Genomic DNA, 72,089 nt, shown 5'->3' with positions numbered 1-72,089 from the left:
GCGTCCACACTGACCAACGATAAGGAAAGTCTCTCCTTGCATGTGTTAATGAATGAGATGGCTACAATTGTATGGATTCTGATTTGAAAAGCTCTCAGCTTTTTATCATTCTCAAAATCGCTCTTATTAGGCCTATAGAGGTTACAATTTTGAGAGACCGTCTTATAACACATCTATGCCATCCATACACACAGAATCTATGCCATCCATACACACACAAGTTATTGTGATCTGGGCTCATTTTTCTGTCACATTCTGACATTATTACCTCAGGCATGAGAACGCTTCATTAAAACCCACTGCCTGATATGCTTCAGTAAAACTCAACTGTCACCCTCAATAATTTTTTCCAAAGGTTCAGTTACTGAATGTACTGTAACAGGGTGCATTGCCTTTGCTTTCATCTGCTGTGATAGTGTAACTGAATGTGTTTTTATATGTTAATGACCACAAAGACATATAAAACACAAACTCATTTTATCCTTTATCCGTCTCCACACCCAATCCAAACCTTTTCTGATTTTTCAACCTTGAGCAGATTAACTAAAATAGTTATATATGCAGGGACCTGTATTCACGGTTTTAGGAATATTTTAAAACTATTTTTTCTTTGAAGCAACGATTTGAGCTGAAATAACTGAGATATAATTAGGTTATTTGGGTGGAATGAAACTTATAACTGTTGCCATAGCAAAATCTTATCAGGCATGTATCCAGCCAATGAGCAAATGTCTGGACTGCTGTAACTCTGGTATTTGTGATGAGGGCACATCAGTGGGTTATCTGAATGATGAAAAGAGATTTTAAGGATGGTCAGATGTTGGTCAGATTGCAACACCAACAGTCACGCTCCCATGACTCCCACTCAATGACAGAGATCTTTTGAATAGAAAGGAACAGGCACTCAAAGGAACAGGCACTCAAAGGATGTTGGGAAATTAGCTTATACATCATCTCTCCCAGAGTTAGATAAGATGATGTATACCCTTCTCCTCTCTGTGCGTGCAGTAACTCAGTCTGAAGCACCCACTGTTAGCATAGCTCATTGAGGTGGGCAGTTCCAACTAGCTTATCTCCAAAAGAACTCAAAGTGACAAAAGAACTCAAACATTATCCTATTTACATGTTGTGACTTACATGGTTTTTACAAGTTGTTTAGTTGTTTAACAATTTGCTGCAAAACAAACATTGTTTTTTATAGAGAGACCACAACATTCTGTAGTGATCGAAATGCTTCCAGCTTACATGCTTGATTTGTACTGCTATAGAAGCATGCACTTCGTCACTCAAAGTGGGTTTGGTGACGCAAGCAGCCTTGACATAGACGTCAGAGACTTTTCTCCAGGGGAACAACTAAATACACTCATAAAATGATGAAAGTTTTTTTCTGCAGGCTGTTATCAGTTCAATTGGATGATGTAATTAAAATTTCACCATGTTTGTTCTCCATACACTTTAATGTCTGATCAAAGACACTCTGCTAATTGGGCAGAACTCCAAATAAACACCCTCCAATTTCAATGGCTCCATATTTCATTACCTTCAAAGGACAGATGAAAATTGTATCATGTTACATTATCAAGAACTCTCCTTTTACCACATTAGCTAGAAACTGTATTTAACACATTAACAGTGCTCTCGTCATTAACTCGTCTGCTTAGCATTTTGGTATATGAAGAATAGGTTTACAATGACAGAGTGTGTGTTTTCGCTCTGGGCAATGAACTGTCAAACTGCCAGGCCAGGGCTCGAGGCATTATGCCTGAGCTGTGGCCCTGACTCTCCTGGGAGACCTATATTCAGACACTGGTGTGAATAGGGGAAGGCCACTTACTTTTTTTTTCAATCAATGTAAGACATGACCAGAAACGTCAGACTTGTCTTGTCTGCTGCACCCACACCCAAGATAACAAAAGGGTATTGATGAGTCTTTTTCTAGTTTTGAACTGTCCCAGATTTTCTTGTGTGTTCTGGTTAAGTGTTTGGGTGTAGACCCATGTGGTGCAGGTCTCCCAGTGTTGAGGGGTGACATGGAAGAGGAAACATCTGGAGGCTTTAGTTTCCTCAGCCTGTTTCTCTCTCTCTCTCTTTCTCTCTCTCTATTTCCCTCTCTCTCTCTCTCTCTTTGTCTCTCCATCTTTCTCTCTCTCTCTGACTTTGCTGCTGGTGTGAAACCCCATGGATCTCATAAATAATCTTGGGATGGGGAAGTGCAAAGCTCTGTACTCCAGCACGTTTGACTGGGACTCTCGCAGATTTCCAAACAAATGGCCATCTGTTCTGTGTAACTTGGTGGTGACTCCTCCATCTTGGGATTGGCTGCTAATGGACAGTGGCAATATTTTCATTTTCAAAAGGCAAATGAGCACATCACTCTGTTTCGGTCAGAACACAGAGTTCCAAAACTGCAGTGCACCATGTCTGGACACTAAGAGAGTGTCCGGTATTTATGGGGATTTTTTCATGTTCTATGTTCCATGTTCCATTAATACATTATCATCAGCACATCTGTGTTTAAGGCCTTATCAAAAACGCTGGGTTAAACATGACTCATAGGCACTGACGCTGGGTTAAACATGACTCATAGGCACTGTGGGGTTAAACATGACTCATAGGCACTGAAGCTGGGTTAAACATGACTCGTAGGCACTGACGCTGGGTTAAACATGACTCATAGGCACTGACGCTGGGTTAAACATGACTCATAGGCACTGACGCGGGGATTTGCCATCTTGCAGGTAGGTTGCGGCAATGCCAGAGGATCACGACAAACAAGCAAAAAAAAGAGCGGAAAAAAACAACAAAAAACCCCATTTTGCTGAGGTGTTGCACTGATTTCTCATGCCTGGCAATGCACCACTACACTATTTGTATTCACTGAGTCAGAAAGATCCAATGTGATTGGTTTGGATGAACAAACGCTGCAGCCAGGGTTTTGCACTCTCTCTACAGTAGAACTCAAATGAAGTGCAAATACAAATTTACTTCAATTAACTTTGATTAGATATTTTAAGTAACTATGCCATGTAAGTTAGAAAATATATTTATTAAGAGTCTTAAAAGTACACAGTGCTACTCTTACTCTGTAATTGCACGGTAATATACATACATAATCGCAACATTGCTCACATTCAATGAGATACAAATTGTTACACCAGTAATGAACAGACTACTCAAACAACATGAAGACACAAAGTGGTTGGGTTCCAATACATTAAAATTGTGCATGAGATAATGTTTCGATAAAGGCCAAGCATCATGTGATGATACTTCTTAAAACTGCCCTGGAGTAACCAATTCAAACACACATACCATTACAAAAGCAAGCATGGGTTGAATAAAATAAGTGTGGTATAGTTCCGTTGCAGTGGTCATACCAGGCGAATAGTATATGTTGTGGTATTTGGCTCATGATTTAGCTTTAGATCAAACAATACACAGAAGCATTTCTTGTCATCACTGTCTGTATACGTTACATCAACATTTCGCTGAGGCATTCCAGGTCATCTGAAGTTTGAGGACTGGGGACAGCAGGTACAGTAGTTGGTGTAGTTGTCTGAAGCATTACTCTTTCAAACTTGGGACACCTAGATAGACATACGTAGATATCCGTGCTCAAGAATGTAATATATTTACACAAAATCCACAATTTGCCCAAATGATGTTGGAAAAAAAGGTATTTACATAGTTTCTTTCAATTTGAGAGGTTGTCCTTTTGACATCTGTACAAAAATGTAATTCGTCCAAGCCATAATAAAAATATTAAAACAAATAGAATACACATGCCACAATAGATATGGGACATAAATAACAAATTGCAAAACACTATAAGATGCACTTGTAACATTAACTGATGTGTTATAATGGCAACATATATTGTGTACTTTTATCATGTAAGGCAGTGTGACTGCACTCAATATAAGAGAGCAATATGAGTCAAATTTCAGTTGCCAGAACAAGTGTTCCTTCACTAGAAATACTGGAACTGGAATCAAGGCAATGTGTTGTAGGAAGAAAGCTATTCATTTAGATCACTGTAAACTGGTGTGACTGTACCTATTTAAGTGTAAAATGAAACACCCACCCAGTAATTTGAATATGAGTGAATAAGGGGCTCATTATGCTAAGCTAAATCTGGTGCATGGTGTAAAATTATGGCAGCGCAATTCATCGCATATTATGTCACAACAAAAACTGTATATGCATATGCTTGTATACAAGAAATTGTATAAAACTGTATAAATTGTATAAATACCATAACCCGTAAAAAGAATTTCTTGTCATAGGCAGTATTCTTTTGATTTTTTTGAAAACTGAATGTGGCTGCAGTCTCTTTTCGTAAACAATTTCTTCTTATATTACACAAAATGCTTATGAGTGTTCAAAAGATAAATGTTGATTTCAGATAAGAATATCTAGAATCTTTCTACTACTCCACGCTGTCTAAAAATAATACAGTCCTATCTTGTACAATGTCAAAACATCATGCTTAATGTAGAGTAAGTGATCAATCACAATGGCAACTATTTTGTGAGAAACATGAGTTTGCTGTCAGCACTGTCATCTGTCATCTCGACATGTGCATTATCACCTGTTTTGTTGTGACTGAAACAAATAAGAAAAGAGTGTGTGTTTTTGTACAAAACATGTTAAAAGAGTATGTTTTGTCACTCACATACATACATACATACACACATACATACATACATACATACATACATACATACATACATACATACATACAATGTTTCATGCTTTTTTGTGTTATGAAAACAGCCCAGAAATAAAGACAAAAATATAATGTGTAAGGACCACTTGGAATAACCAGAATATTTGGGCCAGCGTGTTCTCAGTCAGAAAAAAGCAGCTTTCAAATATTTTACACCTCTGTGACCAGGCCAAGTATGGATGGTAGCATATGGAGCCCCAGGGGAAAGCAAGTGCCTAGTTCATTTCACAGAAAAAAGTGAGTGAAGTAATATCTTATACAGTGTGATCATTTTAACCCACCCCCATGAAATAAAACCCACACACCGGTCACTGATGTCCATTGCCGTCCTTCCACAGGGCACGTGCAGCAAATAATGCCATGAAGAGAGTCAAAATCAAAGTCAGTCCAAAAACAGGTAAGACAGGTAGTGTGGCAGAGCTTAAGCGAAAGGGTTCTCCGTTTTGAAAATGGTTGTCTCTATGTCATGGCAGCCTTTGCCATTTAAATGTTCCGAGTGGCTGTCCAGGCTGTAGCACCCCTGCACTTCTGTGATGGACGAGGCCGTGTAGGAGGCGGACCGCATCGCGTCCGAGTGGGTCAGCGTGCTGCCAAACTGGATGCGGTACTGGTTCCAATGTCTTCTCAAAACGGCCTGGACCTGCAAAGAAGCACAACAGGTTTCACCATGGTCCTTTTTGTATTTTTTTATTTATTTTTTATTCACCTGTGGGGAATGACATCTGTTGTCCCTGACCATACTAACACAGAAGAGAGAAGAAAGACACTGGTAGCCATGCACACAGGGAGATAAAACGATTGACACTCACAATTTGCAATAATGAGTTTTTCACACATTCACACGTCTCATAAGCATTACCATGCAGACACTCCCCGACAGCTAACCCCCCATTATGTGATTATAGTATTAATCTATGACCTGCTGCTCTGATGTCCAAGACAAATAAAGCAAGGCCCTATTACTGCTAACAAGGTTTGTGGCATATTTGAACAAATAAAGAGGAAAATCTTGTTTAGTCTTGAGCCTGACAGTGGTGTTTGTGTCTTTGTATGTGCATGAGAGAGAGGAAGAGATAAACAGCATGGGACGGTCAGGGAGAGACTAGAGAGCGAGAGAACAATGGGAAAGAGGGAAAGAGTGAGGATGTGTGCAAGTGTCTTAATGGCTGTGAGTCTACTGTAAGAAGAACCCAGGAGACCACAGACTCCCTTGCCATGTTTTGTAGAACTCTGGAGTTTGACCAGGTTAACCATGACAGGTTAACCATGAGAGAGAGAGGGGGGGCATCCTAGTCTATTCTTACTGCCACATTTGGTGAAAAAGACAGAGAAATCTTTAGAAGTCTTTAAGCAGATCTTACCTCCCCATTGAAAAAGCAGAAGATGGTGGCCACCAACAGTCCCTGAAAAATAAAATATCATCAGACATCTGTAACTAATCCAAGAACTTAATCTTCATCAGTAAACATTTTGCTCAAGTCAACAGGAACACCCAGCGGAAACGGCATGTTTCATAATGTGTTTGGACATCAGGTGACTTGCTGTGCTTTCTCTGTAAACAAGGCCACACAACCAACTGTTTTTGTTTTTTGTTTTGTTTTTGCAGTGACTTATGAGGCGGTCAAACTGTGATGACAGCACATATCTTGGCTAACTATTCCAACCCTAATCATCACAGAATTATGTAATGGTGAACCAACTTCTCCAGAGCCTTCATCTACTGTATAACTCAGAGAAAATAAAATGTATTTCTTATGTAAGGGGCAATCTGCCTTTAGTTGAACCCCCACAGGCATGCACACACTATTAATTTACATATTCATTCATTCACTCCAAAAATCAGAACGAGTACAATTAATAAATGATGTGGGCAGCCAGTACATCTCCAAGTACTAGCCTTAAGGCGGTGGCATGACAAACATATGTTGAACTAGATGTACCACATAGCGGTACAAAATATGACCGCCGGTCAGTCCTGTACATCCGTTCTGCGAAATTAAATCATACTTCAATTTGTCTCCATATTTTACTCCATCCCCCACTCTTGAAACTTTTGTGTATGCTTGTTTGGCATGCCTGAGTGTGTGTGTGCGGCTGCACAGAAAGTAGCCTACTGGTGTTAAAAAGGTGAATAGATTGTAGAATAGCCAAAGAAGATGTAGCATTGTTATAAAACCTTTAAAATCTCTAAACAATCACAAGTAGGGCAGTTCATCACAGTTCATCCATTGCAACTGGATTGATGAAAGGTCACTTACACCTGTAGGCTACATTGTATTTGGGAAAAGCAAAAGGTATCAGCATAATGTTATTTATTTATTTATTTATAAACAAAAACATCTCTGTCAGTTCCATGCCGTTTTCAACAGCTATCAAAAACAAAGGTCATTTTTGGATGGATGGATTTTTTGTGAATGTTTCTTCTTCTACATAAGATTTTAGTCATCTTTAGTTCATGTAATACTTTATTGTTAATGCACAAATTAAGTAACAGTCTGAAACGAAATGCTGTTTTACATCTAACCAGTGGTGCAAATAACTGACATGTCCAAATGGGCCTTGATGAAATGCGTCGCTAGACTGTTCATACACATTTTAACGGGCCAAAGTTGAAGAGCTGTTGTCCGTTATTGTTCGTGCAAATATAGGCTGATTCATGTTCCCTTGCATTGTGTAACTGAGGTCCATGGCTAGTCTGGCTTTCACCAGACCAAGCTCAATCTTTTAAGAAATCAAAAAATAACTAGAAAATGTAATTTCGAGGAAATTACCAGTGCATGAAAATATAAATATACTGTATATTAACATAAAATGCAAAACAAACTTTTATTTGGAAACAGTTGGCAGGAGTCATAGTTGATAACAACTGACAGTTGAAATGTCTAAACAGTTAAATAGTTGAGTAGTTTAAATAGTTGAATTATTTAATAGTGAATAATTGTAGTGAGGACATTTATTTTGAAACAGTTGTGGGCAGAGGAAATAGGAACAGAATCTGTAGTCTTAATAGAGCCAGATTGTATGCTTAAAGCCTGAGACAGAGTATATAGTTTAAAAGTTGAATTTAGATAGTGTAATGGATGTTGATAGACAGAAAGTTGAATGGATGTTGATAAGCAGATTGCTTAATGGATGTTGGTGGATAGTTTAATGGGTGAGTGAATGGTTTGAAGAGGATGAATGGATAGAAAGTTGGATGGAATGTGCCTTATATCCTTGTAGAATGGAGAGACACAGAGAGAGTTGGCCTAGTTAAGCAGAAAGCAGTTGATACAGGTGCAATCAGTTTAACTGACCCTTTGATGGGTCCTAGTGAGCAGCTGGAAGTTGATACAGGTGCAAATCAAGTTAATTAGCCCATTGTGATGTCACCAGCCCATGTTAAGTCTATGGGGAAAAATAAGCTTGTTTTTTATTAATATCTCAAAAAGTTTACAAAAGTGAAAAATACATTCCCCACGTGTCCTTTTCAAGACCTACGTTACAAAGTTTGAACGAAGTTTCTACGTTAAACGGTTAAAGCTGAATTAGATGCAGAAATTTGGTGGGAAGAAGAAGAAGAAGAAGAAGAAGAAGAAGAAGAAGAAGAAGAAGAAGAAGAAGACTTCGGATAACAGAACAGTGCATTTTCATGCACTGTAAATAGCGGGCAGATCAGGCTGGGTTCACCCAGCCTAGTCCATAGGCACCCGATATTGTTTAATTTTCCGATTGAGATATCCACGCTCTGGCTATTCTAAATGCAAAAATGCATCAGGGAGTTATGACAAAACTGTAACTAACAAACTAGATCCTAATAGAAAGCTGTTAGCTTCCCTAAGCTACAGGTAAGCTTATAAGGTAGGCCTATTTACAACATAAATTGTCAATAGGCTATGCTGGCGACACAAATAAAATCTCCTTTGGAAACTAATGGCTTACGCCTTACAGTATCAAACAGACTTAAATTGCCATATCGTGGCGAAAAGTTGTAATAAAATTCACGCAGCTCCATGAGTCAAGGAAAGCGCGAATGAAGTAGCCACTTCTAAATGGGACCCACTACACAGTAGCTTAAGGTGTGTTGCTAAAGCAGCCATAATGAAATGAAGGTGTCATTGTTTGGATACTTCACACACACGTGCTTTTTAATTTCACAGACTACTACCAAGCTGGAATCGATTCCCCTCTCACACCCTGCACGCACTCGGGGGGCCCAGCACGGGGGGGGGGAGTGGCCCCCGGGGACGAAACGAAATTTTTCCATAAAAGTCTAGTGGGGCTACATACCCACCAAATTTTATGTGTCCCGGTGGTTCGGTGTCCAGGGTATCGTTGACCAAAAATTCAGGAAGTAGATGACGGGGGAAAAAAAAACAAAAAAACTTTGACAATCCCTATATGAGCGCTTCGCTTGCTTTGCTAGCGGCGGTCATAATAAAGCATGTGGCAGTTGGCAGGCTGAGTATCGTGGATCCTGTGGTATGCATATACTCCTGAACCCACGCCACATCTTCACACGTACAGCAGTGACATGGCATGACAGCCGACAAATAAGAGCTGCCAATCAGGCCCCAGCATGCTTAGAGAAGTGACACCTGCTCTTCCCTGTGATCAAACAACGCGTCTGCCCCTGTTGCAGCCCATTTTTTTAGAGGATCTCGCTTCTCCAATCTGTGCTACACATCTCACTTCCCTGTGGGCTTATCACCCATAACAGATTATTTCTCTCCTTATCTGGAAGTAATACACAAGAGGATGAGATTACGACAATATCTTACTGACCCTAAACATGGAGTATAATCACTTACAGCTAAGTTCAAGTGGCCCACAGGTGCCAAACACCACATTAGAGATGCTAACAAATGCTAGTCTGTGGTTAAACTAATACATAACAAATGAACAAACAAACAAACCATGTCGGCTCCTGACAAAACAACAATTTGTGAGATGAAACAATTTATGTACCTTGCAGTGATTATGTAGGGAAAATGGGAGACTCTATAGGGGGAAACAGCTTTGACTTTTGTCCCAAGGATTCATGAAACAAACACAATAAACAGACTTGCCAGGTAGGGCTGCCAAACACTGGCCCAGACATTACATGGTTCAAAAACCCAGGAAAAGACCATGGTGAAGTTAAAGCAGCTACACCCCAAAGGAACTACATTGAATGTGCTCCAGTTATTTCTGCAGCTGTGCACTGAGTTATAACTCAGCCCCTAATGAGTTTTGAAGCCAGCTATAGTGCACCAACCCTCAGCTCTGTCACGAACCCCCACCCACCGCTCCTTAGCTCCTGGACAGTCCAGCCTTACCTGATAGTTCATCAGGATGTGCATGACGTAGTCATAGATCTCGGAAGAAACGCGGCCCTGGGGCTTGTAGGGCAGCAGGACGTACTGAATGCCCAGCAGGGGCACCAGGATGAGAGTAGCCCGCACCGCCTTCATGTACAGACTAGACTCGGCCTGGTGAGTGACCTTCAGCTTGGTGATGAGGACACGCACAATATTCAGCAAGAAGAATAAGTTCACCTGGAACAGGGAAAGAAACCCAATTAGCTCCTATATGACTGAAGGGTTCCCCTGAAGTGGCCTACATTGTAAACTGGAGGTGGGGATTGGGGATAGTGGAGAGATATTTTTCAATTGTGCACTTCTGTTTTGCAGGAATCGATATATGACACTAATGTAGCTATTCTCTGTCAGCTTTCCCCTGCAGGACTATAAATGCTAACTGGGTCAAAAGCAGACACAGAGAAATATTCACTTCATCATTTTGTTGATCTTTTATTTTTTCATAAGGAGAGAATAAATCCCCTGGATGGGAGCACTAATTAAGCAAGCAAGGAGATAAAAATATTTCAGTGAGCAACTTTACCATGATAGTCTGAGTCAGTCATAACCTACACACTGAAACTTTCCTCATTAGGCTATGAAAAATGAAATGAAATACAGTTGGCTTACCAATAAGGCTGCACAAATGGGACCGTGAATAATATATAGTAGTGATGTATTCGAGCTGATCCAGCAGCTGTGAATGTGGGGAGGAGAACAGAAAAAAATGTTTTGCTCTTAATCCCAAAATGCAGTAAGATCTATTGCAGACAATAAAAATTAGCTTCAGGCCGATGGGATCTATGTAAGATGCTAGGAGTCAGATTTAAGGAAAAATTGGATTTGCTATAAATATTTAAAGGCTTCAAGCACTCTCTAAGAAGAAGAATGGCTAATGGGAGATTATGCTGAAATGATACAGAGTGCAAATAAGCAACTGTTGCTGGATGTTTGCTTATTGAGAAAGACTAATATAATTAGGCAGCAGTTATTGGACACAATCCTGGTAAAATGGTATGCTAACTGCTCATGATAGCTGCTAACACATCCCCTGGCTGGGTTTACATTTAGCAACTTCTCGACCAAGCTCCTTAGTTAAAGCACATAGAGAATTCTAGTCTCTCCGAGTTTAAAATTATAATATGGTATATTGTATATATATTATCCAGTAAGCCATCCAGTAAGATACATTTCCTTGATTGTCATGCATTTGTTTGAGTTAGCATTCAGAGGGAGATGGGCGAGACTGATTACGCATTCAGTTGTTTTGCATGAATGAAAACGCCAGGGAACGGAGCCACAAAGAACAGCTGGATGGCAGGGACATGTCTTGATCATGGGATCAGTCACACGTTTAAAACATTCAGCATAAAATGAAAAGACAATGCTGTGTGCTTTTTGTGTACTGGCCAACTGCTATGTGTGTTCTGCACTTTCCAGCTTAGATATAGCCCTGCCCCTATGTAGTTTTGTCAGAGCCTAATTAGGTCACAGTATAGTATATATACTCTTTTGATCCCGTGAGGGAAATATGGTCTCTGCATTTATCCCAATCCGTGAATTAGTAAAACACACACAGCACACAGTGAACACACAGTGAGGTGAAGCACACACTAATCCCGTAGCTGCCTGCTACAGCGGCGCTCGGGGAGCAATGAGGGGTTAGGTGCCTTGCTCAAGGGCACTTCAGCCGTTCCTACTGGTCAGTGTTCGAACCGGCAACCCTCCGGTTACAAGTCTGAAGCGCTCACCAGTAGAGCACAGCTGCCCCCAAGGTCACTGCTCTACTGTACACATTCATTTAGCTCAGCCCCACAGATTGAACTCACTTACTTGTCATTGTAGTAGTAGCTGCGCGCTATGGCATGTATAGTAGCTGGTATTAGAGGGAAACCTAGAATAGACAAAAAGGAAACACAGCAACACTTTAAGTGGGTATATAGAACTTTCTGCATTCTAATGCTCGGAGGGTGAGACCATTTAGTTATACTTACCCCAGCCAAGCAAATAGTACCACATTAAGTGCTGCTTCTCTGCAAACACTGCCACCACAATGAGAGTGTGCAAATAGATTCCCTCACACAGCATCCAGAAGTAATTACACCCAAACAGGTACAGGTGGATGAACTGAGACACTTTGCAGCTGGCCTGAGATGGAAAATGTGAGGAATAAAATGTGAATCAGCAGAAATTAAAGGAGTTAAAGGTATGCTTTATCTCATTCAATAGTATTATTTGTCTCCACTTACTGGATTTCTCTGGACTAACTCTTGATTGTTTACCACAGCGGTGAACCAAATGATAGTGACAACCGAGTTTAAGACAAAGGAGAAAAACAGGTTTTTGTGCAGGGTTATCCTCTGGCAACTTAAACTCCTGAAATGAAAACATAAAGACAAAATCACTCTACAATGCTCATTGTCATGAAACATTTACAATAATGCATTTTGTGATATAACATGCATATTAATGTGTAATTATACGATTAATGTTTCACTTACTTGAAGTGGAAAAATATTCCTAATGAAATGAACAACGCTGTTAGAGAAAGGCCATGTCCAATTAAGGCTAAGTACAATAAGTTCTGTGCCGTCTGAAATAAACGATAGAGATAAAACCAATTAAAACCAACCGGGTCTTCCACAGCTGACAGAATCTCATATGGTGCAAACACAGAGGAGCACAAATGAGGAATTAATTGCATGGTTGCCAGACGTACTATTCTTCCTTCCTTTGTGTGCTCATTGCATCTGGTGTAGTTGGACCAGGTCCTGTTGCTGTCGGGGTGCAGAAACCAGTGTCCATTCTCATTGCAGATCTTACTGACCATTTCTGTTTCCCCAAACAAGACAGATGTAAACAACATATTTTCACCACATTCTTCATACACCAGTGCTCTTCCAGAAAGGGCATCATTGGGTTTTCACTTTGTAGAAATCACTTAAAGACTTCATAAAGCTGCTCCTTTAAAAGGATGTTTCAAGGATGTTTATCTTTTCATCTGGTCACAACACTCGGTTTTAGAATGCTATTATATGGTATTAATCATACCGCTTCTATCTGAACTTGCGCTTGAGTGAAATAAACACAGTAAACATACAATCTGGGAATGGCCAGAATCGCAGACCCTAAAAAAAGACAAATAAAGAGCAGTCATGTCTGTTTAGCTTCCTGTGCTGTGTGTTCCCTGCCCTTCCAGCTGGGTCAGCTTGGGTGAGCTCTGCGTGTCTGGGTGAATCAGAGCGCTCTTTTTCAATCTCACCAGATGGGTCGAAGTCGGTGAAGTAGTCTGGGCAGTGCTGCTCGGAGGTGACGCCCGCCTCGGTGTCGTCCCAACACAGCCAGCCATCCCACGTCTTGTTGCACACGGGCCCAGCTGCCCAGCCAAGCGAGAGCAGACCAAAAAAAAAGAAGAAAGGAAAAAAAACAATAAGGGCCAGAGTCACTACAGGCGATGACACACTTCCTACTGAACAGTGTGTTGGAAGTGGGGGTGTTTAAGGGAGAGGGCTCAAACTAGGAAAGAGCAGTCAGGGGAGACTGCTTTCACACATATCTGTAATGCAGTGTGATCATTATTTCACCTTCAGAGAGGAGAGACTATGTCTTTGACACAGAGCGCAAACTTTAACATCCTGTGTCAACTCAATAATCCCAAATGGGTCTACAGATTTACCGGACCGCTTTAATAATAATAATAGTAATAATAATAATATTATTATTAATAATAATAATAATAATAATAATAATAATTAATTTTTGTTACTGTGGCCATTTATGATCCAATCAGCGACATATCAGAAATATAGATAAGAACATGTAGCAATAGAGAAGAATCAGTCATTCCTCTTTGTTGCTTTGGCCGTTTATGATTCAATCAGCAACATATCAGAAATACTTAACAGTATATATAGGCTTTGCTAGCAAATGCTTAGGCCCCGTAGAGGCCCAGTTTAGGATTGGTTGGCAAATAACAGCTCGTTTGACAATCTTTAGATGCACCTACACAGCACATTCTTTGTGAGTCCTGAGCTCATATTACTAATTCAGTTAATTTTTCCAACCCTCTTTTGCTGATGTTTTACAAATAATGTTGTAGTGTCCTCACATATCATATGGCTTATTCTGACCTCCGGCACCCTCTTGTCTCTTACATTTAGCTTACTGCCAGCCTACAGTGAGGGGACATTTCACAACGACCTGCCTGTGCGCAATCTGTTTATTTTTACAGGCTTGCAAAAACAAATCCCCAAATGTTTCCCATCTTAATGAGATGATTGCTGAATGTCCAAAGTCTTCCTCTGGTTTCCAAGTCGTTCCCAAAGGATCTCAAATCTGCCTGAGATCAGTTCTGAAATAGGGTACTTTAAGTAAAACTCCACTTCATTAGACAGAGAGAACCAGCAAACTAAACTAAAAAAGGTATCAGCCAAAGACAGTATCTAAATGACTGATGAGAGAGGTCTTTTCATGTTTTCTCAGGTCTTGAGCATTGTAGTAGCCAAACAAATAAACAAGAGTAGGCCTACAAACAATTAGTGTGTATGCTGTCTTATGGGAACAATAAAATGTTGGCTGAAGATAATGATTGCTTTACCTTTCTTCTGGCTTGTGTCTTTCAAGATTCTCTGGTAGCACTCGAACTGTGCTGTCACTATCTTATTTCTGGTGACGCCAATCTCAGTGTACACATGGTGAGTCTGCTGCTGGTGGCTTCCATTGGTCTCAGGGCTAGCTTTAACAAACACCTGGTGAATACACACAAATCAATCAACTGTACCAAAAGCAAAAAGTAACCTTTTGAGTTAAGAGCCATATCAAATAATGATATAAATCTGAAACCGCTATAGAGCTCAAGTTAAGGATAGGTGTGGGGTTTTGAACATTCTAACATAAGATTCAAGGTTCTAAAATTCTATGTTGAATTCAATGAACCCAGATATTCTTTAGAGCGTTCATTTTCCAACATTCCCGTCACACCGGTGTGACCGTACAGCTTGAAGGGTTAACAAAATAATCATGAAGTGCTTGATTTAGTTATGGCATTCATTTGAATGAGGAATGAGGAAGAGTTCTGTAATGGGCAGCCATGGCCTACTGGTTAGCGCTTCGGACTTGTTACCAGAGGGTTGCTGGTTCGAACCCTGACCAGTAGGCACGGCTGAAGTGCCCTGGAGCAAGGCACCTAACCCCTCACTCCTCCCCGAGCGCCGCTGTTGTTGCAGTTGCTCACTGCGCCGGGATTAGTGTGTGCTTTACCTCACTGTGTGCTGAGTGTGTTTCACTAATTTACGGATTGGGATAAATGCAGAGACCAAATTTCCCTCACGGGATCAAAAGAATATATATACTATATATAATGAAGTATGTACAGTATGGTACTGTCATGAATGAGGCAACTTTCTGACTAATAGTTTAGACTAATATAGTCTAATATAGTTCTGACTAATAGACTTTAATCAAACTATAGTAGACGCAAAACACTCAGGAAGACGTAGAGTAACAATAAACTGTCTTAACAATTTTAGTAATCTTAGGAAAATCTGAATAAAAAACATGACTGTACATTTAGCTTCTGTGAATTGTGTGAAATATACCATTTCACAAGAATGAGCAGAGAGCAGCTGTTTAGCGTTAAGCTGGGAGTTGTTTGTGACATGTTGAAAGCCTTTAACCTTCCTCATCTATGGTGCTTCCTGGAAGGAGGGGACAAACTGGACAAACAGCGCGTTCTTTTCCTCATTCAAATGAAGGCCGCTATTAAATCGACTACTATATACACTTGTGTATTTCCATCATTAACAAAACAACAAAGTTAAACCTAATACTGGCTTAAACTCACACAGAATATCTATAAACATGGTATAAAATGTGGTCCATAAGACACTAAATTCTGAACACAAAAACAGCCTCTTTCCTACAGACGGTCTGTCTCCGTTTCCAGTCTCTCTCCATTCCATTTAGGAACATGCATCATCCAAAGCTACACAGCAAATTACCTCGGTGACTGAGCTGAGTAATAGGAGAGAGATCATCCAGGAGTACTGCATCTTCTTCTTCGGCATTCCCACTGATCCTTTATTGACCTATAAAGGAAGAGAGCTCGATAAAACACCATTCCACACTCGGAGAGTTCTGCTCCCTCATTAAGAGTGGCCGACAGTGCCGCGCTAAAAGAAGCACGCTCGCCTTCCACCCAATTTTCTCCTGTCTAGTAACACAGTGCATGCTCTTCTCATGGGGCAGGAAAAAAACACGATTCTATCTCCCCTAGTCACCTTGGCTCACACTGCATCAGGGGCCGCACAGCTGAAGGTAGGGTGAGCTCCACCGAAGGACACTATGCACTCGGTGGCCGATGCACTCTAATGTGAAAGCTGCTGCTCCAAAGACGCCCTGGAGAAAACTGCACAGCCAAGTCCAGTGGACACGCACTGAAAATATGCTTGGATAGAATACTCTCCACTCTCCACAACCTCCCAAAACACTACACACAAAACACTACCTTTTTATATCTTAGACAGATCTTATGTAATAAGCATGAAATCTGTTTGAATGTTAAGTGCAGGTTTTTGGAACACACTGGGCAAAAAGGTCCATGTGGGAGAGATGGTGTCAGTGGACAAAGTGATGACAGAGAGGGTTTTGAAACCTCCTGCAGTGACCATTTGGCAAACTCAGAGTAATATTAAATAACACAGTGCATACTCAATGAAATGCTTCGGAGGAACATAATCGCTTTCCACCTTAGAGCTCAGCAAGACTCCTGCGCTTTAACAGCAGGCTAAATACGTTTGAACAAAGGACATACAAATTCTAAGCCTCCATATCATTTTGAATCTCTTGAAGTTGTCAAGACTCTTTAAAACAATCAGTCTATCAGTCTCAGGACTGAAACAGTGCCGCCACCCCACTGCTCTTGTCCTCTCCAGGGGGCTTGGAGAAGGGTTGTGGGGGCGTAACATCAGAGTGGGGAAAACCTGGGGGGTATGGCCAACAGCCAGATCAGACTGAGATTACAACTCACATCCCTCAGTTCACTTCTGAGAACAACTGGAACCGAGGCAGTAAAATATTATGGCAATGCTAATTGAAAACAGATGATGAGATGTTAACTGTGCTGTCACATGTTTTCTATATGCTTTTTTTACTGATCTACACAAAGTGGCAATGCAATGAAATGAGGCTTGTGGCTGATGACCTCATTATAAGGTAAAGGATGCATTCCAACTGATTTATAGAGTAGGGCACATACACTCTGTGTGATCCATGACCTTTAGTAAACCCCATTTATGATTTCACATGAAGCACTCAGAAGCATCTAAATACTGCATGGTACATAACAGTCAGATAGCACATTCATGTGACTATTAAATCCCCATTAAAATGATCCTTGTTTTAATGAATCCTGTCTAGCTCTCTCTAAGGCATGAGAGGCAACACTGCCCCATGCTGTGAGTACACCGCAATAAATCTGTCTTTGCAACCCCCCGGGACAGTCATAGTTATAATTACGGAGAGCATGGCAGCTTTAAACTCATTCTGCTAACAAAATGTTTGCCACTTTAATTAGCAGAAGTAGCACTTAACACAAAACCTCAAAGGGAACCACTATAAGTGCCAGATTATGACAGCTCTAGCATTACCCAGTGAACCCAGGCTTTACAAGGCAAATGAACTAAGCACTTGAGGAACGTTAATGTTTAATAAGGATCTTCAAGATTTTCTATTGATATTATTATTTTAAGTTTATCATAACAATATCAACACAATTTCATATTGATATTATTGTATTAAGTTTATTAAAACATTTTACTATTTTAAATTAGCACACAATGCAGACATAATAAATTGATTACATTTAATTAGCTCTTGTCTGGTGGAAGGCTTTAGCTGCTTTTGTCTACTGCGACAAACATACACAACTATACAATAGATTAAATATCCTTATTCATCCAACGTAACATCAATTTCATATAAAATAGCTGATATACACAGCTGCTGCTTCTTCCATTCTGCCACTACACTCTCTTTCTTGAATCTGAACACACTCATGCTGGAGATTTCTGTGTGCTGCCTAAATGGAGTCGGCTCTGCCTGTGTGACTTCTCCCTCCACTAGGCCCATTATCTCTAGGCAAAGTTGCATGTTGTCAACATCCTCCCCTTCCCTCAGCCACAGGATGTTTGTGCCCCATCCTTTGCAAGTTCCTCTGCGGCATTTTGAGATATGGAGATATGAGACTGTTTTCCTATTCTGGGACGGGTTTTTTAGCTGCAGCGTGCTCCACAGCCGTTGCAATTTCATGTCCTGTGATTGTGCTTATGGACTTATCACATCAGCCAGACTGTTGACACTTGCGAACGGCAGATACAATATTTACAAAACTGTGACTGGCATTACGAGTAACTAATTCTAATAGCGACTCTGTGTGGACCCGATAAGAAGTGTGTACCCTTAAGAACAAAAACAAACCATTTGCAGATATGTTTAGTGATGTTTACAGTAGTTTGATGTCTTCTGTTGGAAATACTCAGCTTTAATCACAATGAGTTTTTGTTATGTTTGTGTCTTTCAAAATAAGTTTGTTCCTTCAGATGGGTGATTCAATGAACAAATGAGTTTCAACAGAAGTTGTAGATCTAATAGGTGTTTACAATACGAAGGGCATGGGGGACATTTGAATGCTGTGTTTAAACATTAATCAACTGACAGATGTAACCTCGCTGTTTAGAGGCTACATGTAGTCAGCCATCTTTGTTTCTGTGGTTTAAATCCAAAGATTCAATCAAAGCACAATGAATACAACTGCCCTCCTGACTCAAAAACACTTTTTAATTTAATAATGAATAATTTACCACAGATAACTAAAAAAAAGAAATATAAGCACCAAAAATACAAATATTTATCAACACATATAGTCAAGCAAGAATAAATATAGCGTAAAAATGCGTAGCGTTTTAATAAATAAATATAGCGTAAAAAACAACACACATCAGAGAGCCATGGCTGCAGGTGCTTGCATTTGAGGAACAGCATCATTTTAAACAGGCACTTTGTGGAACAGCCCTCTGCAATCCAGGCCATGCTACAGGCCTCCAGATGCAAATGGATGCAATCAGCCCCTTTTATGGATTTAATTAGATGATGTCAGCTCGCTGCCGGCTAAAGTTAATGTTACCTTTTTTATTTGATTATGGGCCTACTAGTTAAAGGCATCAGGAAAAAGGCTTTGTATGACTCCGATCTTGTCGCTGTTGGGGACTGGCAACACTGTGGATTAGCCTGGCACGAACCTCAGTCTGCCTCCAGGCACCACCAGATGTCAAAGTCTACGAGGAAGGGCAACAGTGCAGCCAGCCAGCCAGCCAGCCAGTCAGCCGAGTTGTTTCATTCTTTTTTATTGCAGAGATTCTTCCTCATCAGAAGACAGATGAAAGACCAGCTCTTTGTTAGACTGTTTTTTTTCTGCCAATGCGTTCAAATGCACTGGCATTTGTGAGATTGTGGGCAGCATAACAGCCCGTGTGTGGGGGAGTACAAAGATGGCACAGCTCTAAACATAAGCTAACATGATTTCCACCAACAAACGCCAATGAGTAACCCAGATGCCAAGCTTTTTGTCCTCCACCCCTTTGCATGCTCACTGCTCCAGTGCCAGCCCTTGCCAGTCTTTTACACATGTTCAGGAATACCTGTCATTGTTCCGAGAAGCAGGGAGAGACAAAAGCAAACCCATTAGTCCATACAGTGTTTGCGTGTGGAGCCGCTCTTCAGTGGGTTCCCAGGACAGAGGAGGATATGGCGGTAATTGCCCTTTTAATGTGCTGTGGAGACTGCTGTCAAGGGCTATTAAATTGTTTCATGAAGGCAACATTGGTAGGCTTTCTATGTATGGTTAAGACACCAGGGCAAACACGTGACATCAATAACCTCCCACTACCTTTAGCCGTTAGCACTCCGGACCTGTAACCGGAGGGTTGCCGGTTCGAGCCCCGACCAGTGGGAATGGCTGAAGTGCCCTTGAACAAGGCACCTAACCCCTCACTGCTCCCCGAGCGCCGCTGTTGTAGCAGGCAGCTCACTGCGCCTGGATTAGTGTGTGCTTCACCTCACTGTGTGTTTCACTAATTCACGGATTGGGATAAATGCAGAGACCAAATTTCCCCTCACAGGATTAAAAGAGTATATATACATATACTTATACATGCCTCTCTGCTTCATTCTATTCATTTAAACAGCTGTTAGCTAATGTTGTTTTAGGATAATGTGTATGCTTGTCTACGATATGTCTGCAATACTGTTGATCATGGATCAGGGTATTCACACATCATTCTGCTGTGAGACAATCGTATCACATCCACTCCATTCTGAGGTTAGAACCAACCTGAACATTAGATTTCCGTTGTGGTCATTACAACGAGAGTGCAAATTGGCCGTGAACACATTTTATGGCGCTTCATGGTCTATGTAATTAGAGCTTCTCATAACCTTTGCAGCAGTGAGGTTTCTCACAGTGACCTCAATTTACCTCCAAACCTGAGACCTTTCTTGTTGGAATCTCAATCTCAATGTTTGCTGTACATACACACACACAAACACAGACCTACATAACAAGGATAGCTTAGCCAAAACTGTCCAGAGTTACAAAAAAAAAAACAAATACAGCTGCCTAAAATTCACCGCAAAGCCTTGGTCTTCCTTCAAGACTAGTACAGCCTGTTGGACAACTATATAATTTTCTCCATTCTACCCCTGTGTTGGTAACAGCTGCAACACTACTCCCCTCTCCCCTCTGAGAGAATGTTCCCTCCACGCAGAAATAAGTCAAAAACTGTGGACATTGACACCCAGATCATCATGCTGCTAACACGCTCTCCAAGAATGGCAGTAATATGAGACGTCCTCGCCGGGGGTATTCTGGAGGTGAAAAACAAACACAGAGAGGCAAAAATAAAACGAACACGAGTTCAACCAATATAGCATGTGTACAATTAATAACCGTGCCCGTCTATATTAAGGTCCTGGTTGTAATTTGGGTTATAAGTGTCCTCCATTTCAGTGCAGTTGAAATAACTTGGCCTGGCCTCCGTGAAGCCTGTCGGTAGCTCTTCTGCACAGAACATATTAATCTCAATATCTCAGGCACCTGCAAAGCCAGTAGATTGTGTTTCTGTTACTGATGCGTAGGTCCATGTTTGACTTTAATATCTTCACCAACTGCTACACAATAACAATAACTTCATTTCATTTCTGGATCGCAATAATTCAGTAAGACCCAGGACATCCAGTCTTGCTTTAATATCTGACTGTGTTTATTTGCTTATGACCACTGTCATCTCATACACTGTCCGTTTGCAGTTTCCCTACTGCTCTTCCTTGGCCTATGACAGCGACCAGCCAACTGATTACAATCTCTTAAACAGGGCTATCATAAGTTTAATTTCAAATCACAAAATAGGTCCCAGGAGCAATGGCAAATTGTTTATTACATTTGGGTCTGCGTCTCCATCTCTGTACAGACAGACACAACACCAAATAAGTGCGTGGGGTCTCCTTATGAGGTTCTCATGGCCTCGTCAAGCACAAACAAACAGCGAAGGGCAGTGACGGCGAGTTCCGTGCGGGTACTTTTAACCCCATGAGTCTCAAGAGTTCAGCATGTACTGCTAAATTTAACTTTGCAAGTCCCTTACTTGGGAGATGGATAGAGTGACAAACACTCACAAATGTGTTCTCTGTAGTTAATAAAAGGATCGGATTGTTGAAAAAAAAAAAGGAACAGAAATACCCAGAAGGGGGTATGGGGGTGGGGTATGTGGGATGGTGTTTGTGTGTGTGTGTGTGGGGGTCATTCACAAGAACAGATTTCCCAACAAATTTTTGCCAATGTTCAATCAGTCAGCGCTCCATCTGACTGCAGCCCACGGGAGGCCAGAGGGAGAAAAGAGGAAAGAGAGGGAGCGAGGGGGAGACAGCGAGATGGGAAGAGAGAGAGCGAAAGAGAGAGAGAGCAAGATGGTGAGAGAGAGGGAGAGAGAGAGAGAGAGAGATGGAGAGAGAGAGAGAGAGAGAGAGTGCGGATGTTCGTGTCATTCGCCAGAGCCCTGGAGCCCCTCCAGTGACAAAAATAACCCCGGGAGCCGGATCAAATTCACGCCTGTTTTTAGACAGACAAGGAATTGCCCCCTGAGCACAAGAGAAAAACCCTGAACTTGAACCGACGGGGGCCGCTCACTTCACAGACCCCAAACAGCCTTGGACGGCTCTCAGCCACCTGACAGTGCTGAGTGAATATGCGCCACACAACAAACAATGCTGCACAAACAAGAACGCCGCTCGGCCTTTGCATGATGGGATGCAAATGAGAGAAACGTGTCGGCTTTCTCACATCAGCGAGCATACAGTGAGAGGGCAAGAGGTGCCCAGTCCAGTGCACAGTGAAGCTTTCTTGAGATCTGTGCACACACTGGTGGGCTACATGTCCCGCATGCGACTACTAATGCAATAATTATCTTCTTTCATGCATGAGGAATCTGCTTCTCTCCCTCTCTCTGTTACATTTAAAGAGCGTCTGTTGAAATGGAGGAGCAGCGAGATCTCCTCTGCATGCATACCCAAGTGGACTTGGAGGGCTTGCTATCCCAGGACCCAATCCTCTTTCCAGGACATGAGAAGAAGCCTCCTCCCAGTATATAAATCAGACCAGCCTGTGCCACCCCTGCACACAACCACCCCACACACACACACACACTCCCCACACACACACACACACACACACACACACATACACTCCTCCTCCAACCCCCAACAGTTTGTTTAGCACACATCTCCTCTGGAGCACCCCCTTGACAATCTGCTAAAGTCTTTCTGGTGCCCTAACCTACCAGCCAACCCACACAGCGTGGGGTCTGGTGATTTCATCTGTCAGAAAAGGGGAAAAAACAACTCCCTCTTGTGCTGTCATCAACTGTGTGATGATGTTACGCAATGTGAATAAACAAAATAGTCAGTTCTCTCGGGGCCTGCCAACATGTACAGTCATTTGAAAGATCATAAAACATGTCAGAGAGATTTGCATTCCCAAAATTATCGGCAGGAAATTTTCAATTAGGTCTCCTAACCCCCCCATCCCTAAACCCGGCCGCAGCCCTTAGGAACTGAACCAAGGGGCTTGCTTACAAAGCACTGGGAGTACAGCATGTTTCTGTTAGTTGATTTAACCCGATAGCCAGGCCGGTGGTGAGCGATGCACCCTTGTTGTTTGGATAAGGGGCTTAATTATGCGCAGAATGCACTCAAACACACAGGAGAACTAATGAAAGCGAGTGAGAGAGAGAGAGCGAGAGAGAGAGAGAGAGAGGGGGAGGAAATGAGATGGTGTTATTAGACTGGGACATGGCTAGTGACTGAGGAGGACAGCGTGTGAGCTCTGATGAATAGAGAACAAGTGCACCTTTCCACGTTCACATTATGAGGATGAGCTTCACTCCTTTCATCTGCAAATACATACACAAGTACATGCATAAAGCTTGTTGACCATTCTCAAAGTTGTTTGTGTTTGTTTGTAGGTATGTAGGTATGTATGTGTGTGTCTGTGTGTCGTGTGTGTGTCTGTGTGCCTGAACTGCAGGTGATCGCTCATCAACTAAATTACATTTACCCCTGTCAACCTCATTAGTAGATACTTAACTATGGCACATCAATCAATCATTATGACAGTTAGCTTAAATTAATAAATTCTGACATCTTATTAGGTTGATCCTAACAATGAAGTACACACATCACTGTGAGGGATGCAAGCCACAAGGTCACATTATGTAAGTTAGAGGACACAAGGACACTGTTTTTTATACTGCATGAATCAAACAAAACATGGTCTTATCCAGTGTAGGAACGTTTCACAAGAAAAGATTATTAGTATATCCACTAGATGCACAATGCATTATACCCTGAAATTAAAAATACTACCATTCCCAATTATTAGTGTCAGTACCTTAAGAATGACATTTTAATGTGTCTTAATAATAGCCAGATTTGTTATCAAATCAATTTGTTATCAAAAATTACACTGTCACTGTGATGATCTGTTCACAGTGGGTCACAACCACACACACACACACACACACACACACACACAATTAGTTTAAACAATATTGGGTACCATGGTAATAAAAAGGGCCCTGACAGCAATGCAATGAAACCTCTTTGTTTTCCTGACATTCAAAGCTCTTCAAATCACATGGCCACATACAGTAGAGTACCAGTGTCACTTGTGCTCTCTGCAGATGTAGATGGTACTTCACCATAGGTTAATTAACTGAGCCAATAGAGTCTTCGGCCAATCCCACTCCAAAAACGAGCGGTGCATTTTATGTTTAACATTAAACACGAAGTAGGCTATGGAGTGCCAAAGAGTTGGGTATTCAATATATGAATAATATATATATTCATTATAATACACAAGGCAGACCTTCCAAAGAAAACGTCAACGTCAAGTCCGTCAACAGGTAGACTATTGTGAAACCTATCAGCTCCATCTCAACGAACACAAATATGAATGTGGAGATGCCATGTCATGTTTTGGATAAACAAATCCTTTCTTTCTCTTTACATAAGCATTGATAGAAAATAAAACAATGTGCTTATTTTTATATTATTTAACACCTTTCCGAAATTAACACACGTTGACATCAATGCGTCTCATCACAGCATTTAAGTACACGCACACGCCCGCGCGCGCGCACACACACACACACACACATCGTGACATTCGTCCGGTTTGTCCATGTAGCGTAATGCGACTAAGCTTAGACGTCAATGCTAAATTCCCTCATCTGACTGTCAAAATGTTCACTAACTGACCCGGCGTATGCAGTTTCATTCCATTTTTTTCAGCGAACCTCTGATTACAGATTGTGAGTATATCCGACTTATTGCAGTACGTGACCTGAGTTATTGACTCTTTGGTTCAAAGGTGTCCCCCTAACACTGTAAACCTATAAAACCCCATGTATTACTCATTTATTATCACTAATTTAAATTCATTGATTAGCCTACCTTTAAGAATAAATCTCTTAAGCATCTGTCAAGGCATTTGAATGTGTAAACTTTACCTACTAAATGAATAGGCTACAAGAAAAGTGAAGGACAGCTTTAACATATTCGTATTCTCTTATTTAAAGCAGTCTAATATTTCTACTACTACTACGTAGTTATATAGTACTACATAGTAGTAATAGTACTACAACAATTCTTACTGGTATGGCGTGAAATATCTTATGGACCACAGTATAGGGAGTCCCCATGAAACGAGCCTCCTCTAAGAGACTAGCCTACCCTCAATGCCAATGCGTTTTAAGCAAAGCAACATCAACTACATTAATGTTGGTTCTTACCTGCAAGTTAAATCCAAAACAGAGAAGTTGGCTATCCGTTCATATACGGTTCGGTCTTATGAAATACAATTGGTCACTTTCCTCAAAAGGCGCTGGTAACGTCAAACCCCTATTGCAATGTCCCTCGTCCGGAGAGAGATGTGGGAACAGTGCGAAGCGATGCCTGCTCTCAGGTTGTAAGAGACCCGCTACAGTGGCTTCCTGTTACATCACCGATTATCCCCGCCTCAAAGCAATGTCCACATTCTAAATATCCACTTTCCTAGAAACTAAGTTTTCCCTTTCTTAAATGGTCAATGCCATATATTTAAGCAAGTTAGATAGGAATTTGACTTCCACATTTAACATTTTCACTTTGGCTGATTATCGCCTATGGAAATGCACCTGACCAGTTTTAAATGACTTAATGCATAATTATTTATTTTACACATTATGTTATTCAAAAAAGTCAGTCATGGTCAATGTAACATCAACATAATAACAATAAAAGTAGTAGCTTACCAAAATTATATGAAACAAGCAAGTGATTAAACGATGCCACACTGCCATCTTGCGTTGCATTCGTAGTATTATTTAAGAACAAAGTTAGATTGTTGCTCTAGCTCAGTTCTCAACATTTTTTCAGTGATGTACCCCCTATGAAATATTTTTTCACCAAGTACCCCCTAACCAGTGCAAAGCAGATTTAGTTGAGAAAAAAAGACTTACAACAGGGCACTGTCCATCGTGTTTTCACAAGAATTACCGCTACGCTTCAACCATCGTTTCAGTCAGACAGTGATTGACAGGTGATGGCGGGTGGCATGTGACAGGTTGGACTACTGAAATATAAAATAAATTTTATGAACTTATATTTTCCTGAAATATTCATTAAATAATTATTTTTTAAAGTATTTTGCATGGATTCTACTTTTTAAATATATGTATATTTTAAAATCTCACGTTCCCACTGGAGTGGCTTCACGTACCCCCACGCGTCCGCGTACCACTGCTCTAGCTTACTGATGAGATTTATATAGGTAGGCAGACATTAGAACAAATGTCTTAGGCACTCATTAGATGTTATGATAACCATGTATTTATTTCTCAAACGTGTTTATTTCTCATTCTCTTTATTAGTATACAATCAGAAGATACAGTTAAATATTGGCAAATGCTTGGACTATGAACAGGGTAACCAGTGCAGAGAAGTCTGTTGAAAAAAACCTAGACTACCAGACCTACTAGACTCTTTGCATTATTTCATGGAAAACAGATTAATTTGTCAAGTAGCATTAATCTGTACACCTGTAGATGTCTCACAGTTCAGGCTTTATCACCCAACTGTGTTGTACGCCTATGTCTTCCTTGCTGATGGCAGTTCAGTGTACTGCTATCTGCTGTCTATTGTCCCATTCTGAGGCTCCATAGTTTTACATACAAGGAACTTTATTGAACTGATCTTGTTGACTTAATTGCTTACTTGACTTAGCTGCTTTACTTATTGGTACTAAAATCAAATCTTGTGATTTTCTTTAAACTTAAATTGGTTGAATAAACAAATGTAAAAAACAAAGGTAATTATTTTCCTCAAATATTTTGGGTTTATCCAACTTGTCCGGGTTTACAGTGTGACACAGCAAAAACAACAAATCCAATAGCGTCCAATAGTCCAAAAGACTGGAGCCAAAACCAGTAGTGCACATTTATTTTTGTGTTTTTTTGCTTCCTCACCACTCTCATCCTGGGGGTCGTTTCTAGAAAGCATCGTTTGCTAACTTGCGTCGCAACCATGGTAGTTCGCTCCATCGTTCTTGGATTTGGTGTTTCTAGAAAGGGTAGTTCGAACTCTCAATCGCAAACAAGGACGCAAAGTTTGGTCGTTTGAACTACTGCCCCTAGGCAGTCGCACTTGTGTCGTTCCTTGGTAGTTCCTGTTGGTGTCCGGAGCGCCTGACCAAAAATCACAACCGCCTAACCAAAAATTGCGAAGTGGATGTTTATCTCGTGACTCAATGATTGATCTATCCTGTAGCTTAATTTTGATTAAGACACTGACTCCCCTACTTGGCTCATTCTTGCTATTTATGTTAATTCAAGTATTGCCTTGCTTTTAGTATTATAATCTTCCCAGACCCTTGTAACAGTAGTGATAAATGGTGTAGTGGCTAAAGCAGTTATTATCCCAATGTTGTAGGTTCGATTTTCTTCTGATGTGAGATTGTCCTCTTGCTTCTCGCTACCTGCAGGTGAACTAGTGTGACACGTAGATTAAATTGTTTTTGACTGATGTCTTGTACCTATGGTCTCTCGATGTAGAGTAACTATATACATAAATATGTATGGTCAAATCCTATTGTTGTGTCTCGTAGGCCTACTCTTACTCAGAGATGAAAGGAAGAGACTGGATGCGAACTCCGGCCGAGGGCGCAGTGCACCAACGCGCTGCCGTTAAGCCACGAGACAATTGATAACCTATGGGATACCCAGATATTTGTCCAGGCTATATATTTTTTCCAACACATAGATATTTAACACAAATAATGACTCATATTGGTCTGTTTAAGTTAACTATTTTATATGCTTGCAATAGGTTTAGGTTTTGGCTGATGGCAATGACAATACCAGCATTAATCACTCGGTTTAGATTAGAAACATGTCGGCATAGGCCGTGACAGAACATTTCTAGGGGGTGGGGTATTACACGTTGCCACTGTTTCCACCAATGATATGTATCGCTGCATCATCAACAACGTTGTTGGAACCAGGGACGGATCATGGCTTGTGCCAAGTATGCACGTGCACAGGGGCCCTCAGCCAATGGGGGCCCTCAGATTAAAAAAAAAAAACTGCTATGAATTTAGGCTAGATTATGCCCGGTGCTTCTGTCTGTTAATTTGCGGCACAACTGAATGGTATTATGGAACCACGGACCGAAAGAAAAAATAAATTAAATGTTTTCCTGATCAATAAATACTTAATTCATAAAATATAGAGGCATAACATTAGGTGGAAGTGGTAGGCTTTGAGTGCTTATTCAATGTGTATGCGTGTTTGCGAAAGTGAAACTGACACTGAACCACTCGTGGGTAGGTGAATGAAGTGGATTCCTGCAATGTTCATGAAAACAGCATAGCGACTGGATAGCCTAATAAATCGCGACTTGTTGTAGGGCTAACAGTAGCTTACATCGTAGCAAATAGCCTATGGCGATGCCGATGACAGATAGGCCTACACTTATTTCACTCGTCTCGCTGTGCTGGAGTGAGCGCATAATGTGGGCTGTTGCGCTAACAAATTAATTAGGGAGATGATCTGCATCTCCATTTACCAAACGCTACAGTTTTGCTAACATCTCCACTGTTAACGTGAAATATGTCTCCATGCATGTAGTGTCAAGCTAACCTGACACTAGCCAGATGAATTTCGCTCCGCCTAGCTCCACTCATCCATCTGGAAACGATCCATTAAAGTGTTGCTTCAGAAGGCTGGGCCTAATCAAAAAATGCTTGCATATGATTGAATAAGCCACTTGTCCGTCATCTATTGACGTGCTACTTCAACCACTCACATCGAAGCCAACCCGTGACACTGATAACAGTCTCACAGTTGCTTCTACGCTATGTCACATCTATGAAACTCCCGCCCTGCGTCCTGATTGGCTGTACCATAAAATTGGTTGCAGAAATCACTCTCAATGGAAGAGGTCCCAGATGGATGTGAGTGAAGCTAGGCGGAGCTAAGCGGAACGAAATTCATCTGGCTAGGGTCAGGTTAGTGTCAAGCAGCAGTGAAGTCAAAGTCAAAGTCAAAGTCAAAGTCAGCTTTATTGTCAATTTCTTCACATGTTCTAGACATACAAAGAGATCGAAATTACGTTTCTCACTATCCCACGGTGAAGACAAGACATATTTTACCAATTTAAGTCCACAGACAAACATAACATTCAAGTAAACAAAAAAGTAAGTAAATAAGTAAATAAGAGGGCACATATAATAATGAAAAAATAAGAGCAGCAAAATTTGGTTGAAATTGTGCATAGACAGTCAATAAAATACTAGTGCAAAGTCAGGCCAATAAAAGGCTTGGGTAGTTCTGTTTGACCTAAGTAATAAAGAAAGTGGCATAGTGGTGCAAGTTATGTAAGAGCAGCAGAAGTGTTGTGTTTTCAGGACAACAACACCAAGTTGCAAAGTGTACAAGTGTGCAAGTGTTCAAGTGTGCAAGTGGAGTAGTGCAGGCGGCCATTGTGGGTCCAATGTCCAGGATGTTATGTAGCTGAGGGTGGAGGGGGGAGAGGAGGGAGAGAGTTCAGCATCCTTACAGCTTGGTGTATGAAGCTGTTGGTGAGTCTGGTAGTGCGGGAGCGCAGGCTTCTGTACCTCTTCCCAGAGGGCAGTAGATCAAACAGATTGTGAGCGGGGTGACTTGCATCACTCACAATTTTGGTCGCCTTTGGCGGGTGAGGTGGGTGGTGTAAATGTCCTTCAGGGAGGGAGTGAAGCACCAATGATCCTTCCAGCTGTGTTCACTATGCGCTGCAGGGCTTTCCTGTTGTATTCAGTGCAGCTTCCGCCCCACTCAGCGATACAGCTGGAGAGGATGCTCTCAATGGTGCCTCGGTAGAATGTGGTCATGATGGCTGGTGGAGCACTTGCTCGTCTGAGTTTCCGCAGGAAGTACAGGCGGCGCTGAGCTCTCTTCGCCAGTGATGCAGTGTTGGTGGTCCAGGAGAGGTCTTCACTGATGTGCACCCCCAGGAATTTGGTGCTGCTCGCTCTCTCGTCGATGGTCAGTGGCAGGTGTTGGGTGTGACCTCTCCGGAAGTCAACAACAATCTCTTTGGTCTTGCTGACATTCAGCAGGAGGTTGTTGTCCCTGCACCACGTGGTCAGATGGTCGACCTCCAACCTGTATTGAGTCTCGTCGCCCTTGGTGATGAGACCCACCAGAGTTGTGTCGTCAGCAAATTTCACTATGTGATTGTTGCTGTAGGTTGCAGTGCAGTCATGCGTCAGCAGGGTGAAGAGCAGCGGACTGAGCACGCAGCCTTGGGGGGCCCCTGTGCTCAGTGTGATGCTGCTTGAGGTATTGTTGCCAACACATACTACTTGGGGCCTCTGACAGAGGAAGTCCAGTAGCCATTTGCAGAGGTAGGTACTGAGTCCCAGTTTGTCAAGTTTGCAGATGAGTTGTTGTGGTATTATGGTGTTGAATGCAGAACTGAAGTCTATAAACAGCAATCTCACATATGAGTCTCGTTTTTCCAGGTGGGTGAGGGCTGGGTGGAGGGCAGAGCAGATTGCATCCTCTGTAGACCGCTTGGCTCGGTATGCAAACTGGAAGGGGTCCAGGGTGGGGGGGAGAATGGCTTTGATATGTGACATGACAAGCCGCTCAAAGCACTTCATGATGATGGGTGTCAGTGCCACAGGGCGGTAGTCATTGAAGCAGGATGGAGCAGTTTTCTTTGGCACAGGTATGATGGTGGCAGCTTTGAAACATGATGGGACGATGGCTTGCTTCAGGGAAGTGTTAAAGATGTCTGTGAAGACATCCTTAAGCTCCCCTGCGCAGTCCTTCAGCGCACGACCTGGGATGTTGTCTGGACCTGTTGCCTTACGGGTGTTGATAGCAGCAAGTGTCCTCTTCACGCTGTCGGCAGAGAGGCACAGGGGCTGCTCATGTAGAGGGGATGGGTCTTCTATGGGCAGGTGCTGTTTTGTGCTTCAAAGCGAGCAAAGAAGCGGTTCAGGTTGTTGAGCAGAGGGATGTTGCTCTCACAGCTCTGTGGCGCGGGCTTGTAGTCCGTGAGGGCCTGAATGCCCTGCCATAGGCTTTGTGCGTTCCTGCTGTCTTTGAAGTGGGTGGTTATCTTGTGAGTGTATTCCTTTTTTGCTTCCTTGATGCCACGGGACAGGTTGGCTCTCGCTGTTTTCATGCCAGCTTCATCCCCAGCTCTGTAGGCTTTGTCTCTGGCCCTCAGCAGCCTGAGGACATCCCCTGTCAGCCATGGCTTCCAGTTAGCCCGAGTGATGATGTCTTTTGTGTGGGTCACATCATCGATGCACTTGGTGATGTAAGAGGTTACAGTGTCTGTATACTCCTCTATGTCTGTCCGGTTGTTGTAAGTGGCTGCCTGCTTAAACATTTCCCAGTCTGTTGTGTCAAAGCAGTCTTGAAGAGCATCGGAGGCTCCCTCAGGCCACACTTTTACCTGCTTACGAACCGGTTTGTTCGCTTTACCCTTTGTCTGTATGCGGGCATTAGCATAACAGTGATATGGTCTGAAAGTCCAATGTGGGGGAGGGGGGTGGCTTTGTATGCTCCTTTGTGTGTAGTGTAGACCAGGTCCAGGATGTTATCTCCTCTTGTTGGAAAATCAACATGCTGGTGTAGCTTTGGAAGTACAGTTTTGAGATCAGCATGGTTAAAATCTCCAGTGAAGATGGTGAAACCGTCTGGGTGTGCCGTCTGTTGTTCACTGACAGCCTGACAGACTGACAGTGAAAACCTTATCATGCAGGTAGCCAATGTTCACGTCACCTGAGTCAGACAGAAAACGGGCCCTGCTTGCTCTGTTTGCCCCTTCCAAACTGCGTTAAAAGGGTATATTTAACAGCCAGAATTTCGAAATTTTCCCGGGGAGACACCCCCGAACCTCCCGTAATACGATCAGCACCACCTCTCACAAAATACTATCAACGTCCCTGCTACCGGTCCGTCAGAAATATGACAACTGTTGTCCGGTCCATTTAGTGAAAAATAAACGTCGCGGTCAGGGGGAGGGGGGGCCTTTTTTGATATTGTGCACAGGGGCCCATATTTGTTTAATCCGTCCCTGGTTGGAACTATGGTGTTCGAACGTCGGAGGTAGCGAATTGCGACACAGGTACGATGCTTTCTGGAAACAGGTGTAACAGTGTCGTTGTTTGGTCGCAAGTTGCGTCGTACCATGGTGGTAGAAACCACCCCCTGAACACTGGCAAAGAAAACTGGCAATGGCTGCATGGTGAGCCCTGTTCTCCGTATTACCACTGTGCCCCTGTGACTGACCAACACCACCATCAAATCTGCAGATGACACCACGGTGGTAGTCCTCCTGATCAGAGGAGGAGACGAGACGGCCTGCAGGTGATGAGGTTCAGCACCTGGGGGGTATTCCAAGTACGTGGTTTAGTGACAAACCCAGAAAAGTTAACTCCGAGTAAGTAGTAAACCTCCTACAACAAGCCATTGGAGAATGAAGCCATACAGCTCTTCTATCAGGAGGTTCACCCCTTACTCTGAGTTAACTTACCCAGGTTTGTCACTAAACCACGTATAGCCTACTTGGAATACCCCCCTGGCTGGGTGGTGTATAAGGGGCCATGTACACTACCTCTACATCTACATCTACTGTCACCTCACTGTGTGTTTATTGTGTGCTCTGTGTGCTTTGCTCTGAGACCAAATTCCTTGTATACATACGCAGGTATACTTGGCCGAGAAACCTGATTGACATTGACATTTACATTAACAGAGATGTTGTGGAGCGTCTATCAAGCTTCAGATTCCTCTGTGTCCACATCACTGATGATTTCACTTGGTCCCTCAACTCTTCCGCCCTCATCAAGAAGGCATGTCAGCGCTTTTACTTTCTGCGGAGCTTTAAGAAAGCTGACTTGAGTCCCAGGATTCTCATGGACTAACATTGGTCGTTTCTAGAAAAAGTTAGCAACGACGTTGCTCAACCACCATGGTACGACGCAACTTGCGACCAAACAACGACATTGTTACACCTGTTTCCAGAAAGCATCGTACCTGTGTCGCAATTCGCTACCTGCGACGTTCGAACACTGTAGTTCCAACAACGTTGTTGATGATGCAGCGATAGGCCTACATATCATTGGTGGAAACAGTGGCAACGTGTAATACCCCACCCCTAGAAATTCTCTGCCACGGCCTATGTTGACATTTTTCTAATTTAAACCGAGTGATTAATGCTGGCATTGTCATCGTCATCTGCAAAAACTTAAACCTATTGCAAGTATATAAAACATTTTACTGAAGCCGACCAATATGTGTCATTATTTGTGTTAAATATCTATGTTGGAAAAAATATATAGCCTGGACGAATGTCTGGGTATCGCATATGTTTTTAATTGTCTTGTGGTTTAACGGTAGCGCGTCAGTGCACTACGCGTTCGGCCGGAGTTCGCATTCTATCTCTTTTCACCTCTGAGTAAGAGTAGCCTAGGCCTACGAGACACAACAATATGTTTTGACCATACATATTTATGTAGTTACTCTACATCGAGAGACCATAGGTACAAGGCATCAGTCAAAAACAATCTACGTGTCACACTAGTTCACCTGCTGGTAGCGGGAAGCAAATCTCACATCATAAGAAAATCGAACCAACAAGTCACCTGCTTTAGCCACTACACCATTTATCACTGTGCTGATTTTAAGAGTCTGTGAAGATTATAATACTAGCTTATCAAAAAGCAAAGCAATACTCGAATTAACATAAATAGCAAGAATGAGCCAAGTAGGGGAATCAGTCTCTTAATCAAAATAAAGCTACAGGATAGATCAATCATTGAGTCACGAGATAAACATCCACTTCGTAATTTTTGGTTAGGCGGTTGTGATTTTTGGTTAGGCGCTCCGGACACCAACAGGAACTACCAAAGAACGACACAAGTGCGACTGCCTAGGGGCAGTAGTTCAAACCATAGACAAACGACCAAACTTTAAGTCCTTGTTTGCGATTGAGTTCGAACTACCCTTTCTAGAAATATCAAATCCAAGAACGATGGAGCGAACTACCAAGGTTGCGACACAAGTTAGCAAACTACGCTTTCTAGAAACGACCCCAGAACGTTCTCACCAACTGCCCCTTAGTCTGGTAGGTTAACTGCTCTACAGTGGACAGAAAATCTCTAGTGGGTGGTGACAATACACATCGCACCCTAACCACAAACTCTTTCTTACTCTCCTCTCATCTAGGCGCTACGGGCACCTCCAATCCTGCACCAGCAGGCTCAGGAATAGCTTCTTCCCAAAGGTTGTGACCCTGCTGAACTCCACATCCCAGAGTAAGTATGGCACTCTATTGCACTGTCCCACTACTTCCATTCCTGTGTCTATTTGCACTGTTTTTCTTGCACAGGCTGAACCGCTCACATTGTTCAGTTTCCTATTTACGTTTCACATACAACCAATTGTACATACTATATAGTTAATATATGCTTGCAGGTGTGTGGCAAGCATTCTGGCTCCAGGTGGGTGCTGCAGGTGCTCCAGGGGAGTGCTGGTTGACCATTTGTGGTGGTTGTTGAAGTGAGGTTCACCTCTTTACTGTAAAGCACGCTAGATACCTGGGTACAGTGCAATGTAAATGTAATTTGTTGTTATTGTGTTGTTGTGGTAATTTACAGAAGTAAAAACACATCCAATACTGACTATACAGAGAGGCAGATAGTGAGATTATAAAGAGAATTGTTGCGGTATTTTGAGAAAAAAAACTTTAATATAATTCAAATGTATCAAATACAGACCATTTAGTGCATAATAAGTAGAGGTATACACAAAACAATTGAAATACTAAGAATAGAAAAATAAGTTGTTTATACAAATTTATGTGAGGCTATGATATAAGATTAGGAGACTTCGTCAGAAGTGACTACAGAAGACCTCAAATGTACTGATATAAATAGCTTCTCTGGATTAAAAGGTAGTGCTGTCTTGTATCATAATACGGCCGGTCTACAGGCTCAGTCAGCAGGATGTAAGACATGAGAGTTCTTCTTCTTGATCCGAATGACGCCCAATTTACTGCTCCCTAAGAAGACAAAAAGAACAAAGCAAGTGTTATTATGAGCAGAGAGGGTTAAAGCGGAGCTAGTAATCAAGGATCTTTGTTATGAGCTTTCAAAAAGATGAATGTGAGAGCAGCAAAAGAAGCACACAGTGATAGAGGGCGCCAGAAAGAAGCACACAGTGATAGAGGACGCCAGAACTCACTGTTCCTCTGGTTGTGCATTTTCCTTTTTTGTTTCATTCTTTTGTCCTGTTGTCCAACTATTCTTCAGAAAGGGCTTAATTGCACATCACTGTTGAATTTTTGCCCAGTGTATCCAAAAATAAATGGCAAACAACAGGCACTATAACAGTACTGTAAATATAGAGTGCCCCAGCTATGACACTAATATGGAGTGCCCCTAACACTGACACGACCCTCTTTTGAATTCAAGCTGATACTATCTAAATGCCTGCTAATACCATTATGATAAATTCAGTTTGCAAGCTGTTGTTTTATTTTGGCACTGACTTCCATTTAATTTCAATTACAGTCTTTCTCCATTGGTTTGGCTCATTTCTTGAAACAGAAATTACATTCTCAAAATAACACGGACAAACCTCTACTTAGCAATTGTTCACAACAGAATTTAATTTTCATTCATTTCATCAAATTGTAAATGTCTTAGTACATGTCTCAATATATCAGTATATCTTTGCAAATGATTAAGTACAGGTAGCATCCATATAGCACAATTTCCAAGTGAATAGACCTTCTAAACTCATTGTTGATTCTCAGTCTAATGGTTGTGCTCTCCAAAACATGTCAGCATCATTTCATTGTATTAGTCAAGAACAAAATACCATGAATACCATATATTTTTTTTCTTCTTTTTTTACAGCACTGTAGGCTACATATAATTTTCCTTGTTTTTTGCTTATGTGTTTATATTGCACTATATTGCACTACATTTTCTTTTTACACTTTTTCTCAGTCGCTTTGGTACATTTCTCAGATCAGAATTGAAATTCTCAAAACTACCTGTTCAATCTTCACATCATTGTGTCACTTGTGCACATCAACAAAGCAGTTTCTCCTTTCTCTACTCTTACCGTAAAATCCTATTTTTGGTTCTTTTTCCGTTTTATACACAATTATATTCTGTTAGCTAGACAAAAAACGAGTATGGGAACCATTGTCAATGAAGGACTGGGCTAAGACTGAGAGGTGGACATGAGGGATATTTCAGTGGTCCTCTGCCGACAAAACATCTAAACATTTTCACTTGCAGTGCTTACACAATGCCAAATGGACGATGCATTTTGGGGGCACTGTCTATTTATATGAAAAAGAAATGTAGTTTTGACACATGAGTGAACTGTTTTTGGAGAGATATGAGCTTTTGCAGGTGAACCATGGTGTTGTGCTGAGCCATCCAGGTTATTTTGGCAAAAGCACCAAGAGTGTTGAAAACGTCCGGTCTGTTTCAAGAAATGAGCCAAAGCAATTGAGAAGGATCTTTGCAACTTCGTGGCACTGACTCTTTATATGGGAAAGGAATTTAGTTTTGAAGCATGACAGTGTTAATCACTCTTATGTCGATACTGTCAAGTAAAGTGTAACCAACCCTTCTACTGTAAGTCAAGTCAAGTCAGTTTTATTTGTATAGCGCATTTAACATGCACAGAGTGCAACCCAAAGCGCTCCACATATAAGACATTGTCATTGACACATACACTAACAAAGACAATAGCGGATGGAGCGGCGTAGTCGCCAGCCTACCCGTGACACCAAGACATAGAACTACATTTAAGAAATAACAAACGCAAAAGATGCCGGACGGAGCGGCGTAGTCGCCAGCGTACCCGTGACACCAAGACATACAAGACAGACAACTGTAACACATTTGAGCTTTTGCAAGTGAGCTATGGTGTTGTGCTGAACTGTAAGACTGTTTTGCCAAATGATCTTAGTGTTTTGAGAATGTAATTTCTGTTTCAAGAAATGAGGCAAACCAATGGAGAAAAACTGTAATCTAGGATGCCCTCCTGTGGCTGAACTGGGGTGTGTTTCCCAAAACGCGCCCCCGGTTGAGATGGTCTTGGATGATGCCACTGATCATATATACTGATAAAGTATATATTATAATAGTCTTGACAAACATGTCCTCTTAAAAGTTGTATCAGCGATAGCGGGGATACGTCACTTCTGTTGATGTTCAAACAAAACAGAGAGCTAGCTCGCTACTCCCTCCCCCTCCCTCCCGTGCAATTAAAACTCTCCTAAACGCGCATCTCGACGGTTATTGGTTGAAACACTTTAATTTGCCTTTGAGTGGTTGCCAACCCTTGTTGATAGCAATTGTTTTTGTGTACAGATCCCGGAGCCTAGGCTGCCTACAGAGACGCGTTTTTTTGACGACCTGCTTATGGGGCAGGCAGCTAGCGGATCGTTAGGAAAGATTAGATAAATGTGATCGTTTATGTTTGAGCCTTTTTTGGTCCTGAAATCGCTGATACAACCTTGAATATAAATTGCATTGCATCAGTTTGTGAGCTTCAAGAAACTCTATTGACCCTATCAGCACATTTTGATTCAAGATTCAAGATATGTATTTGTCACATACAGTTATAACAGTATACAATTAATAAAGAAATGTAAATCTGTGATTGTGCAAAATCAAAGATATTTTTTAGGTTCAATAATGTAATTATTCAAAAATAGTCTGTACACCCATATCCAAAAAAGGACAAAATCCAGAAACAGTGGGCCCTAATTTCATTGATGGGCAAAGAGTAAAAATGCACTACAGCTAATTCAAATACTCGGCAAGTCCATTTTGTTAAGTCAATACTACAAGCAAGTTCCTAAGTGCAAACATGAGTAGGTCAGCGTAGCACTATGTTCCCTTACGCAAAACACAATAGCTTCAGATTATACACAAGACTCTGCTCATTGCCTGACTCTGGCCATTGTCCATCAATGAAATTAGGGCCCAATATCTCCTCATAATCAGTTGTCAAAACTCTCTGCCTTTGTCGTTGATAAGGCTGTCATAGCTGCCCTGAGGCATGTCAAATGTCTTTTCTATTACCTTTCATGCACATCTTCATGCAGTGACGTTTGTGTACAAAGTTGTTCTTGTTTCCTCCGCAACCGCTGTAACGGAACAGCTGGCACTTCTTCCTCTTAGGGTTGTAAGTATACCTTCTCTCAGTGCCATCGCAGGTGCCGCGGTCAATGGGACTCAGGCAAAAATGGGGGATGTTGAGCGCTGGAATCCACAACAACAATCAATGTCATTTACTATGCAGTAATGTCCACAAGGTGGCAGCTGTGTTTCATGAATACAAGAATGTCTGAGGAGGTCATCTAACCTCATACACACAAATTATGAGGTTACAAGATCACTAACAATGTAATACTGTCAGAAACAGTATATATATATATATATAAATATAAATATAATTTACATAATACTGTTTCATTCTTTTTCTCACTGTCGAGCTGTTTCTCTCTCCCTCTATCTCTCTCTCTCTGTCTCTCTCTCTCACACACACACACACACACTCTGCTCTGACTCTGCTGAGGCGATACAATCTCTGCAGCAGTTAAGCCTGATATGCCTGCTGCTGACAGTCACTCTCAGGGCTGTGCATCACTGTCAAATGAGTGTGGGGAAAAGGAGAAATTATGGTGGCACCGCGACCTCTTGACCTCCAAACGCGCGGGCCATTTGGCAAGCTGAGTGAGCACTCTGTCTCACCTCATTAGATTGGGACAGAAAAACCCAGAAGAGGGGCTGTCGCTGAATAATGAAGTACAGTGAGAATATCCGATGACAGCTAAGCCTCTACAGGTGTGAGACCACTACAGGCTGAGAAGAGGGAAACTTACTTTTTTATTTTTCATTCTTAATCATTTGCACTCAGTAATCTATGACTTTTTAAATTTATTTTATGGCCTTCTATGTTGTATTTTATGTCTGGTAACGTATTTTACATATTTTTTCCTTTTTAATATTTTATTTGTGCCTTATGCTTTTATTTATTGCTATCTGCTATTCTCTGTTTTCGGTTGATAATGTAAAGCACATTGAGTCGCCTTATGTATGAAATGTGCCATACAAATAAACCTGCCTGGCTTTGCCTTACAGTACCTGCTGCCTCCTGGATCTGCAGGACGTGCATGTCTTCCACCGGGGCCGCTGGGGCCACATCTGATAAAGATTACAGGTGATTAGAGTCGGCACACAGACCTACTACTCAGCAGCACTGTCAAAGGCATTCCGCTTTCATTAGGGAAAATGCAAGTACTTCAGCTGACTTGTGCACTTGTTACAGTGTAATTCTACTCTTAAGTACAGGATCAGGTACAAGGATGCCTTGTAGTACATTACCTAACAAAGAGTAACAGCACACCAGTACTTGCGGTGGTAATTCTATGACTTTAAGGGTTAGGTGTATTATAGAAGTACAGAGATTACTGTTATTATTATTTCACAATGTACTTGATGTTATGGGTAATGAAAATGATTTTCTGGTTGAACCCATCTTCCTATATACCTTAATAAGTTTTTGCTATTCATGTAGTTTTGAGCATGCATGAGATGAGTATGATGGCTACAACACAGGGATCATTATTAAAAAGACATCAACAAGAAATACGATTTCAATATGTAATGTCTGCAAGGTACAGTTACTCATAGATTTCCATTTCTATTCAATGCACATATTCAGCCATTTAGACATTTGGAGAGTGGTCCAGATCAACCTAACAAAAGTTTCTCCTACAGAATGTATACTTCAGTAACGTTTATAGAAACACCTCAAAACGTCAAGACACAGCTTAAAATATAACTTAACAATGACGTAGAGTTAAGAAGGCTTCAGGAAACGCAGCCAAGGATACATTGCCACAAAGCCTATGTGTTAGCACACTGGCTAGCACAAAACATACATTAGCACAAGCGCAACCCTCTGCTGTTCTTTCCCTTCTACCCTGAAATCCTGTTGAGCAATGATTTGTCGAGATTCTAATACGTGCCTCTGTATCATTTGTCACCTTCACAACCCATTTCCTTTGGCTCTCAAAACTGGCAAGCTCACAGTAGATCACAGTAGACCCACACTTCCTTGTGTGCAGGTGCTTGCTCTGTTTAAAGCATAACTCAATGAAACCAGGCGACACCCCAGTATGGAATGAGCTGGGGCATTTTATGTAGGGACTCAGGGTAACTCAGTGTATCTCTCATAACTCAGTGAGCACTGAATGAAACACATTCTGAGAAATCACTGTTTGGGAAAGTCACACTGTGACTCTCATTGTAAGGCTGGCTAAGAATATGAAACCCAAGGCCTTGTCTCAACAGGGTTAATGCTGAGAGACAGAGAGAGACTTACCTACAGGTTCCAGCTTGTGCGACTCGTTATGAACATTAGCCATATGAGCTTCTGCAACAACATGTGAAAAGATTATTAAAAGTGTTAGAAATCAGAGCTCTGACTGCAACACCTCCATCAGAGACTCAATGCACAATGCTTACATTAACAAACATGGCTACATGTTATAGAAACACTTATTACAGTGAACAACAATGTCCATTATAACACTTAAAGTAATAAAAAAAGTTATAGCGCTCTGATATGTTGTTTTTAATATAACAGTTGGATTTAAGTATTAGGTTATGCAAATACAGTAAACCCTTCAGTAACCCTTTACTTGACAGTATTGCCATAAGAGTGACATGACACTGTCATGAACACATGACACTGTCATAACACATGAACCCTAACCCAAAACCTAATCCTAACCTCTAACCCTAACTCTAACCCTAACACTAAACCTTACCCTAATCCTAACCCTAATCGAATGACACTTAATGACAGAAGCGTTATGTCATAATCATTTATGACTTGTTCATGTCACTCTTATGTCGATACTGTCAAGTAAAGTGTAACCAACCCTTCTACTGTAACACATTATAATTAGTGTTTCAGACTGAACAATTACTGTGAAACAAGATCTCTGTACCACAAAGACTTGAGAAAACCTACAATAGGCATCAGTGTTTTTATGCTGCTCACACTGAATTTGTGCAGAGCAATGAATGACTGAGATTCCAATATGTGCCTCTGGATCATTCGTCAACTTCGCCTCCCATTTCCTTTATCACCAAGAGCTCTCAAAACTGCCAAGCCCATGGTGGGCAGCTTTTGCCTACATGCAGGGATATGCCCTGCTTAGTATCATTCAGTGAACTCAATGAACAGACAAATACACTGTCAGTGAGTGTCAGTTAAAAAATAGGCACAATAATTGTCTAAGACAGGCTTGAACAGGTACAATGCCGATTGAGACTTACCCACAGCTTTCAACTTGGGTGCCTTTGTGTGCACCTCTTCCAGAGGAGGCTGTGTGACAACATCTAAAAGAGAGTTTATTGCCAACTTGAAATGAAATGAACTTCACCCATGCCAGAAACAAATTAAAGTAGTAACATTATATTGGAAATATATGAGAATGCATTTTCCGTTCCAAGGGTGTAAAGCACAGTAATACAAGACACATCATCTTACCGGCTGGTATGGGAATCTCCTGGCTGCGTTTGGTGGGCTTTGGACCATCTGTGACAGTCTGAATGACTCTTTCTGCAGAGAGAACGAGGAAAGAAAGGCCATTCGTTTCAGGGCATGTTTACTGAGGTGAGGACCATTAGAGCGGTAACACCCTGGAGACGATTAGCCACCGTGCTAACAGCCCATAGTCTGAGTGGTTCAGGAAGCGGAGGGTGACAGCAGCTTGGCATCACTTGAAGACAGCTCGGGGCTATTATGCTGGCTGCTGCCATTCTGATGCAATGTGATATACTGGGGAGGCAAATTTACAAATATGATTTTTTTCCCACCCCTCTTCTCTCATGCTGGGCCAAGACTGCCTGTCATTGGGGTATCTGCTAAAAAGTACCTATATTCCCTCAAGCTACGTAGGCTGAATTTCAGAGGGATATGAGATAGGCTATGTATCGCTCACACTGGTGGAGGCTGTAATACTGTTGGCTACATCTGTGCTAAAGATTATTATGATCTTTCATGGATGGTGAGTAGCCTACTTCTACTGGGTGAAGAATGAGGGAAAATAGCTACATAATAAGGACATCAAAGACAATGGTGTGTCCTCTGCAAAGTGCACAGTATGGATGCGTTAACATGCTGGCCAAAGAGTAAGACTATTTCCATAACAAAATATTGTATAATGCTTTGACTAGCGGGAGTCTATTTTCCCAATTATAAACCATTTCCTATTTGTGTTTGTAGCTTATCATGTATCATTTATGTTGCATGTATGCTAATATGCTAATCCTGATGTGTATTAACTGAAGTGCTTAGTGCTTGCTTTAGGGCAGGGGTGGGCAAACTGCGGCCCACGGGCCCAATCCGGCCCGCCAAGCGCTTTCATCCGGCCAGCCGAGCATTTCATTTAGTTATCAGGCTGCTCGTTATTTTTTTCCTGCGATAGAGACGACGTTGGTTAGTTTTACTGCAAACTGCTTTTCACTCTCCTTAGATAACGTTTACAATGTCAATGTCAAAACATCATGTTAAATAGAGATAACATTATGTTAAACTAAGTTAACTCTTAGTTATCTCCTTTGCAGCAGATCTAACGTGAACATTATGCAATCCATTTAATTGGGAACGCGTCTGCACTCACGAGAGGGAGAGAGAGCCGCAGGTTCCAGCTGGCTTGTGATTGTTGATAATTAGAGTGCATTCTGTACTGTTCTTCCTAGGCTTCTTATTACAGTGCATGAAAATGCACTGTACTGTTATTCCAAGGCATTTTATTATTATTACAGTGCATGAAAATGCACTGTACTGTTCTTCCTAGGCTTCTTATTCTTATGCTTATTCTTATTCTTCTAACGCACTTAATGCAGCTTCAACGTTTTAACGTGAGAAACTTCATTCAAACTATGTTACGAGGTCTTACTTAGGACATGGGTGCTATGTATTTTTCAGCTTTGTAACTTTTATACTTTTTTAAACTATTAATTAAAACTAATCAAAATTTCCCATTGACTTAACATTATGATTATGACATCACAATACGGGCCGTTAAGCAATTAGAATCCTATGGCAGGTGTTCGGGCCACCTGGATCAACTGCCAGTCTCAGGCTTTAAGCATACAAACTGGCCCTATTAAGACTACACATCCTGTTCAACTGCTTCCTCTGCCAAAAAAACTGTTTCAAAATAAAAGTCCTCACTACAATATTTCACTGTTAAACAATTTAACCCTTTAAACTACTGAACTTTTTAACTGTTCAGCCATTGTAACTGTTACTTGTCATCAACTATGACTCCTACCCACTGTAGCTGTTAGTTAGATGGTTAAGATAGTTAGCATGCTAACATGTTAGCATGCTAGTTAGCATTTTTTAAAAACTGCTAAAAAAATGATTAGCTAAGTTAGCTAAGTAACATGGTTAAGATAGTTAAGATGCTAAGCATGTTAACACGCTTAGCTTAGCATTTTAGCAAAACTTTAAAAAATGATTAGCTAAGGCTAATAATTTGAAATAAGATGGTTAAGTATGCTTGGCTGGTTAAGATACTAGTTAGCATTTTTAGCAAAAAACTGTTAAAAATTATTAGCTAAGTTAGCTAAGTCACATGGTTAAGATACTTTAACATGTTAGCATGCTAGTTAGCATACCTACTAAAAATGATTAGCTAGGTTAGCTAAGTCACATGGTTAACATAGTTAGCATGTTAGCATTGCTAACATTGCTAGTTAGCATAATTACTAAAAATTAAAACATTAGCTAAGTTAAGTAACTTGGTTAACATTATTATCTTTGTTACATAGTTAACATAACTGCTAGCAAACATTAGAGCCATTCCAACTGTCAGTTATCGTCAATTATCTACCTAAATAATTTAACCATTTAAATTATCCACCTATTTAACCGTTCAATCATTCCAACTATATTAAACCTTATCTACCAAGTAAATCATTTAACTATATGAATTATCCACCTATTTAACTGTTCAGTCATTCCAACTATATTAAACCTCATCTACCTAGCAACCAATATAGTTTGTTTTTACTCTGTATAATATTTTACATCTTATTTTTGCATTTTCATGCACTGTTTTTCCTTCAGGAAATGCTTTTCTAGTTATTACAGTGCATGAAAATGCACTGTACTGTTATTCCAAGGCATTTTATTACAGTGCATGAAAATGCACTGTACTGTTATTCCAAGGCTTTTTCTTCTTCTTCTTAGTCTTCTTCTTCTAACGCTAGTTAATGCAGCTTAAACCGTTTAACATTAGAAACTTCATTCAAACTATGTTACGTGAGGTCTTACTTAGGACATGTGGGCTTTGTATTTTTCAACTTTGTAACTTTTATACTTTTAAACTATTAATTAAAAACTAGTCAAAATTTCCCCATAGACTTAACATGGGCTGATGACATCACAATAGAGCCGTTAAGCAATTAGAATCCTATGGCAGGTGTTCGGGCCACCTGGACCAACTGCCAGTCTCAGGCTTTAAGCATACAAACTGGCCCTATTAAGACTACACATCCTGTTCAACTGCTTCCTCTGCCAAAACTGTTTCAAAATAAAAGTCCTCACTACAATATTTCACTGTTAAACAATTTAACCCTTTAAACTACTGAACTTTTTTAACTGTTCAGCCATTGTAACTGTTACTTGTCATCAACTATGACTCCTACCCACTGTAGCTAGTTAGCTAAGTTTAGCTAAGTCACATGGTTAAGATAGCGGCGATCTTAGCATGTTAGCATGTTAATTAGCATTTTAGAAAAACTGCTTAAAATGATTAGCTAAGTTAGCTAAGTCACATGGTTAGATAGTTAGCATGCAGCATGTTAGCATGCTAGTTTAGCATTTTAACAAAACTGCTAAAAATTATTAGCTAAGTAACATGGTTAAAGATAGTTAGCATGCCTAGTTAGAATTTTTAGGAAAACTGCAAAAAATGATTAGCTAAGTTACTAAGTCACATGGTTAAGATAGTTAAGATGCTTAAAGATGCTAGTTAGCATTTTTAAGAAACTGCTTTAAAATGATTAGCTAAGTCACATGGTTAAGATAGTTAGCATGCTAACATGTTAGCATGCTAGTTAGCATTTTTTAGCAAAACTGCTTAAAATGATTAGCTAAGTCAGCAAAGTAATATGGTTAAGATAGTTTAGCATAATTAAGATGTTAACGCTTTAAGATAACTGCTAAAAAATAATTAGCTAAGTTAGCTAAGTCACATGGTTAGCATACTTTAAGATTTTAACATTGTTAGCATGCTAGTTAGCATAGTAACTTGGTTAACATTATTATCTTTGTTAGCATAACTACTAGCAAACATTAGAGCCATTCCAAGTGTCAGTTAGTCAACTATCTACCTAAATAATTTAACCATTTAAACTATCCACTTATTTAACCGGTTCAATCATTCCAACTATATTAAACCTTATCTACCAAGTAAATTATTTACCTATATAAACTATCCACCTATTTAACTGTTGAGTCATTCCAACTATATTAAACCTCATCTACCTAGCAACCAATATAGTTTTTTTTACTCTGTATGATATTTGACATCATATTTTTTTGCATTTTCATGCACTGTATTTCCTTCAGGAAATGCTTTTTTAGTTACAGTGCATGAAAAATGCACTGTACTGTTATTCCAAGGCTTTTTTCTTCTTCTTCTTCTTCTTCTTCTTCTTCTTCTTCTAACGAAAGTTAATGCAGCTTAAACCGTAACGTAGAAACTTCATTCAAACTATGTTACGTAGGTCTTACTTAGGACATGTGGGCTTTGTATTTTTCAACTTTGTAACTTTTATACTTTTTTAAACTATTAATTAAAACTAGTCAAAATTTCCCCATAGACTTAACATGGGCTGATGACATCACAATAGAGCCGTTAAGCAATTAGAATCCTATGGCAGGTGTTCGGGCCACCTGGACCAACTGCCAGTCTCAGGCTTTAAGCATACAAACTGGCCCTATTAAGACTACACATCCTGTTCAACTGCTTCCTCTGCCAAAAAACTGTTTCAAAATAAAAGTCCTCACTACAATATTTCACTGTTAAACAATTTAACGCTTTTAAACTACTGAACTTTTTTTAACTGTTCAGCCATTGTAACTGTTACTTGTCATCAACTATGACTCCTACCCACTGTAGCTAGTTAGCTAAGTTAGCTAAGTAACATGGTTAAGATAGTTAAGATAAAAAGATGACGTTACGTTACAAGATTTTTAGCAAAAAACAGCTAAAAATGATTAGTTAAGTTAGCTAAGTCACATGGTTAAGATAGTTAAGATGTTAAGATGTTAAGACAATTAAGATTTTAGCAAAACCCAAAAAATGATTAGCTAAGTAACATGGTTAAGATAGTTAAGATGCTGGGGTTAAGATTTTTAGCAAAATTTTTTATAATGATTAGCTAAGTTAGCTAAGCCACATGGTTAAGTAAAGTTAGCATGCCAAGATGCCAAGCACGCTTTAAAGCATTTTAAAGAAAACTACTTATAATGATTAGCTAAGTTAGCTAAGTCACATGGTTAAGATGCCAAAGATGCTAGATGTTAAGATAATGTTAGTAAGATTTTTAACAAAACTGCTAAAAAATGATTAGCTAAGTTAGCTAAGTCACATGGTTAGCATTACTTAAGATTTTAACATTGTTAGATTGTTTAGCATACTTGGTTAACATTATTATCTTTGTTAACATAGTTAGCATAACCGCTAGCAAACATTAGAGCCATTCCAAGTGTCAGTTATCGCCAACTATCTACCTAAATAATTTAACCATTTAAACTATCCACTTATTTAACTGTTCAGTCATTCCAACTATATTAAACCCTCATCTACCTAGCAACCAATATAGTTTGTTTTACTCTGTATGATATTTTACATCATATTTTTGCATTTTCATGCACTGTATTTCCTTCAGGAAATGCTTTTCTAGTATTATTCTTATTATTGAAAAAATCTTCTAACAAGTTTTATTAAGTTAATGCAGCTTCAACCGCTTTAACAAAGAAACTTCATTCAAACTATTCAAACTATGTAGGTCTTACTTAGGACATGGGGCTTTGTATTTTTCATCTTTGTAACTTTTATACTTTTTAAACTATTAATTATTAACTTTAAAAAATCCCCATAGACTTAACATTAGGCTGATGACATCACAATGGACTAATTAACTTGATTTGCACCTGTATCAACTTCCAGCTGCTCATCTAGGCCCCATCAAAGAATCAGTTCAACTGATTGCACCTGTATCAACTGCTTTCTGTTGAACTAGGGCCAACTCTCTCTGTGTCTCTCCATTCTACAAGGATATAAGGCACATTTCATCCAACTTTCTATCCATTCATCCTCTTCAAACCATTCACTCATCCACCAATTAAACTATCCATCAACATCCATTAAACAATCTGCCTATACAACATCCATTCAACTTTCTGTCTATCAACATCCATAACACTATCTACATTTTTTAAACTATATACTTGTGTCTCAGGCTTTAAGCATACAATATGGCTCTATTAAGACTGCTGGAGCAATTAGGAATCCTAGGCCAGGTGGCCAGGCTATATTAAACCTCATCTACCTAGTTCAGTCATTCCAACTATTAAACCTCATCTACCTAGCAAATAATTTAACCTTTTAAACTATCCACCTATTTAACTGTTCAGTCATTCCAACTATATTAAACCTTATCTACCTAGTTCAGTCATTCTAACTATATTAAACCTCATCTACCTAGCAAATAATTTAACCTTTACACTATCCACCTATTTAACTGTTCAGTCATTCCAACTATATTAAACCTCATCTACGTAGTTCAGTCATTCCAACTATATTAAATCTCATCTACCTAGCAAATAATTTAACCATTTAAACTATCCACCTATTTAACTGTCCAGTCATTCCAACTATATTAAACCTCGTCTACCTAGCAAATAATTTAACCTTTTAAACTATCCACCTATCTGTTCAGTCATTCCAACTATATTAAACCTCATCTACCTAGTTCAGTCATTTCAACTATATTAAACCTCATCATGTTGGTTGCCAATTAGCACATCATCTGTTTTAACAATATATTTCACACCATATGTTTTGCATTTTCATGCACTAGTAATTCCCTGGAATTGCGTTTTCTAGTTATTATTCTTCTTCTTCTAACGCAGCTAATGCAGCTTCAACCGTTTAACGTAGAAACTTCATTCAAACATTGACGCGTAGGTCTTAATTAGGACATGTAGGCTTTGTATTTTTCATCTTTGTAACTTTTATACTTTTTAAACTATTAATTAAAACTAATCAAAATTTTCCCATTGACTTAACATTATGATTATGACATCACAGCAATTAGAATCCTATGGCAGATGTTCAGGCCACCTGGACCAACTGCCAGTCTCAGGCTTTACAAACTGGCCCTATTAAGACTACACATCCTGTTCAACTGCTTCCTCTGCCAAAAACTGTTTCAAAATAAAAGTCCTCTCTACAATATTTCACTGTTAAACAATTTAACCCTTTAAACTACTGAACTTTTTAACTGTTCAGCCATTGTAACTGTTACTTGTCATCAACTATGACTCCTACCCACTGTAGCTAGTTAGCTAAGTTAGCTAAGTAACATGGTTAACATAGTTAGCATACTAGCATGTTAGCATGCTAGTTAACATTTTTAGCAAAACTGCTAGTATGTTAGCATGCTAGTTAGCATTTTTAGCAAAACTGCTTAAAATGATTAGCTAAGTCAGCTAAGTAACATGGTTAGCATAGTTAACATAATTAGCATGTTAGCATGCTAGTTAGCATAACTGCTAAAAATAATTAGCTAAGTTAGCTAAGTCACTTTCATGCACTGTATTTCCTTCAGGAAATGCTTTTCTAGTTATTATTCTTCTTCTAACGCAGCTAATGCAGCTTCAACCGTTTAACGTAGAAACTTCATTCAAACATTGACGCGTAGGTCTAAATTAGGACATGTGGGCTTTGTATTTTTCATCTTTGTAACTTTTATACTTTTTAAACTATTAATTAAAAACTATCCAAATTTCCCCATTGACTTAACATTGCCCTTTATGACATCACAGCAATTAGAATCCTATGGCAGGTGTTCAGGCCACCTGGACCAACTGCCAGTCTCAGGCTTTAAGCATACAAACTGGCCCTATTAAGACTACACATCCTGTTCAACTGCTTCCTCTGCCAAAAACTGTTTCAAAATAAAAGTCCTCACTACAATATTTCACTGTTAAACAATTTAACCCTTTAAACTACTGAACTTTTTAACTGTTCAGCCATTGTAACTGTTACTCCTACCCACTATAGCTAGTTAGCTAAGCCTTAAGTAACATGGTTAAGATAGTTAAGATGCTAGTTAGCATTTTTTAGCAAAACTGCTTAAAATGATTAGCTAAGTTAGCTAAGTCACATGGTAAGATAGTTAGCATGCTAGCATGTTAGCATGCTAGTTAGCATTTTTAGCAAAACTGCTAAAAATGATTAGCTAAGTTAGCTAAGTAACATGGTTAGCATAGTTAGCATGTTAGTTAGCATTTTTAGCAAAACTGCTTAAACTGATTAGCTAAGTCAGCTAAGTAACATGGTTAGCATAGTTAGCATGTTAACATTGTTAGTTAGCATAACTGCTAAAAATGATTAACTAAGTTAGCTAAGTAACATGGTTAGCATAGTTAGCATAACTACTAAAAATAATTAGCTAAGTTAGCTAAGTCACATGGTTAGCATACTTAACATTTTAACATTGTTAGCATGCTAGTTAGCATAGTAACTTGGTTAACATTATTATCTTTGTTAACATAGTTAGCATAACTGCTAGCAAACATTAGAGCCATTCCAAGTTTCAGTAATCGTCAACTATCTACCTAAATAATTTAACCATTTAAACTATCCACTTATTTAACTGTTCAGTCATTCCAACTATATCAAACCTCATCTACCTAGCAACCAATATAGTTTGTTTTTACTCTGTATGATATTTTACATCATATTTTTGCATTTTCATGCACTGTATTTCCTTCAGGAAATGCTTTTCTAGTTCTTATTCTTCCGCTAACGCATTTAATGCAGCTTCAACCGTTTATCGTAGAAACTTCATTCAAACTATGTTACGTAGGTCTTACTTAGGACATGGGGGCTTTGTATTTTTCATCTTTGTAAGTTTTATACTTTTTAAACTATTAATTAAAAACTATTCAAAACATCATAATAGAGCACTTAAGCAATTAGAATCCTAGGCCAGGTGTTCCGGCCACCTGCATCAACTGTCAGTTTCTCAGGCTTTAAGCATACAGTCTCATTCTCTTAATGCGACTACACATCTTGTTCAACTGTTTCCTCTGTCCACAACATAATTTAACCATTTAAACTATCCACCTATTTAACTGTTCAGTCATTCCTACTATATTAAACCTACCTAGTTCAGTCAATCCAACTATATTAAACCTCATCTGCCTAGCAAATAATTTAACCTTTTAAACTATCCACCTATTTAACTGTTCAGTCATTCCAACTATATTAAACCTCATCTACCTAGTTCAGTCATTCCAACTACATTAAACCTCATCTACCTAGTAAATAATTTAACCATTTAAACTATCCACCTATTTAACTGTCCAGTCATTCCAACTATATTAAACCTCATCTACCTAGCAAATAATTAAACCTTTTAAACTATCCACTTATTTAACTGTTCAGTCATTCCAACTATATTAAACCTCATCTACCTAGTTCAGTCTTTCCAACTATATTAAACATCATCTACCTAGCAAATAATTTAACCTTTTAAACCATCCACCTATTTAACTGTTCAGTCATTCCAACTATATTAAACCTTGTCTACCTAGTTCAGTCATTCCAACTATATTAAACATCATCTACCTAGCAAATAATTTAACCTTTTAAACCATTCACCTATTTAACTGTTCAGTCATTCCAACTATATTAAACCTCGTCTACCTAGTTCAGTCATTCCAACTATATTAAAACTCATCTACCTAGCAAATAATTTAACCATTTAAACTATCCACCTATTTAACTGCCACAGTTACAACCTAGCAACCAACATAGCAACCAAGAAGTTTAACCTAGCAACCAGCATAGTAACCACCACAACTAACCTAGCAACAACCTAGCAACCACCTCATGTACCCTAGCAACCATGTCAAATACCCTAGCAACAGCCTAGCAACCACTTCCACAGTTACAACCCTAGCAACCAATATAGCAACCAATGAGTTTAACCTAGCAACCAGCATAACAACCACCATTGCTACCCTAGCAACAGCCTAGGAACCACCTGAAGTACCCTAGCAACAGCCTAGCAACCATGTCAAATACCCTAGCAACTGCCTAGCAACCACCTCAACTTCAACCTAGCAACCACCATAGCAACCAACATGATTACCTAAGCAACCAGCATAGCAACCACTTAATTTGGCATAACAACCAACATATGTACCCTAGCAACACTATTGCAACTATATCTGCATTAATTGTTTTTACTCTGTATGATATTTTACATCATATTTTTTTGCATTTTCATGCACTGTATTTCCTTCAGGAAATGCTTTTCTAGTTGATATCTCCTTCTTATAAGAAAGTTTTAAAAGGAAATCATGAAGGCAACAGTAGTTCCCACTACTGACCATTTAAAAACTGTGAGAGGGCCCAGCCATAGGTACAGCACTAGCCATAGAGGAGCAGGCAGAAGATCATTGAGAAATAAACGTGAATTAAAGCGACTGCCTTAAAGCGACAGTGCACAATTTATACATTTGTTAAACAGCATAAAATTAGCAGTATTTTTAAAACAAATTAGCAGTATTTTAAAACAAATACTTTTCATACTAAATTATAGGCTATAAAATGTGTCCCTTGAGCCAAAAAGTTTGCCCACCCCTGCTTTAGGGGATCAAGCTCAAATTGGGCTCTGCAAAGTGTTTTGATTCCTATTCAAACTTAACGGCGCTATGAAACTGAATTGAATTGTAAAGATTTGCAATGTTATGGCATGTTATCACCAATGGAAAGGGAAAAAAGTACCACTGTGTGCCTTAAAGCGATGGTTCGGAGTAATTTCACTCCTGGTTCTTTGCACCATGACCCCGAGCCAAACACCCTCCCAGAACCTGTTTTCCCTTGGTCAAACCCTGGTCGAGTAGCGCTGTCAGAAACGAATGACTTTCTACAGGCGTAATGGAACCAACTTTTATCTCGTAAATTACCCCACTAATAATGCCCTGAATGGTACGAAACTTCTACAGTAGTACAACTATGTTCTTTACTCATAAAACGAGGCATTGGAGTTTATTTAAATAAGACTTGCCTGATGGATGCTACTACCTGCTACTAGAGTGAAATTACTCCGAACCATCGCTTTAAGTACTGCTTCTTTTAAAACTGTAAATGTGTTTACTAATCATGTCTGCCATGTCGACCTAGTTCAATGTCTGTGACAGCAAAATTGATCTGATGGAGGTCAAAGCCTTTGTGCTGCATTATTTGTTACATAAGAAACTTAATTTGTGTGTAACCTCCTGTCATATTTGTAAAACACTTCTACAGAATCTTATTAAAAGGGCTAGATGTTTTCACTCAACTCAAGACCAGTATCCAGTATAACAAATTACCACTTTACACACAAATGATGTTCCTGAAAAACATCAGCTGTCCAATATACCTCTGCCAACAGTGGTGATATGGGAGTGTACATGTAGCCTATTTAGCCAGCAGTTAACATCCATTTATTTAAAAAAAAAAGGATGTTAAATATATGCACTTAAATCTGTTAAAGTTACACGGTCCCCCCACTAGCATTGTCCCTTGCACACAGGCTCACACTCGCCAGCTAAAATGCCCACTTTAGAGGAAAAAGGCCTTTCAGAAATAGACCTGCTCAGAAATCCTTTCCCGCAGTATTTACACAGATTTCAATAGTGTGCTCGGAGGGCAACCGGGGGCCAGAGAGCAGCTATGTGGCGCAGAATGTGAATGATGAGACCGTGTTTCTGCTGGCTGAGCAGGCACAATGCCGTGACGTACATACGCTGACATTTCGCCTCGCACTCTTTCATGGTCTTGAAGTTGTTGGCATTCCCGAAGCAGCCCCCATAGAAGAAGCGCTTGCACTTCTGGCTTTGCCGCTCGTAGAAGTAGCGGGGGACCAGGCCTCGGCAAGGCCCCGGCTCGTCTGTGAGGTGGCAGGGGTTCTTCTCCTCTACAAGAGAACATGAAACATGGTTACCCTCGAGTGAACTGAAGTGCAATGGGGTCAAATAACATTGGTTTGAGTTTACTATTCAAGACAGTCTGTGTCTCCCTGGGATTTGAGGTTATGACTATGGCATTTAAAGACATTGAATAAGCAACTAGTGAAGATCAAACACAAGTTAAACACACTATTATGTTCATGTTTAAGTTTAAGCATGGTGAGGAACACTGATATAGAATCTAAATAGCGGCACAAACTCCAGGATAAACCCAACTACTGTATGAGTAGGGTTAAAGCACACCTGTACTAGGCTGCTTATTAGAGACTGATAGAGAATCTAATGCAGTGTTTCCCATACATTAACTTATTTGTGGCGGCCCACCACAATATCAACATTGACCACTACACAATGAATTTCCAGGTTGTACTAAATTGTGCTTAAATCTGGTTAGCATCATAACCACGCTGTGCTGTGTTGTTGTTAAAAACGGTTGTATTCAAGTTAATTCTGCAAACCAACCACCACACATGGAATTCAATTCTGTGGGAAACATTGTAATGTCATTATTAGAGAATGATAGAGAATCTAATATCATTATTAGAGAATGATAGAGAATCTAATATCATTATAAGCATAATGACCATCAAAGCAAAGTAACAATCAGCTCATGATGTAGTTGTGTGCTAATTTAAATTCTTGCCACCTGATTTTATTGATGTAGATGAAGTAGCTGATGATGTAGTTGTGTGCCCATTTAAAGAAGCACTATGCAGGTCTGGTTATTCCTTCGCTGTTTCTGGGTTTTTGCCGGATTTGGGCTTGCATTTTTCACTACACAGCTCCCCCTGCAGCTTCGGTAGCAAGTGACTGCTATTCTAAACAGCGCAGCTACCCATTTTTGAAGGGTATGCAACAACAATATTGGCCCCCCCAAACAAACACAAACAACTAAAGCAAAACAAAAGGCCAATAATTTACACTATTACTGTGCATTAGTGTCTATTGAATATGTTTTTAAAGAAATGCTGCCAATTTGATGTTTAACTTGATGTTATTGATAAGTATTGATAAATGGTGCATTGCCACTTTAAGAGAGTCTAAACGGTTCTCATAACGTCCTTTTGCCAAGGCTGATAGGCACTCTAGCCTTGTTTGTTTACACCACATTGACAACACAATATTAAGTTATTACAAGGAGCCTTCATTGTTGAGAAGACATAAACAGGATATGTAAACATGTAATGAGTTGCTGCTAGCATGACATTTCTGTTTGCAGTTGGCCATTAAAAGTGCAGTATGAGCATGGTAGCCACCTAGCTATCTGAATGGAATAGGCTATGTTTCAATCGGCATTATGCTTAACAAACGCTAGTTAGTCTGTTAACATTCATATTTGCAAGCCTCCAAGTACAGACGTCATCACTTTAAATCATACTGCTGCCTTTCACCGTCCATTTATTTAACTGCTGTTGCATTCCTTGACATGCCATCTCCTTTTCCCTCTTTCTTTTTCTATTTTTAGTCGTCAACAGCTTTTTTTGCTGTATCCATCTTTTTAGACGGCAACTCACTACTCGTAGGCCTATCTGCTCGTCTAGCGCTCACGGCGCGGCCACTCCCTCTTCTATGTCAAAATTCTATGATGGAATCTTATGAGATAGGGCGCCTACTCTAGCCTGTTAGTCCTCTAAAATGTTATAGAACATTGAGAAAATGTTGAAATGATTTAGAAACGGACAGCAGTAGCTACATATAGAAAATACCAAATATATTATTATTATTTTTTTACCATCGCTTTGGCGCCCCCATGGAGCTGCGCCCCTGTGCGCCGCATATAGCGCATACCCCATAATACCTCCATGGCATACCCACTTTTTGCGCCACTGATGCTAAACCCCACTAGCTAGTGAGCTAGCCATCAAGAAACCAAGCTAAACACATATGCAGGGCTCACAATAAAACGGTCGAGCAAACACATTGTTCAAGAGACTATCAAACCACATTACAAAGACAAAGTTCAACAAGGGTAGGCTACTTACAATTTCAACAGCAACAAAACCAAGTCGGCGTCTGTTTTGCAGTCTTCTTTGAAACTACAATCTGACTACATTTTCGAGGCGTGATACTAAGTCACATCCGGATTTACCCGGACCGGGTCCAGAAAGTCGCAGATAAGCGATAGGGGGAGACGAAGCACCCACCAAACGACCCAGACTCTCAACCTGCATAATTAAGGTAATTTTTGCTAAAATTGTTGCATAGTGCTTCTTTAAATTCTTGCCACCTGATTTTATTAATGAGCTGACAAGTGATATTTACATCACTATAGAAGAGATCAGACTGAATATGAACTGCATCAGAGTATGACATTGTGCATACAAACCCCCTTAACTTCTCGAATACTCATTTGTGTTTATTGCAAAGGTCTGGAATAAGGGGCGACACTGACGGCCCCAGAACAATTACCTTGGCTATGCGCCACCCTCAGGTTGAAGTGATTGATTTTTCCGCCCAATCTATAGGACATATCCCGCTGATAAAGTGACTGGCTCAGATCCAGAGCTTCATAGATAAAAATCACTTAATATCCTGCCACCTTTTTACTCCATGATGCAGAATTTATTTATGGCCGTTGCTAATTAAAATATTCCAGTTAAGTGGCTATCAATCATTTTAGGTGACACTTCTAATCCCATCTGAAATGGGGCATAATCCAGTGCTGGTGCACTACTGACATGAGATTTATAGGAGGCGCAATTTGAGGGACGTCCCCTCCACGGACTAATCATGGGAGTCACTAGTGTCTCATAAGTGTGCTTGACTGTGTCTGGCAGCACTCTCAGTGCTGTGAAATGTAACATAGTGAACTTGAAGTGAACTCAAGTGCTTCGAGATCTTGCATACTTGCATACTAAGCCACTTCATTTACATTTAAAGGAACATACACGTTTGGCCACCAAATAAATTCTTTCTGTAATGGCCGCAATGAAAGCAAAGAAGGCAGGCTTTGATCTCAGTTTTTTTATATCAGTAAGTTTTCCTTATTAAACATTCTGTTTAACTGCTGGTCAAAGATCATGCAAACACACTCAAATTCACAAATACAGCTCTTCAACCAAAAAAAGAGACCATAAATAACACTACCCTTGCTCTGAGTGGTCAGTGTTGATTTTCATGAAGAGATTTTTTTCTCTCAATGAATAATTCAGAAAAGTGTCTTCTTTACAGCTAAGGACCTTTTCTACTGTCAGGTGAGTGAGGGGATTGTATTTTGATAGTGGTTTCTTGGTGACCCGGCCCAATACATCACTATGACGGTCCTGTGCATATTTCCTTCTGTCTCTCAAGGACAGGGCCATTTTCAGGCTGGCTATAAGGAGTTCAATATTTCAGCAAAATGGATTTTGAGAATATGAGGAAAAGAACTGGGTCAGTCTCCAAGGAGAGCCTTCAGGTGAGAAGACATACACACGCACACACGCACACACACACACACACACACACACACACACACACCATGTTAGGTAAGGGAGACACACCAGGGGGAGACAAATAACGTCAGACTGCACTGGTAGCTATCTACAAAACAGACCAAACAACTCATCCAGGCAACTTAAACCTACCCTGTCCAAAAGCAAAATCCACTCAACCTCTGAATTAATAAAATCTCTTAAACTACAAAAAACTCCTAGAATTGTTTGTACAATTGTATATTTTTTGTGGAACGGCAACTTTCCATATTCCTTTTTAAAAATGGTACTTCTACTTTTACTCAAGTACATTTTTGAGCCTGTAAGGAGTAGGAGGCAATTGTAGGAGTCCTACAGTGTTGTCCACTTGGACGGAGGTCCATCCCATTTGACCTTTTTCACATAGGCATATCGGACTCTACTCAGGACATGTAAATGAAGGTTTGGATCAATTGAAGCAGGCTAAATACTCTCAGTTCTTTCACTGCTGATGCAAAAAAAAATTGCCAGAGAGAGAGATTAGGAATGAAATGACCCCAGTTGTATGTAGGAGGAGGCCAGGGAAAGATCCCTCCCTCCCAACAATGCAGTCTGAGTGCTGCCTCTCTACAGGGACACTTCCTTTGACCTTGCCAAGTATTTCTGTCATCTCACAAAGAGGTACATTGTTGGGGCAAAAGCTGCATGGAGTGTGTGTGTGTGTGAGATTAGAGATTATGTGTGTGTGTATGAGTGTGATTATCAGTGTGTGCCTGAGTAACTGTGCATTTCTGTATGTCTCCTGTCTCTGCACGTCTGTACATTATTTTTTTTTCATCAAACTGTGCTAAAGCATTAGGCAGAGGAGAGTCAGTGGGCAGGCTGCCCTCTCAATCACATGACATCTGTTTCTCAGTGATTACCATGACGGGTCCTCTCAGAGAGGATCCGGTCGGATCATAGTGACCCACACCGGATGGGGTAATGAGATATGACTCACAACACTAACAGGCCGCAACACACTACCTCGGAACCAGGCTTTTGCCTCACTACAGTAGGGAGGGGAAGGGGATTGGTCAGAAAACACACAAAAATGCCCTGGGAAAAGTACTTTTTTTTAAATGAAGAGGCTTATGAAAGCTTTGTGCTCATTGGTGAGTTACAGTAACATGGAGACAAAATTCAATTTTGTCCCAAAACTGCCCTCCGCATGTGAGATTCAGTTCATGGGTCACAAATAAAGTACAGCATTTCTAGCCCACGTGCTGTCCAGGTTAATAACCTGTCTCAGATCTGTGGAGTCAGTTAACAAATGAGTCTCTGTGCTTTTCACTGTGCTTGACAGCCAAAAACACCTGCAATTATGTCCAACCTGTACATGTCAAACCCTCATCCAAGTGAAGCACTTACTAATTACAGTTGCTCTGGACCTGAAGCTGAAAGGTTGTGTGATAAAATGGTGTGATTTTGTGGCTTGAGTCATGAATCCAAGCCTTTTTTTATTTATTTGAACTTTGGTTTCACTCTTTTTTATCTGCCAGTGCATTGCTCATGAGTGAGAGCATTTGTTTTGTCATTTTTTTTCTTTTGAACTTTGGATCCACACTTTGCAACCACAAGTTCATGGCTTATGAATCAGAGCACTTTGTTTCTTTATTATTTGAACTTAGGAAACACCCTTTTTATCTGGAAGTTTATTGTTAGGGTAGGTTGTTTGGTTTGAGAGAATTCAGTTTCAAATGATTGTGAAAAGGTTGTCATGCTCAACAGTGCTTAGACAATTATTGCATACATGCATACACATGTTCTACAAATGTACAAGTATACTTATAGCAAGTATACTCTACTTACTGTATATATATATATATATATATATATATATATATATATATATATATACACATAGGTGGAGTTTGACATTCGAGCCAGGGGGGGCAGACAAAAAATGAATAAATAATTGTAGCAGCTGAGACCTGGCCTACCACCTGGGGAACACAGCATGAGCACATATGGAGAAAACAAACATGCTAAATAAAGATATATATAATTACATTGTAGCAATTTAACAATTCGTCCTTATGAAATCCAATGCAGCACGGTTGTCTTGAAACGCAATAGACAGGGGTGTCGCCTAGCAGTTGAAAACATTCGGGGCTTAGCCCATAGAGTCTGGTTGCTGCACACTTTTGATAAATTAATCCACCGCCTCTAGCCTCATTTGCGCCACATTGATTGAATATTTTGTACAATCATATTTTGTCAATTAAAGAATGTAATGTCCTGTTGCCATCTTAACATTTCTGTTTGCTATTAAAAACAAACTATATAGACCCTTTCAACAAGGTAAACAAAAACAATGCTTGAACGTTCTATTTGGGCCCCAATCTACTTCCTCTGCATTAAGATAACATATGGAATGTTAAAAAGGAAGTCTTGTGGGGCCAACTATGATGCTGATAATGGAACTCTCTTGAAAGGGTCTATAGCCTAGTGTAAATGATTGCAGCTAGCTTAGCCAAAGATCCTTGATTACTAGCAAGATAGAGCAATGTAATTCGTTACTATGGGAGCAAAACGGGACAGTTCCAGTCTGCATAAGTGGGAGTGTCACCTTACGTCACTAAATAAACTTTCTCTCTTAATAAGCAATAAGAACAGATAAACATAATTGTGTTCACAGTATTATTGTCTATAATCATGTATGATACCAATGAATCATTCTTTAGGACATGATATGAATAATTGAATTAGTCATGTGAACCGAGCTAGCTAGCTAGCTAACGCTAGCTTAAAATGCTATACATGTGGATGGGAGTAGCTATGGCAATACAGCTATGCGCTAACAAGTGACTAGTAGTGTAAGGACTTCGCTTAAACTTAATATACTGTTGCAAATTCACTTGAGTATAAACTATCCACTTTAACTAATGTCAGTAATGTTATTCAGCTAGTTGTCATTTCAAAGAAATTACACTTCTCCGTTTAAAATGTTACCTTAGTTAAGAGGCTAGCTAGCATGCTAACAACCGGACAGTAACTGGCAGCAGCATGGTCTGATATTAAGTTATTTTATTACAAATCCGAACACTAAAAAATTACACTTTTAGGCTTGAAATGATCCCAATCACTTACAGATTATGACAAAATTTTCCAAAAAAAACTCAACAAATCCAGAAAGACATAATGACCAATTTATTGGTAAAATTCCACAAGTCTCCATTGACATTAGTGCAGCGAGGGTTTACTCTGGTCTGCATAAAGGGGGATTTTCCCCCCTCCCCCTTGCAATAATCGAGCGCGGAAATTGACGAACGCTTGCGCCTCTCGCTCCGCTTTAACCCTCTCTGGCTTAGCTGTGCTTGTGGAACATTGGTAAACCCCGCCTCAAGAGTACTGCTGGCATGCGAGCCACCTGACTCCAGAGTGGAGTTTTAAATAATAAGATGCATCGGTTCATGTATGCTTAGCTTAAGGAGAACGAGTCATTGAAAACTCAAATTCGATCTACAAAGGCAAAGTAAGTAAACTCCAAACTGTAGGCTATTGAGTGCAGGGCAGACCTAAATCATAGCGAGAACTCCAAGAATCAAAGGAAGTGTTCACAGTCTGATGCCTCTCCAAACGCAGAAACGAAGCACAATCACGCCATTACGTTAAGACATGTTAAGAAAAAAAATATTCATATTTTGCTGTAATCCAATGACACAGAAAAAAGTAATCCACAGCGATCAGTAGGCCTAGATGTACAAAAAGGGTCATCTAGCCAGTCCTACGCGCGTCACATTCACCAGCCAGTTCCAAACAGGTGAACAAGGCTTCGTCACTTTGCTGTTTAAACAAAGTGGAATAAAAGGTCCAAATCTACACACAACGCAAAATCAATTAGTAAGCTGACAGGACATTTATATACATGGTATTTAGGCAACCTTTATTGCAACGTTGGCACGGCAAGATGTCCATACTAGTGCAACAGTAATTTCTGTTTTTTGCGTCCTGCATGCCTCGTCAGGTTGGCTGTAATGTCGCTTTCGATGTGAAGGATCGCAAGAGAAGAAAACCTGGCTGCTCCCATCATCAACCGCATAGCCTGTTTCTTAAATCGTTGTTTTGTGTTATTTAAATTATTTTTTAAATATCTGGTCATGCCAGACGTACAGTAGGCCTATTTCACTAATTTTTTAAACAAACAATTTTTTAAACAATTTAAACTAATTTTTTAAACAATGCAATTACCCGTTTCCACCCCCCCACTAACTCCGCGTATGTATATATATATAGAATATTTCACAGAAGCATGTCTACGAAAAGAAAAGAAAACATTCTTACCATTCACTATGCACATATTTTCACAGTCTTCAAAGGTCCTAAAATTGTTGTCATTGCCCTGACATCCACCATAGTCAAAGCTCTCACAGGAGCCGTTGTCGATGTTGAAGTAGTATCTCTCAATCATGCCCTTGCAGGGCCCCTCGTCCTTCTTCAAGGCGCAGGTGTGGTGGAATATATGCAGGCCAGGTCGCCTATCATCTGCACCTAGGGTGAAAGTCAGATACATGGTTTCAGTTTGTGTGTGTGTGTGTGTGTGTGTATGTGTGTGTTTATGCTCTCTAAAATGCTCCCCTGATATAATTCAGGTCTGAAATGAGTTGCACTATAGGGAAAAAAACAACACTAGAGTGACTTCAGTGAACCCTCACTACTTTCCCTTGTGTTGTTGTCCATCAAGGCTTGTGAAATTCATCACTCTGCTGAAACATGTTTATATATACACACACGCTTTAAAAGCGTTTTGATCGATGAACATATGTGTATTCAATCAAAACATTTTGATATGCTCTAGTTCACATGAAAAGAAAATGGCTATGGAAACAGAAAATCTGTCTCATCAGTTAGGTGTGTTGTAGGCAAAGCAAACCATTCATGCTGAGTCAATATGGAAGCTTCAGCACACACTGTGAGGGGCTTGATCTGTGTCTGTGGGAGAGAGTGTACTCTGGCACACAGCCTTGCCGTTGAGTGACAGCTACCCATGGGCAAGGCGCTCATTTAACCTTCAGCATCATTGTACACATCGAGCCTGTATCGCACCACACCATTCCCACTGCGCCGCTCCGCGCCTTGCCATGTGGCGCGACAACGTTCGGGTCAGGAGGCAGGCATGCTTTGCTATCTCAGTTCTCCCAGCCTCTCGAGCCCTAATGAGAATACCAGCCTGACATTTTGTTCCGCTGGTTTCCATGTGGATATGGCCTCTTCCGACATATGTGACCGTGGACCACGTTCTAATTCTACGAAGCAAACTCAGGTCGTCTTAACAGGGTTTGCTTTTGCTTGAGATTAAATGTTGTCTGAGCTGCGGCCCTTGATATTTTTATTTAAATTCCTCTGCCTGGGAAGATAAGCAGCGTGGGATTCAGCCACCCAGAGGGAAATTACATGACAGAAAAGGCTATTTATGCGTCTGTCTCGGGGGCCGCAAGGACCCTCAGAGTATGTCAACATGTAGGTCCACCCCATCGCCTCCCAAAACAAACTCCTGCGCAATATAATGACAACAATGACATGGGCTGTCTTTTGTTCCCATTGGAGAGGAATCCAGGGGCCACTGGAGCTTTCCAGCAGTCTTGAATCTAATGCCAAGCAGATTTAACCCTGAATCAGTCAGACAAGCAGATTTAACCCTGAATCAGTCAGATCCGACAAACTTTTTAACGTGTCTTATATCAAAAAGTAAAAGGAAGCAGGGGTCACATTTCCTATCCTCCTTGCAACAAGATACCTTACAGGCTTTTTCCAGGAACATTGGATGTTTTCAGTGGGATTAGGAAAAACACTTATCTGTGTACAAGAGATCTAACCTTTTAACTCTCTTTGGCACAGAAATGATGACCGAAACGTACCACTAACTCCAATCCTATCGCTTTTCCCACCTGATACCCCTCAGGTTATGACAAATGGAGTAGCACTAGGGGTGAAGTGCCTTCCATGGCACATTCAGTTGTTTCATAAAGTTTTTTTCTTCTTTTCTTTCACCTTTATTTTGAGGACACAAGTGAAGTAGCTATTGAGACAAAAAAAAGCAATCCTAACTCATAAGCACTGCTCCAAGATGCTTCAAATCCAGCCTTATTAAAAAACAATCCTCCATCATATCACCAAAACCCATAAATATGTTCAGTCAATCTATAAAGTGCTAGCATGTTTTCCCAGCGCACGCACTTTGACTAGTAGTGCGTATTTATTCTTTTCTTTTTCTCTTCTGTTTCACCTGGGGTCACTCCCCACGCACCTGCATTTGGATAATGGTCTAAATTACACTGGTGTTCCGCCAGACTTGCAGTCGATGCAGAGAAAGAGAGCCTGCTGTCCTTCTTTCAGTATGAGCCCTGGCATGTTTCAATAAATGTCAAGGCTGGGCTCTGCTGGTTTTAGGCTCTCTCAGGGAGCGTGCAATTGCGTGACCTCCAAAAAAAATAGAAACAAACTGCAGCATAATCATTTCAACCACAAGGAAACCTGAGAACTACTTCCTTCTATGATTACACCCTGCGTGAAGGTATCTGCAAATACTGCCCAAGGCACATCATTTTGATTGAGAAAGATAAACAAATAAGTTACAGAATAACTAGCCCTGGGTATTAGTCAGGCCCATTTTTAAAAGGAATGATTACAGAGAAATAGCTTGAATCACATCCATGGTCTTTGGCTGTTGAACTGAGTCATACTGGACTAGGTTTTTGGTCACTCTGCAAACTAGATAAGGGTGCACACTAACCTTTGTCCCAACTGGCTATTCTAAATCAGTGCTTGAGAATATTCAACTTGATCGACAGTGGACTACTGACATTAACTGACAATTGAGTCCAGCAGTTATTTTGTGCCGCAACTGTGGACAAATGGACAACTGGGCTGTTGATGTTGGGCAGTTACTCTGGCTATATTGTGTTGACTCTTATTTATGAATTCCAGGATACACACGGCAAGATAATGGAATTCATCACCTATTCTGAGGGCTCCGCCGTGTTAACACAGCTTACCACTCTCAGGCAGAATAAAGTTCATGATTTAGTCCATGGCTTGTGTGTGTTTTTCACATTCCCAGAACCCTCAGATCTCTCTGTCTGATCAGACAGTTTGAGACATGTCCTCTCTCACCAGCACAAGTTCAACCCTCACTTCAGCTCGGCCGTTGCCCTGGCACCCACACTTCGTTTGGCTCCTGTGATCTTGAAAGGAGGATTTATCTGTGGCCTTTCAGAGTTTCCCACATGGACGACATGTTGGTAAAACACACACACACACACCACAGACAAACACACACACACACACACACACACCACAGACAAACACACACACACACACACACACACACACACACACACACACACACACACACCCCAAACCCCGTTCTGCCAGAGGCTGACTGTATCTGTTCTACCTCAAATCCCTGATGGGACCAAACTTGTTAGCTCCCGGTGTTTGACAATAACAACAACTCCAAGGCAAGAGAAGATCTTGAACCCTTCCGGGTCTTCGGCAAACATGGGAAGAGTGAAAATCTCCCGCACACATAACTCCATTATTCCAAATCTACTGTCCAGGCTTCAATGAAGCAGATAATCCATCACAACCCAATCAATAAACTTTACCATCACAATAATTTCTGTGAGTGTTTGCTCTTCAGCTGAAAAGATGGTGTTCATTATGTAGCAATGGCTGGGAATGATTAAACATCAGTGAAGCCTTATGAGCTTTGGTGTGAAGCACTGCAGGATCAATCACTGAAGATGGGAAACAAATCAGGACAACTTAATCACACAAGAAGGGTCATTTCCAAAGATGTAGCCAGTCAATGACTATCTCAGTTCTCGGTATGACAGATCAATGAATACAGCTTTTAATGATAGACATTAAATCAATAGATAATGTCTGTATTTACTGCATTGTGAGCAACAAGGCAGAGGACTGTGTCTGTCTTGAGGAACAGTATCATCCATTTCATCCTTTTTGGGACTTTATGAACCCGATTTACTTAGCCCCTTCTGATGAACAAAAATGTAACCTAATTTAAAACAATTGCTTGTTAAAGACTCAATTCCACAGAGAAACTCGAGGAAATTATGGAATGCTGCCAGGCTTTAATGGGTGTATGTTTGGACTGGTTTGGAATTTGCTCATTTATCGCTAATTATCCAAAGCTTTACCTCAGAGATTTGGGATCATTTCACTGCTCCAGTGTAACTTGTGGAAGGATCATGATGAGAGTTTTCTGTCCCCCTTTTTATACTTTTCACAGCCTTAACACAGGCTTTCATCAGCAGTAACTGGTTAAGGAAGGCTTTAAACCGCAAAGCCTTTAAAATAATCTTAAAATAGTTTTTTATGTACAATTGCACTTATTTCTTCTGGAGAGAATTGGACAAAATTTCTCCGAGTCACTGAAGTACTGTGCAAAACAACATAAAGGAATGCACTGCACCTTTTTAAAGTGAAATCGATTCATGTATCATTAATCAAATCAAGAGGAATATTCCAAGAACATGCGAAGACAGGAACCAATATTTACCCATGCATCCATGTATTTACATTGCTACATATTGGTTAAAAGAAGGCCACGCCGTGTTATTGTGGAATCAATGCTGTATAAATAGAAAGCCTCTCAACTACAGCGCCTGAGATGACAAGTTCATATAACAGACCCAAGATGCTCTTGATTAAATCGCAGATCAATACACACTTCTGTGCTGCCTTCATTCCAACTCCATGAACATCATAAAGGTCACACGCTGCTTCTGTCAGTACAGAGTGTTACATTTTAACTGTCAGCTACTAAGCCAACAGGAGGCTATAACACCAACTGCATGATGCACAAATCACAATGGGGAATGGGTTACACATAGAGGTATAGCACATAGACAATAGGTATACTTTACACACTTACTCTAGCCTACAAAACTTTATCTGTATCCATAGCAGCTAGCCCATTTCTATTCTTATTTATTCATTCAGATCTATCCCCCCTATTGGTGTGTTGGATAGAAGTGTCTGCAAAATACATAAACATAATAAACACATTTAAAAAGCCAGGACCACACATAAAGTCTAGTGATGCTAAATATTCACTGGACTGTTTCACCATATCTGACGATGCAATTAGACACTAAAAGGTCTCCTGCGTTATCCCTCTCTTTTTATCCTACCAGGCGTACTCACCCATAAAGACAAACAACACGCCACAACCAACTGGGAAGGGAGACTGCAAGCTGTCATAAACTGCACCACTATGGCTGATTAAACACAATGACATCAGTCCTGGAACAAGTGTTACGTTCCTGTGGTTCCTTGATGGTAGAGCAAGGTGCGTGCTAACAGCAGCAAGATCATGGGGTTTGAAGCCCAGAGAACCCTCTAATGAAAATCCATATCTGAGCCATGAATCACTGGGGATGAAAGCACCTGCTAAACAAATGAATGTACATGACAGCAGCAAATCTATAACAGAAGAGATGATGGTGGCCCACAGTGTGCTGAATTCATTTTGACTGCTTAACAAATAAATATTATTAAGAAGTGTTGACAAAGAACTTGATGAAAAGGGATTAAAGGGATTTGCCTTGCTTATACACTCAGTAGTTCTCTTTATAACCAGTTAAGCAAGAGCTCCCTGTGTATTGTACTGACCAAGCCCATCTCTCCCTCCTTTCATACATGTATATCTGTCAATAGACACACTCTCCAGTGAATCACGCCAGTAACTAAGGTCACACTCTGTGATGAATAACTGCAACGTTCACTTAACCTCCTTTTCAGTACTCAGAAAAATACCAAGTCTATGTTGAATTAGAGCATACCTCATGCACACTTCCTTCAGGTGATCGCAGTGCATTTGTCAATAAACAAGTTAACTGGTGGCTATAACGTTTGTCACGAGAGGTTATCAAACCTTACAAACCCCTGATGACATAACAGTTATTGTGAAGTGTGCCCTGCTGAAAGCCTCTGTAACTTGGGTGAGGCCATACACAAAGTGTATGCCTATGGGTGTATAAGTAAGTAAGTATATATACTTTTTTGATCCCGTGAGGGAAATTTGGTCTCTGCATTTAACCCAATCGGTGAATTAGTGAAACACAAACAGCACACAGTGAACACACAGTGAGGTGAAGCACACACTAATCCCGGGCAGTGAGCTGCCTGCTTCAACGGGCGATTTCGGGAGCAGTGAGGGGTTAGGTGCCTTGCTCAAGGGCACTTCAGCCGCGGCCCACTGGTCGGGGCTCGAACCGGCAACCCTCCGGTTACAAGTCCAGAGTGGATGGGTGAGTGGGTGGATGCTGGTCAGGTAACACAGGAGTGGCCAGTGATGTTATTCAAATGTAAGCAGTCTTGACAGAAAATGGTAAAAGAAATAGCGATAAAAAAAACCTGTCAATACTGACAAAACCACACGTCTTTGAAAAAAGGTTGCATGGTAGGGCTGATACAAGCTGTTTGTAGGGCACATTTAATGTCCTGGAATGCTGAATAGCGCACACTTCAACATCAGTCCAATTATGTCAGCTTAGTTCCCCCTGACTCACCCATTCAACCTATGTGCCACGCTAAAGGTCTGATGGAGTCTAATATCATAGCCAAGCAGTTTGAGTCACAGTGAGCTAATTCTGAGAACTCACAGTAAAGACAGACAGGCATCCTGTGCCCCCCAAATTTAAGGCCTTTGGAAAAAGACACTGATATCAGCATTGCCAAGCCTTCCTCTAATGACTCACACTCTTGGGGATAACTAATGCATCAGACACACACAAAACACACACACACACACACACTCACCACAGGGCAGGCAACTGATTCTGAATGGACTTTTCCATGCTTAAAACATCCAGTAAAACCACCCAAGCTTACTCTCTGTTGGCGTGCTTTTATTTGTCTTCCCAGAACTGGTGAAATTATGTTCTCCTTACAAACAGACAGTAACAATAGTGTGGTACAAGAGTATAAGTGGTAAAGAGTGGCCTCAGGTAGTGAATCAAAACCCACCTACTGTACAACTACTCAGACGGTGAAACTATGCATGTGTAGTATATAACTGGCTCCTGGCAATGTAATTAAGCCTTGCCATTAACCAGATGCTTTTATCTAAAAAGTATCCTGCTGGTGGATATTTTATCACTGTCCAGGCAAGGCTGGGCACCATGACCTCATTGTTGCACGAGTGCCAAACTCAAGTCGGTTGAGCAACGGAGGTAGTTTCATTGTCTGAACAGACACTCCATGCCAAAAGATTAATATTTTCTGTATCATACAGCCAGTATCACTCTGTGCTTCGGTAACACAAACACCACACTGCTGTCCAATGATATTTGCAGTGCTGAATGTGTGGAAAATGTAAACAAATAGCATATGTCATATACAATGTGAAAATGAGAACTGATGAAGAAATACCATACAAAATGTGAACAAAAAGTAAGGTTATTATCATTTTCGTTAACTTAAGGGATACACGGTCTGTTCAACATGTCCTGTTGAGGTGTAACATAAAATTGCCTATGCCAAGTCAACTGATTTCATTAGGTTACCACGTGAACAGGCTCTGTTCCTCTTCATTAATAATCAATGTGCCAGTTCCAACTTGAGTCTATTTTAAACCATTTATTAAAAGATTTATGAAAATAACAAAAATGCTTGATTCTGCACTTTTAGGGCTTTCTTGAAAGATGGCATATTAGCATAAGTAGAGAACAGTTTACAGTGGGCAGAAACCACTCTACAACTATTTGAAAAGTGTTCACAGAACGGCTTGAAAAACTTCATACCAAGCAAGCAAATAGAAACACTGTTGCAAACACAAACAATTACAAATCCTCATCAACATGCAACAACAGCATTACTTCGAATACTATTAGCCTTGTCACTTTGAAGAGGCGTTCAGTAGTTTTAGTGCTATAATTATTTTCAAACATAAAGCTTATTGTCTCCTGCCAAACAAATCCTTTGGCTTGTGTAGGCCTACCAAAGCTGGGTGCAAAAGACCACATCAAACACTCTGAATAAGCACTTAATTCTTGCCACAAATTAAAGTGTGAGGCAATTTTTCCCCCCAAGGAAAGTCACTGGAGCACAGCAAAGAGCAAAATTAAATACAATCCCTAATCCCAGTTTACTTCACAATACTGTAAAGCAAACCTGTGGTTTTACAAGTAAACTCACGCAGACAGGAACATTTTCGCAAAGATGGACACACTTGTTATTATATGGTTTTCATGCATGGACTATCTGTAAGTCTAAAGAAAAGGGAAGCGGTCTGTTTAATTGAACCCATGTAAATAGTTCAAACAAAATGAAAAGTCAAAAAAATAAGTCATTCATAGGTTGTCAGATTTTTTTAAATCTTTTTTTTTTAAATATCTTGTAATCTACCGCACCCACACACACACACACACACACACACTAAACTATTGCACATGGTGACACTGAGACATTGCTAGAGAAAGAGAGTACAGCTGGACAGGAAGCTTGACATTACTACGGATTAGTTCCACAGTGAAACAAAAAACACGCTTCATGGGATAAGCAGAACGCTTACGGTAGGCTGTTTTACTAAAACTAGCAAGGAGTGTTCCAAATGTAGGCCAAGTCATAAGCAATTTACAACTCATTAGGCACCCGCAGCATGTTGGCAAATAGTAATATTGGTTAACTATGTTCTTACCACTAGAGGCTACGATATTTATAGACAATCTAGTAATATTGAGATCACAGTGATACTGTAACTACAAAATTGCCTCTCTGATCTCAGACTTTGGATTAGATAGCCTACACAGCTGACTTGACTGCAACAGCCAGTTTATGGAAAACACCCGCTTTTCGAAAGCCCTAGCTGTTTCACATCTCGTGTGAATATTTGCTTTTGACAGCACAATTAGTAGTTCACACTAAATAACCCCTTCACAGACACAGTAACGTTTACCATTCACCTTATAAACAAATAGCCTACAAAAGCCGGTTCATTGTTTCTCCAACAACCAACACAATTAGACTGCGTCCTGAGTTTAAATTAGTCGCCCCATGTTCCGCAACGTTTACATTTACAGATAGGCTAGTTAACTTTAAAAAAAAAACAAAAAAAAAACAGTTTCTCATCAGTTACTGGACAGCCACCAAGATGTCAAAGTTAATGTTGTTTAAATAACATTGCTTCTATTTTTTTCTATTACATTGAGAAAACTTACCGTTGAAGTCCCATGCGTAATGTTCATGGACAAATACAGACAACACAACGCAGGAAAATACGAGGTTGGTGGTGATGGCCATTTCAAAAAACAACTTGCTGGAGCCCCCTGTGTGGTGACTGACAGACGGTCTGCTTTATGAACGTTGAAGTGTGGCTCAACAATTCGTGTACTATACAAGACGTCCCCACGCATTTCCGGGTGATAAGCAGAGAGAGTATTGACGTTAACAATGGTAATGAGCTGACAAACGGCCAACAAAGGCAAACACACGGTCAATTAGAAAGCACGGTAATTTAATGTGCTATTCGGTAACATTGTAGCCTACTTGATCCATTTGTATTAGACCACAACCTAGCTGTGGCGTAACCTCTTCAGATAATGAGGTTGTGGTGTGAACGATACACTAGCACTAGGGCCATGCATAACACATTTCAGATCTTTATTTCGCTGAATCTGTCACAGTTCATCATAGGTCTTCTGATTGAAATGCTCTTTGTTGAGCTCTCCTAGCACATCTTATGGCACTAGTTGGTTGACGGTAAAATAATGCAAGGTCCTTTTTTCACAGTAGACTAGCCTGTGCCAATCTATCTGCCTGTCCGTCTGGCAGTCTGTTACCCCACAATAACTCATCCACACATCTCCATCATCAGTAGCTTGCCATGTCTCTTTCTACATTAAACCACATGGGTAGCAATGGTAGCAATGAAAGGGACAAAGAGCCTCGTCTCAAACAGAGTTGCTATATGCTATGACTCATTTGGCCCTGATGAGTCTTTAAGTGCCTATTAGCTATGGTCTTTGGTGCCCCCTGAGCCTTGTGCCTGTGTGAACTTCAAGAGCTTGTTTCAGTAATGGCATGGAGATTGGAGCCAAAGTGATGAGTCTCTTCAACCAAATAACTTGAGCTAAACTATTTAATTGTGTTTTTGCAAATGTTAATAAGCGTTTTATTTTAGCTAATTATGACAGAGATCATTTGTCAGCTTATAGTAAGAGACATGCTGTTCGGATGGCGCTGTAGAACTGCAGGTTGAACAGAAATGACATCAAAGTTGAAAAACACCTTACACCCAGACATATCTAGAAGGAGAGGACATAAATCAGTTTGGTAATACATTGTATAACATAGGGTTCAAGGGTTCACCTAATAAAATAAATGGGTGCCTCTCAGGAGTCTGAATCGGTTACCTTCAGCTGCGTGCTCCGTGAGCAAGATGAGCAAGATGATATGATAGGGGTCATGCATTCCTTCATTGCGAGGCACACCATTGGTTTATGTTGCTTAGGAACAGATGGGTGAATCACATTCCATCATGCATTTGTAACTCTGTGATTACCTCTGGAATTCCTCAAGTAGCACCTTTTGTGACCAAGGGCACATTCAGTTACCTCTAAGCCTCTGAGAGATCTGACAAAAAATCTGACAAAATGCATCAATAAATCAGATATTTCCCCTGCACATTGCCTTTACTGAGAAAAAATAAATACCAAAAAAAAACCACACAAGAAACACATAGACAGAAATCTTTTTAAAGAGGTTTCAGAATGATCTGTGTGTATGCTTTGATTTTCTGTATTTTATTTACTAAAAGTATTTGCTTGTATTCTACTGGGAACGATACCAAGATCCAGTCTGCAATGGCATTTCTAAATATTTCAAAACCCTCATCATTATTTGAGAAAGAAGTATTAAAAAGCGAGCTTTTCAGTGGTCATTTTCCAAAGAAAGGTGTGTGCACAGCAGACACATTTTATCATACCATCTCCAAATGCTCACAGTGACTTTAGCATTTGTTAATGCCGTATTCTAGAGGTGGTGCCAGTAATCAATAGCTTAAATGTGTGAATTGCCAGACACATCATTACAGTAAATCCTGTTGGAAAGGAAC

The 72,089-nt window shown here is 40.4% G+C and overlaps 2 protein-coding genes and 1 long non-coding RNA gene across 4 annotated transcripts; 1 reads left to right on the top strand and 2 right to left on the bottom strand.

Moving 5' to 3' along the window:
- Positions 1 to 3,027: 3,027 nt before the first annotated feature.
- Positions 3,028 to 25,605, bottom strand: calcrla (calcitonin receptor-like a). Its single transcript, XM_048238878.1, has 13 exons — positions 25,446 to 25,605; positions 16,047 to 16,133; positions 14,645 to 14,795; positions 13,310 to 13,423; positions 12,767 to 12,879; positions 12,549 to 12,640; positions 12,297 to 12,423; positions 12,042 to 12,195; positions 11,881 to 11,941; positions 10,678 to 10,744; positions 10,027 to 10,245; positions 6,091 to 6,132; positions 3,028 to 5,369 (listed from the first exon to the last, which is right to left on the bottom strand). Exons 2-13 carry the CDS (start codon positions 16,110 to 16,112, stop codon positions 5,151 to 5,153), a joined length of 1,425 nt encoding a protein of 474 aa, XP_048094835.1. The 5' UTR covers positions 16,113 to 16,133; positions 25,446 to 25,605; the 3' UTR covers positions 3,028 to 5,150.
- A 9,316-nt stretch (positions 25,606 to 34,921) lies between these two features.
- On the bottom strand, positions 34,922 to 70,377 carry tfpia (tissue factor pathway inhibitor a). 2 transcript variants are annotated; one of them, XM_048238902.1, is made up of 9 exons: positions 70,195 to 70,373; positions 61,292 to 61,498; positions 53,351 to 53,521; positions 41,790 to 41,861; positions 41,576 to 41,638; positions 40,614 to 40,664; positions 39,371 to 39,430; positions 38,306 to 38,485; positions 34,922 to 35,253 (listed from the first exon to the last, which is right to left on the bottom strand). In XM_048238902.1, the coding sequence occupies exons 1-9, from the start codon at positions 70,274 to 70,276 to the stop codon at positions 35,186 to 35,188; spliced, it is 954 nt and encodes a 317-aa protein (XP_048094859.1). In that variant the 5' UTR covers positions 70,277 to 70,373; the 3' UTR covers positions 34,922 to 35,185. The 2 variants fall into 2 exon arrangements, with proteins under 2 accessions (XP_048094859.1, XP_048094860.1); XM_048238903.1 differs by lacking the exon at positions 39,371 to 39,430 and having other exon boundaries at positions 70,195 to 70,377.
- On the top strand, positions 39,368 to 64,033 carry LOC125291908. The gene is made up of 3 exons (XR_007193080.1): positions 39,368 to 39,446; positions 56,865 to 56,970; positions 63,935 to 64,033. It is a non-coding gene; the product is annotated as an uncharacterized LOC125291908 (long non-coding RNA).
- Positions 70,378 to 72,089: the final 1,712 nt, after the last annotated feature.

The sequence above is a fragment of the Alosa alosa genome, chromosome 3 (assembly GCF_017589495.1).
Source record: "Alosa alosa isolate M-15738 ecotype Scorff River chromosome 3, AALO_Geno_1.1, whole genome shotgun sequence".
Classification (NCBI taxonomy): Eukaryota; Metazoa; Chordata; class Actinopteri; order Clupeiformes; family Clupeidae; genus Alosa; species Alosa alosa.
This window is presented reverse-complemented; position numbering and strand designations above follow the sequence as displayed.

Coding starts and splice junctions, on each gene's coding strand:
- calcrla (XM_048238878.1), bottom strand. CDS start 16,112: ATGCCGAAGAAGAAGATGCAGTACTCCTGGATGATCTCTCTCCTATTA. Junction 12,880..13,309: donor CACCGACTTCGACCCATCTG/GTGAGATTGAAA, acceptor TTGGGGAAACAG/AAATGGTCAGTAAGATCTGC. Junction 5,370..6,090: donor TCTGCTTTTTCAATGGGGAG/GTAAGATCTGCT, acceptor GCTTCTTTGCAG/GTCCAGGCCGTTTTGAGAAG.
- tfpia (XM_048238902.1), bottom strand. CDS start 70,276: ATGGCCATCACCACCAACCTCGTATTTTCCTGCGTTGTGTTGTCTGTA. Junction 61,499..70,194: donor TTACGCATGGGACTTCAACG/GTAAGTTTTCTC, acceptor CTTTCACCCTAG/GTGCAGATGATAGGCGACCT. Junction 35,254..38,305: donor CATGAAGATGTGCATGAAAG/GTAATAGAAAAG, acceptor TTGTCTTCTTAG/GGAGCAGTAAATTGGGCGTC.